This window comes from Pongo abelii, chromosome 5 (assembly GCF_028885655.2).
Source record: "Pongo abelii isolate AG06213 chromosome 5, NHGRI_mPonAbe1-v2.0_pri, whole genome shotgun sequence".
Lineage (NCBI taxonomy): Eukaryota > Metazoa > Chordata > Mammalia > Primates > Hominidae > Pongo > Pongo abelii.
This window is the reverse complement of record NC_071990.2, coordinates 170,291,681-170,363,277: the sequence shown is the minus strand read 5'-3', so window position 1 is coordinate 170,363,277 and position 71,597 is coordinate 170,291,681. Positions and strand designations below refer to the sequence as shown.

General features: G+C 46.3%; 2 protein-coding genes across 3 annotated transcripts; both read left to right on the top strand.

Annotated features, from left to right (window-relative positions):
- Positions 1-37,184: 37,184 nt before the first annotated feature.
- On the top strand, positions 37,185-62,236 carry DACT2 (dishevelled binding antagonist of beta catenin 2). Of its 2 annotated transcripts, XM_024248656.3 has the most exons (5): positions 37,185-37,611; positions 44,646-44,778; positions 45,487-45,765; positions 61,720-61,791; positions 62,199-62,236. In XM_024248656.3, the coding sequence occupies exons 1-5, from the start codon at positions 37,330-37,332 to the stop codon at positions 62,234-62,236; spliced, it is 804 nt and encodes a 267-aa protein (XP_024104424.3). In that variant the 5' UTR covers positions 37,185-37,329. The 2 variants fall into 2 exon arrangements, with proteins under 2 accessions (XP_024104424.3, XP_024104422.3); XM_024248654.3 differs by lacking the exons at positions 61,720-61,791; positions 62,199-62,236 and adding an exon at positions 46,743-48,930.
- A 4,427-nt stretch (positions 62,237-66,663) lies between these two features.
- On the top strand, positions 66,664-69,270 carry LOC100461851 (cTAGE family member 2-like). Its single transcript, XM_054558488.2, has one exon. The coding sequence runs from the start codon at positions 66,780-66,782 to the stop codon at positions 69,057-69,059; it is 2,280 nt and encodes a 759-aa protein (XP_054414463.2). The 5' UTR covers positions 66,664-66,779; the 3' UTR covers positions 69,060-69,270.
- Positions 69,271-71,597: the final 2,327 nt, after the last annotated feature.

Genomic DNA, 71,597 nt, shown 5'->3' with positions numbered 1-71,597 from the left:
TCTCTCCTATTTTGAAAAAGAATGGAAAAATAAACCAAGACAATGTTTAATTTGGCAGAAGGAAGGAAGTGGGTGCAGGTGATGAGGACAGAAGTGGCACTTCTCTCAGTGTTCCCTGCTTCATGGTTTTGATTTGGGAAACAGACATATTTAAATACAAAATGAAATGAAAAAGAAAATAGGCACCAAAATGGAAAACAAAGGAAACTGATTATCTTTCATTAGTGTCATAACACGGGAAACTTTTACTGCTGGTAACTTTCGTTTGTTTTTTAACGTCTTAACAACTTTACTGAGGAGGTATCATAGGCATACAATTAATAGCATATCCACAGTGCAGCTTGATGCCCTCTGGCGTTTGGACACCCATGAGCTCATCGGTTAGGACGGCCAGCGTTGCCCTCTCCACGGCCATAGTGTCTCTCCCAGCTGCCCCTTCCTCCCTGGGCCTCTCAATGCAGGACTGCTGCTGCTCTGCCTCCTGCCACTACAGATGCAGAGTCATTGTCCAGAGTTGTATGCTCATGAAATCACACAGAAAATTCCCTAGAGAGGTCCAGCTCCTTTTGCTCTGTCATGATTCTGGACCTGCCTGTGCTGCTTTATGGATCAATAGTGCCTTCCTTTTTATCACTGAGTAGTATTCCATTTTGTCAATATACCACAATTTACTTACTACCTACAACCTTACTGATGGCAATTTGAGTTGTTTCTAGTTTTTAGCCATTACAAATAAACCTACTGTGAATATCTGTGTGCAGATGTTGTAGACGCTTTATTTTCTCTTGGGTACACACCTAGGGGTGGGACAGCTAAATCACATGGTGGGTGTGTTTATCTTTCAAAAACCCCCACACCATTTTCCACAGCTGCATCATTTTGCTTTCTCACCTGCAGTGCACGACAACTGCAGTTTTTCCCCATCCTCACCAACACCTGGCATGGTCATTCTTTATCATTTACCCATTTAAAGTGTATATGGAGGCCTCATTGGGGTTTAAATTTGCATTTTCTCAATCTCTAGTAATGCTGAACATCTTTTCAGGTCCTTATCTGCCATCTACCTATCTTCTATAGGGAAATGTCTGTTCAAATGTTTTGCCCATTTTTTAATCAAGTTGTCTGTTCTCTTACTGAGTTTTTAGAGTTCCTTATGTTCTCTGGATGTAAATCCATCATTATCAAATATGTAATTTGCAATTAGTTTCTCTCAGTTTGTGGCTTACCTTTTCATTCTCCTCACAGCATCTTTTAAAGAGCAGAAGTTTTTAATTTATGTAATTTATGTTTACAATATGGGTTTTGTATGTGTGTTGGGTTTTGTTTTGTTTGAGATCATGCTTTTGGTGTCATATTTAGGAAGCCTTTTCTTAATCCAATGTCATAACGATTTTGCCTATGCTTTTCTCTAGGAGTTTTCATAGTTTTAAGTTTTACATTTAGTTTTATGATACATTTTAAGTTTTTTTAAAATCTAGTGCACGGTATAGACAGAAGTTTTGTTTGCTTGTTTGTTTGGAACACATAGGTATACAACAGTTTCAGCACCATTGGTTGAAAAGATTATCCTTTTTCCACTGAATTGTCTCTAAACACTTTCTGAAAGTCAAATGTCCACATACGTGTGGATCCATTTCCAGACTCTCTAATCTGTCTTGTTGATTTGTCTGCCTTTATGCCAATGATACACTGTTGTATATAATATGCTGCATACCACAGGTTTATAATAAATCTTATTTATTATGGTAATCTAAATATTATCATGCATTTACAATACATCTTGAAATTAGGTAGTATCGGTCTTACAATTTTGTAATTATTCTTCAAAACACAATTTCAATCAAAATCGCTTACGGTTTTTTTTTTTTTTTGGTAGCAATTGACAAGCTGATCCTGAAATTTATCTGGAAATGAAAAGGCTCTTGAACAGCAGAACATCATCTAGTTCTTTATACTGTGCTACCAACTCTTCTGTAGGTTTGTGATTATTTGAAAAATAAGCGTAGTTTTTAAAAAATTAAATCAATTATAATTAATTGATTTATAAGTAATTAAAGTAATTATAAGTAATTAAAAAATTAATCAATTATAGTTCCCAAAAAGTTGCGTTCAGCTCTCTTTCATTCTAGAAAATAGCCCTTCAACTTTCTTGTTCGGAAATAGAAAAACGAACTTCATTCCTCATGTATCCTCATCGTGGGTTCCTTTAGTCTTCATGTTATCACTTTTTCTGTGTTCAGTTGTGACGTGCATACTGATTTTAAACAGGATTAAAACATCATTTTGTTTTCTTACCTCTCTAAAATTCTGATGTCTTCGAGAGTTTCCCACAGTTGTTAGTGATTCCCCATTTCTAAATATGGGATCACATCTCCCACAGTCCTCTCAGGCTGCGATTGTGCTCGCACTTTAAAGTAATTACGGGACACTGGGAGGACAGCAGTGACTGTGTTTGCTTGTGCTGACACGCTTCCTCAGGGTAGCTGTGAAATTACATGCAATTAGTTGAAGATTCTCCTCGTGAACAAAAAAATAACGCCATCCACATAATAGGTAGTATCATCCTCCCTGAAAGTCCAGGCCCTTAGAATGAGCAGTGTACGAAGACCTGCTGTTTCCTCCTACCCACAAGTGAAGGGGAAAGGGTCCTCATTACCGGCCAGTGTGTGCCAAACACATCCCTGATGTGAACTGTACATCAATGCCCCTGTCGAAAGGAAACTTTTAGCAGAATTAAGTTTAACAGAGTCTAATTGGGCAACGAACGACTCACGAATCAGGCAGCCTCCCGAGCCAGAACAGGTTCAGAGAGACTCCAGCACAGCCCTGTGGTGGAAGAATATTTAGGACAGAAAAAGGAAAGAGATGCACAGAAGACGGAAGTGAGGTGCAGAAACAGCCGATTGGTTACCTCTCGGCATTTGTGGTATTTGAACATGGTTTGAACAGTTGGCCACCTTTGACTGGCCAAAACTCGGTGACTGGTGCAAGAGTAGGCTATGGTCTGTTTACACCTCTACTTGTTATAGTTCTCAATGTACAGAGAACCTGTAGGTTGAATTTAAAATATGTAGGTAGTGTAGCTTTAGGCTACACTTGATTTAAGAGATCGCAAAAACTTCCCAAATGCTCAGCTCTCAAATGTGCCGGTTCCGCCAGCTGCTCAAAGATGTCTCTTCCACCTCTGCATGCAAAATGATTCTGTGTGTTAGATAATCAATAGTGCAAGCAAGAACCCTGCTGCACCAGTAAAGTGGTATTTGTTAGCTGGGAGACCAAAACCATTAAATAGTAATGATGATAATTAAACATTCAGATTGGTGTCTGACAGGAGCGTCCTGGGGGAGGACAGACGCAGCTGAGACAAGGAGCAAGAGGATTGGCAGGAGGAAGCACGGGAGCATGAGGTGCTCACATCCACCAAGGGCTGCCCCCTGCTGGGCACCGTCCTGGGTCCTCTGCGGTGCTCACACCTATGGAGGGCCACCCCTGCTGAGCAGCGTCCTGGGCCCGCTGAGGTTCTCACACCTGCCTGGGGTCGCCCCTGCCAGGCACCGTCCTGGGTCCGCTGCGGTGCTCACGTGCTTGATCTTCTCAGCGTTTCTAGAAGTGGATGCTTTTGCACATTCATCTCACAGGTGAGGAAAGTGCAGCCTGGGGCGTTTCCAAAGTCCGGGAAAAATATGTTACCGTTGGAGCCTGGATTTGAACCCTGGTCTCCCTGAGTCCAGACCGGCAGGAAAGAGGGGAGCAATTTAAAAAGAGGCAGAAAGAAGGTGCCAAGGGAGGCACGGAAGCAAAGGGAAGGGGCTAGGTGTGGCCCCGGGTTGTTTCTGCAGACAGTGTGTCACCGCCTGGTGGCCGGGGCCGCTGGACGTGAGATGTGGAGACCTCGCGCCGTTTGTCACTTGCTGCAAGTGCTGGGAGATTTCTCTGTAATTCTCATAAGGAAAGGGGATGCCTTTTGCTGCGTTTTTGGGAGGATTCTCTGCAGCTGCCTCTTTCTGGAGCCCTGGGTCAGGCTGAAGATCCCTGCGTCCCCCTGCGTGGACACCAGGGGGCACCCCACCCGCACCAAGGTGGTGCAGGCTCCTACAGCCAGAACAGGCAGGAAGAGTCCAACCCACCCACGCAGACAGGCGGCTCACACTCAGTGTCGACTTGAAGCAAAGCATTTGGAGTTTCCGTGTGCTCTGACTTTGGGGAGCCAGGCTGTGCGGGGACCGAGTGCTTAAGTGCGGAGTTCAGCTGTGACCGGGCTGACAGTGACCCTGCTGTCTGTCCAACACGCAGGGCAGGAGGCTCCTTCTAGAAGCTGCTGCAGTCTGCAGAGCACGGTGGCTCTGGGGGCCCCCCTGGGGTCCAGTGCAGGGTGGCACGAGGCCAGGTCAGCTCCAGAGAGATGCAGGCAGCACTGCCCACGGGGCCCCACTGCCACCCCCAAGGCAAAAGTCCCTATTTTTGTCTCTTCGAAGACACCTGGGCTTTTTATTAAAACACAACATCCCAAATCAAGCAATAAAGATGGAATCTGAATCCTGTCTCTGACATCAATTGTCTTCTTCCTCTTCTGCTTTTTTTTTTTTTTTTTTTTTTTTCTTGAGACAGAGTCTGGCTCTCTCACCCAGGCTGGAGTGCAGTGGCGCGATCTCGTCTCACTGCAACCTCCGCCTCCCAGGTTCAAGCGATTCTCCTGCCTCAGCCTCCTGAGTAGCTGGAATTACAGGCGCCCCCCACCATGCCCGGCTAATTTTTTGTATTTTTAGTAAAGACGGGGTTTCACCATGTTGGCCAGGCTGGTCTTGAACTCCTGACCTCAGGTGATCTGCCTGCCTCGGTCTCCCAAAGTGCTGGGATTACAGATGACATCAATTTTCAGTGAACTGGGTTGGAACATTTTTTTAAGACATCGCAGGCTGTTCTCTAGGCAAGGGTACAGGGAAACTGTATTCTTAATCCGCGCCGGTTGTAATGACAGTGGTCTAACAATTGCTCTAGGAAAACTACCCAACAACAGATGGCAAAAGCTACAGAAATACTATGTCCTTTACCTGTTAAATCCACACAGAGGAATCTCAGCTAAGAAAAATTCCTAAGTATGGAACGTCATTACACATAAAATATGTTCATGAAAATCCCATTTCTAATAAAAATTGTTCAAAAATTCTTTGAAAGCCTTAAAGTAGGGGTAATGCAACTCTATTGAGTACCTCCACTCAGTAGAATATGGTCCAGGCCTTAAGATCTGGGGTCATCATTGTACACAACATAGAAAATGCCCTTTACTGCAATTGTGACTATGTAAAATATAGGCATAGGAAAACAAAGCTAGAAGAAACTGAGCCAAAATATTAGTGTATTTGTGTTCCAATAATGAGATTCTAGCTCTTCTTTTCTGGGCTTTTGAAATTGTATGTGATATGGATTTATTTTAATTAACAATTGGAAAATAAATAAAATGTATTTCTTTTTTAAAATAGATTTTCAATTGTATTATTATGAGAATATTGACTGTTGCTCAATAGAAACCCAAGATCTACCGTGACTAAGTCTACACCTCCAAGAGTGCCTGAGCCAGAGTGCTCCCCAGAGTGATGACGTGCAGGCTTGGCAGTAAAATAATGGCAGCCAAGGCTGGGGAGAGCCTGTGGTCCCGCTCCGCAGCCCAGGGGAGGGAGGTGGCATCAGGGTCGGCAGCGAGTAGAGGACTCCTGGGCAAGCTACTTCCCGCTGCTCTGCATCAGTTTATCCGCCTGTAAAAGGGGTGTGAAGATATGCCGCACCTTGCAAGCTTTTTGCAAAGATTCAAATGAAATAATTCATATTGGGCCAGGTGCAGTGGCTCACGCCCGTAATCCCAACACTTTGGGAGGCCGAGGCAGGCAGATCACAAGGTCAGGAATTTGAGACCAGCCTGACCAACATGGTGAAACCCCATCTCTACTAAAAGATACAAAGAAATTAGCCAGGCATGGTGGTGCGTGCCTGTAATCTCAGCTACTCCAGTGGCTGAGGCAGGAGAATCACTTGAACCCGGGAGGCAGAGGTTGCAGTGAGCCAAGATCACGCCATTGCACTCCAGCCTAGGCGACAGGGTGAGACTCCATCTCAAAATAAAAATAGATAAATAAATAAATAAATAAATAAATAAATAAATTCATATTAAAGCTCTTGTATAAAAGATGATTACAAAAAAAAATCCATAGCAATAGATGCACATCAGGTTTCCTCTTCCAGGTGACACAATACTAATTCATTCATTCACCAAAAATGTCTTGGTCTCATCTAACATGCAAAGCATCCATTAACGAACGTGCTTGACACTGAGGACCTGAAGATGTCTTGGTCTTATCTAACATGCAAAGCATCTGTCAACGTGCTCGGCACTGAGGACCTGAAGACGGAGGAGACATGATTTCTTCCCTTGAGCATTTTACAAAATCCATATGGAAAAGCCAAGAGGATCTTCGACAACTAAGTCTAATGCCGTGCCTCTCTGGTTGGGGATATGCTCTACATGTTTGCATTAGCGGAAGCAACCTCGAAGTCACTTTATGTCACCCAATACTGCAGTAATTTCTTGATTTTTAAATTAGTGTGAATTTTTGTTTCTTCCTGGATTGTTCTATAATCACCCTTGTTCTCTGGGAAAAGAAGCACTTTCCATTTTAAAGAGGAAAACAATTTTGGAATTTTGTTTATGTGGTTTAAGTGGCAAATAAGAAAGACAAATGAATTTCCAAATTTCCAGATAACCTCAAGGAAAGGTGAAATGCTTGAGGGTCATTCCTCCTCCAGTGTGGTTAGTCTGTGGATATAATTTGCCTCTGTCTGCCTTGACTAGATGCTCCCAGGGGCCCCACCCATTCTCTGGTGTCCGAAGGGCTTTTTCCCCTGCTCTTCATTCATTTTGGCATATTAAGAAATTGGGTTTCATGTTTCACCTAAAACCACAGGCAAGGTAGCTCTCTCGCGCAGGCGTGTAGCTCTCTCGTGCAGGCGTGTAGCTCTCTCGCCTTGCAAAGCAGCACACACTAGGACACTCCTCAGGAGCCCGGCTGGGTTCGGGTTTGAATCATACTCCGGGTTTCTCTCCAGAGTAAAGATGACTTCATGATGGCAGCAGGGGCTTCACAGTCGCTTGGAAAATCCTATCAAGAAAATTGTTCATTCATTCCGTGAACCTTGTTATTCCATTTTTAAGTGCAATTATCCTCTTCTGAAACCTCACAGTTGCCCATAATAATCCACACAAAAAGCCTCGTGTGTGTGTGCTTGATCATCGGGCAGTCATGCCAGTTCTATTAGTGATAAGTAGAGGCGTGTGTTCCCACTTTAGAACACTTTGCTCTCTGTGTACCCGATGACAAAAACAGAAAAGCAAGGAGCATGTTTCTGTCATTTATTATAGCAGAAGAAAAGCATTCAGCCAAAATTTGCTATCTTTTGACTTCCAGATAACATCCCTTCTAAGGGATGTGAGGTGATATCTCATAGTGGTTTTGATTTTCAGCTCCCTGATGGCCACTGATGTTGAACACCTCTTCCTATACCTGTTGGACATTTTTATGTTTTCTTGGGAGAAAATGGCTATTCAGATCATTTGCCCATTTTTTAATGGGGTTTTCTACTATTGAGTTGTATAAGTTCTTTATACATTTTGGATACTAACCCTTGATATGGTTTGGCTCTGTGTCCCACCCAAATCTCATGTTAAATTGTAATCCCCAATATTGGAGGTGACTAGACCTTGGGGGCAGAGTTCTCATGAATGGGCAGTATCATCCCTCAGTGCTGTTCTGGTGATGGTGAGTGAGTGAGTTATCATGAGATCTGGTTGTTTAAAAGTGTGCGGCACCTCTCCCCACCTCTTTCTCCTGCTCCAGACATGCCACGTGCTGGCTCCCTGTTGGCCTTCCGCCATGACTGTAAGTTTCCTGAGGCCTCCCCAGAAGCTGAGCAGATGCCAGCACTGCTCCAGCCATGCCATGTGCTGGCATTCTCCTGCTCCAGCCATGCCATGTGTTAGCTCCCTGTTGGCCTTCTGCCATGACTGTAAATTTCCTGAGGCCTCCCCAGAAGCTGAGCAGATGCCAGCACCATGCCTCCTGCACAGCCTGCAGAATCGGGAGCCAATTAAATCTCTTTTCTTTGTAAATTACCCAGTCTCAGGTGTTTCTTTATAGCTGTGTGAGAATGGACTCATACAGCCCTTTATCAGGTCTATGGTTTCCCAATCCATGGGCTGCCATTTTATTTTGTTGATTATTTCCCTTGCTTTGCAGAAGCTTTTTAGTTTGATGTAGTCCCATTTATCCATTTATTTATTTATTGCTTTTGTAGCCTGAGCTTTTGATGTGATATCCAAGAATCACTGCCAAGGCCAATGTTAAAGAGCTTTTAGTTTCTGTTTTTTTCTTGTATTTTTATGGTTTCAGGTTTTACATCAAAGTCTTTAATCCACTTTGAGTTTATTTTTGTGTTTGGTGTAAGATAAGGGTCCAATTTCATTCTTTTTCACATGGAAATCCAGTTTTCCCATTACCATTTGTTGAAGAGACTGAGTTTTCTCCATTGTGTCCTCTTGGTGCTCTTGTCAAAAACTAGTGGACCATCCATGTTTGGATTTATTCCTGGGCTCTCTATTCTGTTTCATTGGTACATGAGTCTGTTTTTATGAAAGTACTGTACTGTTTTGATTACTATAGCTTTGTAATATAATTTTAAATCAGGAAGTGTGATGCCTCCAACTTTATTTTTCTTTCTCATTCTTGCTTTGGCTATTTGGAGTCTCTTATGTTCCATATACATTGTAGTTTTTTTTTCTATTTCTGTAAAGAATGCCACTAGGATTTTGATAGGGGTTGAATTAAATCTGTCCATTGCCTTGGGCAGTGAGGACATTTTTGCAATATTAATCATTTCAAGTCATGAACACAAGATCCTTCCATTTATTTGTGTCTTCTTGAAATTTCTTTCATCAATGTTTCATAGTTTTCTACATACAGATCTTTCACCTCTTTGGTTAAATTTATTCCTTGGCATTTTATTTTTTTCTAACTGTTGTAAATGGGATTTTCTTGATTTTTTTTTCAGTTAGGTTATTATTTATATATCCTACAACTTAACGGATTCATTTATTAGTTCTAACACTGGTTTCATTTTGTGGAACTCTGGGGTGTTTCACACATATGATCATGTTCTCTACAGATGGAGATAATGTTACTTCTTCATTTCTGCAGATGGCTTTTATTTCTTTTTCTTGTTTGATTGCCCTTGCTAGGACTTCCATGCTGTGTTGAACAGAGTGGCGAGAGTGGGCATCCCTGCCACATAGCAGATCTTGGTGGAAAAGCTTTTAATTTTCCCTCTTGTACACAGTTGGTGGAATGTAGATTGGTACAGTCATTATGAAAAACAGTATAAGCTTCCTCAAAAATTCAAAATAAGAACCACCATATGGCTCAGCCTTTCCTTTGCTGGATATAGATTCAAAATCCATGAAACCAGTATCTCAAAGAGACGTCTGCACCTGCATGTTTATTGCAGCACTGTTCACAACAGCCAAGATGTGGGCGGGGGGGGGGGGGGGGGTGGAATCTTAAGTGTCTATTGGCAGACAAATGGTTAAAAAAAACTGTGGTACATACACATCATGAAATATTATTTAGCCCTAAAAAGGAGTGAGATCTTGTCATTTTGCCACAGCATGGGTGAACCTACAGAACATCCTGCTAAGTGAAATAAGCCAGGCACAGAAGGAAACATATTGCATAATCTCACATGTGGAAACTAAACAAATATTTTAAATCAAATATACAGAAAGAACAAAAGAGTGGTTTACAGGGACGTGGTGGGCGAGGGGAATGGGGAGATGTAGCAAATGTGTAGGTGTCTGGAGATCTTGCATACAACATGGAGAGATGTAGACGTGTAGGTGTCTGGAGGTCTCGTGTACAACATGGAGAGTTGTAGATGTGTAGGTGTCTGGAGATCTTGTGTACAACATGAGGACTGCGGGGAAGGAAGCATTTGGAATTCATGCTGAGTACAGTCTAGCCACTGCTGTGGTCAGGCTGTGTGTCCCCACCCACCTCATCTTGAATTGTAATCTCCAGGTATTCAGGGAGGGACCTGGTGGGAAGTGATTGGATTAAGGGGCTGTTTCCCCCGTGCTGTTTCTGTGATAGTGAGTGAGTTCTTATGAGATCCAGAGGTTATATAAAGCAGTTTTCCCTGCTCTCGCTCTCTCTCTTTCCTGCTGCCATGTGAAGAAGGTCTTTGCTTCCTGTTCAGCTTCCACCATGACTGTAAGTTTCCTGAGGCCTCACCAGCCATGCAAAACTGTGAATCAATTAAACCTCCTTTGTTTATAAATTACCCAGTCTCAAGTAGTATCTTCATAGCAGTGTGAAAACAGACTAATACAGCCACCTTGTCACAAAATCAAACAAACAAAATGAGTAACTAGGTGAGATAATGGATATGTAGTTTGGTTCACCATAGTAACCTTTTTACTGTCTATCTGTACCCCATAATATCACGTTGTATACTTTAAATATACATAACACACACACACACACACACACACACACACACACATATAATTAATTTTTTTAAAAAGAAGCATTTGGGTCTAAAATAGGCAGGGTTATCTGGGAACCTGAACCCCTAATGTTTCTCTTCCACTCTCCATTCATCTCTACGCCTGGAGGAATAAATTCTGATGACATCGAGGATCAGAACCCAGCTCAAGCCCAGCACAACTTTGCCCTAAGAAGCAATTTTATGGAATTACTCATGAGGATGTACTTGCAGACCAGCTGAGCATAACCTACGTGTCTCTCTCCCTTGGAGGTCTCCATGATAAACATAGGAGGGACCTTTTCTTTAGGTGAACATCTGCCTTCTGCAGTGGCTGCCATCTGGGCCCTGGGCTGGAAACTGCCTTGGGTTTTTCTCTGTGTAGATCCCTCCTGAGAACAAGGGCACGGACCTACGCTCCATAAAGGGCAGGCAGGTGCCGTGGTTTTGATCAGCCCTGTCAAGAGTGTTTAACTGGGGCTTGCAACAAGAAAAGAAACTTATTTTTTTTTTGAGGTGGAGTTTCACTCTTGTCACCCAGGCTGGAGTGCAGTGGTGCAATCTCGGCTCACTGCAACCTCCCCCTCAGGTTCAAGCAATTCTCCTGCCTAAGCCTCCCGAGTAGCTGGGATTACAGGCGCCCGCCACCACACCCTACTGATTTTTGTATTTTTAGTAGAGATGGGGTTTCACCATGTTGGCCAGGCTGGTCTTGAACTCCTGACCTCAGGTGATCCACCCGCCTCAGCCTCCCAAAGTGCTGGGATTACAGGCGTGAGCCACCGTGCCCAGCCAAGAAAAGAAAATTTCCTGGAGTAATTTATCATAGAAGAGACTGAGATCTATGAGCAAAAAGCACTGCAGGCCCAAATGTGCTGGCAGCATCTAACGGTGCCCACACCTTCCAGGGTGAGCGTAGGGCAGTGCAGCACCTGAGGCTGGCAGCGGGCAGCCTTCCCAGAGGCCTGGCCCAAGCCTGCATCCCTCTCTCCAGACCTGCTCTGCTCTGCACCTGCTTTTCATGCCAGGGTCAGCAAACTGTAGCCCACCAACTGTCCTTGTAGTCTCCGTGAGCTGAGGATAGTTTTATATTTCAAAAGATTTGAAAAAATATTCAGAAGAAGGAGAAGCCTTCGTGAGGGGAAAATTATATGACAGCTAAATAAACATCCATGTCTAAAGCTTTGAATGTCATCTTTGCTTTCTCTCCTGCCACCTAAGTACCTACATCGTACCCTCAGTTTTACCTCCTGTCCCACAAAGGCTAAAACACTTGCTCCCTGGCCCTTTGTGGGATAAGCTCTGACCCTGCTCTGTGTGGGAGTGACTACTCTTCCTCGGCATGAGGCTGCTGCCGCCCCATGAGACAGACCCAGGATGAAGTGTTGACTCTCTTAATTCTGGCCTCAGGGCCATGCTCCAAATCCTGGTCACTTCTTTCTGGGCCAATTCTGAACCGACCCCATGAGGTGAAGGGGCTGCTTATTTGTGCCATGTTTGCTTATGTTCATGAGCAATGAGTTCATGTTACATGGAAGGGATGGGTAGAGGAGAGGGGACTGTGAGCTGGGCGGGTGGGTGCCCATGGTCAGGAGAGGGGCCTGTGAGCTGGGGGAGCGAGGAAGGGGCTGGGACACCAGGGTCTCCCTGCAGGTGAGCGAGGAAGGGGCTGGGACACCAGGGTCTCCTGGCAGGTGAGCGAGGAACGGGCTGGGACACCAGGGTCTCCCGGCAGGTGAGCGAGGAAGGGGCTGGGACACCAGGGTCTCCCGGCAGGTGAGCGAGGAAGGGGCTGGGACACCAGGGTCTCCCGGCAGGTGAGCCAGGAAGGGGCTGGGACACCAGGGTCTCCCGGCAGGTGAGCGAGGAAGGGGCTGGGACACCAGGGTCTCCCGGCAGGTGAGCCAGGAAGGGGCTGGGACACCAGGGTCTCCCGGCAGGTGAGCGAGGAAGGGGCTGGGACACCAGGGTCTCCCGGCAGGTGAGCCAGGAAGGGGCTGGGACACCAGGGTCTCCCCGCAGGTGAGCGAGGAAGGGGCTGGGACACCAGGGTCTCCCCGCAGGTGAGTGAGGAAGGGGGTTCCACCACTGGGGCAAACACTTCAGCTTAACCAGCGAGCGGAACGCGTGCTTGCAGAGGGGCACCAGGAGACATGTGTAAGCATGTTGAGCAGCACGGTGGTGGGGATGAACGCCCTGCAGGGAAGAGGCCTGGAAGAGCAGCTGTTGCCGGATCAGGGGATACGGCACTCTACAGTGAACACGTGGACCAACTGCTCTCCACACATCAGCAAGCACGGACCCGAAACACAGCACTGAGTGAAACAGCAGGTTAAGCTTACAAATAACCACAGCTTCCATTGGTGTTCAAAGGTGGCACTTCTACTAACTCACTAATACAGTCACTTAAGACGTACAGGTTATGATCTTCCATTGAATAGATCAGGAAACTCAGGCCCTGGGTGCCTAGGACTCCTCACCCAGGCAGTGTCAGAGCTGGGCTTACAGATGCAGAAACCCAGGCACGGAGGGCCTAGCACCCCACACCCACGCAGTGTCAGAGTTGGGCTCACAGATGCAGAAACTCAGGCACTGGGGGCTAGGCCCTCACCCAGGCAGTGTCAGAGCTCGGCTCATAGCCAGCAAGAGCTACTTAACCAGTTGTTTAATGCCTAGGGCTGTTCATGGTACAATTGTGGGCTCAGCCATATTGGTTCTTAAAATAATGTGTTCGTATTCCTGGAGACGGAGGAAGAAGATGGCCATTATTTAACTGGAACACTTCTCTCCCTGAAGGACAATCGCTCTAGCCAGTTGTATGCAGTTTCCTGGAAATGTAAATTTTCCCACAACTGGTAGGTGTAGCACTAAGTTGTTGAGGCCAGGACTTGCTGTACGTGGAAATGCACAAATCTCTGCTGTTTCTTGTTACTCACAGGAACTCAATCAGCAGCTTTGCCACCAGATTAAGCTGCAACAGTGGGAAACACCCTCTGAAGAGCAGCTGCCAGGACTTTGAGATTTTATGTGATTAAGAAAATCACACTCTCTTTGCTAGGAAGCCTCTGGTGCTTGCACAACACTTTAACACCAAAACTCATAAATAACATCGGCAGTTTAATTACCCAGGCCAGTCTGAGAAGCTAAATCGCATCTCCCCACCTCAAGTTCTCAGACATCCGTCAGTGATGCCCAAAGTTAACACGTGGTCTAAATGCATCAAGTTCCTGTTAACACTTTCCACAGGCAAACAAGGGTCCTTCCCTGTGCCCCGGGTTTCTGGTGTTCACCATGGTGTGCTGGACATAGGACCAGGTGTCTGGCCTTGACAAGCACCAGGTCTCCAACTGAGGGGCTCTGCAGGGGCAGGTTCTCCGGGCAAGCATATTCGGTCACCTGCAGAGCTGCACGTAGACCAACCATGGAGAGGCTGGCTACACCATGTGGGGAGGGATGGGGAGGGCTGGCACGAGTGACTTCTCATAGTTGCCCTGTAGTTCTCTAACAGGCAGCCAGGGTGAAGGCAAGCGCAGAGGGAGGCTCTCCTCGTGGTGGCCGGAGACCACGCAGGACACCTGGCAAGCACGTTCACGTCAGGCACAGAATCCGCACGTGGTCCTCCCGTCTCCACAGGTGGGCTCCCTGTACCCTTCCTGGGCTCCACCCATCATCCCGTTTTCTCCACAGCGCTTCCCCTTCAGTATGTTAAGGTTGAAAAGGGGTGTGAAGTAAAGGAAGTCACCACACCATGTGATCCGGCTTGAGTCTTTCTCTGCTGCAATTTTTATCCTGTGTCTGGGGTGGCATGTTGGCCCTGCCCCCTTGCGGAGAACTTTGCAGGCACGCAGCACCAGGGCCACTTGAGCCACTGGGAGCTTCCCCTCCTGAGCACAGAGCATTAGGAAGCAAGCTGGGGTTCACCTGCAGCGAGCTGTCAGCTGCGGCAGCCACACTCCCTTCAGGAACCTTCACCTGCAGCGAGCTCTCAGCTGGGGCAGTCGCACTCCCTTTAGGAACCTGTATCAGCGACAAATCAGACCCTTCTCACAGTCACTCACAGCAAGGCTGAAAACACACCTTTTTCCTGGAAAGTCTGTCTGATTTCTTAGCATCTGAGATTCTAACTCAGGCCAATTTCTAAAAGACATATTTCTTCTGACGGAAGAGTAAGTTCTGAGTTGTCAACACACACAGCAATTCAGGTCCCCCAGCGCACTCCCAAGCCCTCCCCAGAAGGAGGAAGTGGGCTCCTCGCTCCTCACCACAAGCTGCTTCTCCACCAAACATGGAAGGTGTGCGCACCGCCCGCCCAGAAACAGGACGAGCCCGTCCAGCCAAGGTGCCGTGCCTTTCCATCAATCTGTCACTCCTTACACCTCTTCTGGACGCACGCCCAGCAGAGAATTAGTCTCTGAAACCTGCAGACTTCCTGACAAAGAGGAGGTCTTCTGGCTCCGTCCAGGGGAGCCAAGCAGGGCCCAGGTGCCGCCAGGGCGTGTCTGAGCCAAGCAGGGCCCCGGTGCAGCCAGGGCGTGTCTGGACTCAGTGGGTCCTTTGCGCCAACTCATTGGACCCAGACGTCAATTCAAATGTGTGGCATAAAAATGTGAGGAGAAAATAATAAACCCACTTGTCAAGAATGCCCCCTTGATCGAGAGGAAAGTGGCCCAAACCACCCGCTAGAGACCCAACTTTCAGAAGGTTTTTTGATGAATGATGAATTACGCAGCCAGTGGCACCTGCCAGAGCTCTGCAATCTGATCGATCCGTTCTGAAATCAATCAACAGCAAAGTATTGAGTGCTTACTGCAGCCTTCCACAAATGATGTGCTACAAGTGAAGTCCAAGCATGTAACCACCTTCCAGTGCCTTGCAGTTTAATACCGCACATAAACATAACTCACAGGAAGAAAGGTTTAGAAAATAACCACACAGATGTTTTCCACCTACATACCAACACATACCGTTACTGTTTTCTAGCAAACGTCCACCGCTCTGCCACCTACAACACGCCCCACTGCCTTAGACACTCTTTCCAAATTAGAAAACAAAACAAAACAGCCAAAGTTACTGGAGTGAAAATCCAAGCTGAGTATGACAGTGGACACGAGAGGCTGGAGGAAATAAGGGTTCATGGGACCGAGTTCTGTTGGGGAAGGTGAATAGGGTCTGGAGGTGGATGGTGGTGATGCTCACACTGCAGTGTGAATGCGCTTAATGCCACTGACTTCCACACTTAAAAATGGGTAAGACATTGAATTTTATGTTACATATGTGTTAGCAAAATAAAAATATATATTAGTTGGAAACAGGGAGAGGATGAGAAATCACAGTTATAATTTTTTGCCAGATAAAGTGATCTCAGTCAATTCATTCAACTGCTGCTAAACAGAAAAAGCAACAAAATATTATTTCTCTCATTAACAATTTTCTTTTGGAAATTGACATCGAAATCCTGCTTGTTTCAAATCTTTGGTAATGCAAGAGAAACCGACACACAATTTATTCAGGGACACTCATGAGGGGACCACAGACTTCATGACAACCCAGAATTCCTTCCTTCCGTATTCTAGCTGGACACGCTGCTGACAGAATGTCCCTATGTCTTGCTGCACTTACTCAAGCTCAGAGAACTCTCAATTTCATAAATGGATGCCATCAGTTTCTGGACACATTGCCCAGAAGGCTGAAGCGATCCTACCACTTGCTTGCATTTGATCTGAGCACCTGACCTGAGTGCCTGCTTGCTGAGTGCATTCCTCACATGGGCTAGACACAAACAGAATGAAATGGCAGTCTGGGAATTCAAGCAGAAAACATCCCGAAGTTGTCTGGATTCTGTAAGGGTGAAGAATGGGCAAAATTCGCCTGCAAACCCCACCAGCTGCCCTCCACCATGAAACCAGTTGTTAAGGAGGAGCCAGTGGTGGGACGCATCCTCCACAAAGAGGAAGACATGGATGTGTCTTCGCACTGATTCTAAGACAAGTGACCCGAGCCCACAGAGGGAGACGAGGCCCTGGGTGGCGTCAGGGAGGGCGCACGGTAGGATGGGACACGGGAGAGGTCTGGGGGGAGGGCAGGTGCATGTCCAGGCACCTCGGGGGAGGCGTTCACAGCCAAGAGCACCCTACAAGCAAAGGGGCAGCATGGCTGAGTGAAGGCCCAGACTGGACCTCAGCAGGCCATGAGCTTGAGAACAGGAGGGACCGAACCAGGCAGAGCCCGCAAGGGACCACCTGGATTTCCTCCATGGAGCCTGTCAGGACCACAAGGATGTACCTGCATCCACCCGGGGCCCCAGGGACCACACTGGGCACCAGTGCTTTATCACCGGCCGCAAATGGCAAAGGCAGCGTACTGTGGGAGAGGTGTTTCTCCAGAGAATCTTGCGGAGCAGCAGAGGCATTCCATGTGATTCCTGTGCGCCCATTTCCTCGTAGACAATGGGATCCACGGTGTGGCAGCCTTGAGGTCCCTAGAGGTCTGCCTTCAGAGCCTGTGCTCTGAAACGACAGGTTCCCTTCCTCCCGTGGTTCACTATGAAGTCTGACATCCTCAGGCCACAGGCTGGCCTAATACGGGCCTCGTGTCAGTTACTAGGATCCAGTTTCTCCATTGTATAACGGGAAGACTAATGAATATTCACAGGTTACTTATGAGGAATAAACAGACCAGTGTTTCTAAAACACAGTGCCTTATATAGTAAATGCCTTATAAGAGGAAAACGGTCTAAAAGTTAGACACTACATAGAATTTAATTCCCTTTAATTCCTTGCCTTTCAGGATTATCTAATTAGTTATAAATATTTATATTTTGTTGATTTCATATTATTTAAATAGTTTATACTTATTTTAAATTAATGCAATTAAAAAATAATAATCAGTCTAGCAAGGTTGTGTGAGAACACAGTGCCTAGGCGTGGCTATTGAAAGCGTGAATCAGTAACTTTCTGAGGGGCAACCTTTTCAATGTACATAAGCCATTCACCTTTTGTGTCTGTTTTCTAAAGATATAAAATGGAGATGAACACGTATTTAGCTGCCAGTGGACATGTAGTAGCAAGTGTGTCCATCGAGGTCGAGCTGGGAGATGACACAGACCCAACGACTTAACAAAGAGATTCGACATAAATAATCACTAGCCGTGAATTCAAGGACTGAAAAGAAAACACCGAGGTGCTCACTGAGGAAGCTGCAGGAGGTGGAAGGGGCAGGCTGGTGCTCCCAGGGACTTCCTGGCAGGAAAGACACAGATTGCCAAGTGTAGGCCCAGACCTGCAGAGCCAGCACTGTGGGCTATGGGGGCTGAGTGAGGAGTCACCCCATAGGCAGCACAGCAGGGATGGGGGACCTGCATCCAAGCTGCAGATTCATAAACTGTTACATGCACCAACAAAGATTGAACATCCATGTAACCATGAGCCAGGGCAGGTGACAGAGACAGAGGACAGCACTCACCCAATGCCAAGCGAAGAGCACAGGTTACCCGTGTGATGTAGTGTGGCTCTGTGTCCCCACCCAAATCTCATATGGAATTGTAATCCCCCCGTGTCGAGGGAGGGAGGTGACTGGGTCATGAGGGCAGTCTCCCGCATGGTGGTCTCGTGATAATGAGTAAGTTCTCACAAGATCTGATGGTTTTATAAGCATCTAGCATTTCCCCTGCTTGTACTTCTCTCTCCCGCTGCCATGTGAAGAAGCTCCTTGCTTCCCCTTCATCTTCCACCATGATCGTAAGTTTCCTGAGGCCTCCCCAGCCATGCGGAACTGTGAGTCAATTAAACCTCTCTCCTTCATAAATTACCCAGTCTCGGGTATTTCTGTATAGCAGTGTGAAAACACACCTATAGTGGTGTGAACACACTCTGTGCACTATGTAATTTCATTTTTAACATAAAATATAAGGCCCTCAAAAGATAGAAATTCACCCTAAACAGGGTTGTAGAATGTGACTCTGGAAGGTGAGATTCTGAAAACTGTTTCTTTTTCTTTCTTTTGTTTGTTTTTTCCAATTGTTCTATAACAAGCATGTATTACTTTTGTAATGGCAAGCAAACAGTATGTTTTTTGTTGTAATAGATTAAATGTATGAACAAACAAGTGAGTCTAGTTCGCATTTAGGTTTGGGGCTGGGAATCCTGTCTGTTCACACCACAGAGCAATGACAAACCCAGTTCCCAACACTCATCCCACTCCAGTTCGGGGTTAAGCTCCCAGAAAATACCTTCCTGCAGGGAGTTTTGCAGGAATCCTTCCAGTGACGGTAAATATTGGTAAAGATACCAAAATGCTTCTTCCTCTGGAGGCTGTTTGCTTACTTTCCCGGTCACCTTCAGTTTCTGCCAACCATTCTTTGAAATCTCAGTGGATTCTGTTTAAATTTCCCCTTCTCTTTGCTTAAGAAAATGTCATTTCTTTTCATTTACTAAGTATTTTTTATTGGCCCAGTTATTTATACCCCTCCTTGTTTTATGAGGAACTTAATAAAGTTGGCATTGATGTGTAAGTTTACCAATACACAATTAAATTACATGAAATGGTCAATATTCAACTTTTTTTTTTTTGAGACAGAGTCTCACATCTCACTCTGTTGCCCAGGCTGGAGTGCAATGGCGCAATCTCGGCTCACTGCAACCTCTGCCTCCCTGGCTCAACCAATTCTCCTGCCTCAGCCTCCCGAGTAGCTGAGATTACAGGTGCCCATCACCGCACCTGGATAATTTTTGTATTTTTAGTAGAGATGGGGTTTCACCATGTTGGACAGGCTGGTCTTGAACTCCTGGCCTCAGGTGATCCGCCTGCCTCGGCCTCCTAAAGTGCTGGGATTACAGGTGTGAGCCACCACGCCTGGCCTATTCAACCTTGTTAAATTAAAAAAAAAACAAAAAACAGCAACTTCACATGGTTCAATCTAATGTAAAACACGTGTCTAATACTGAAACACACTCTGTAAAATTAATTTGGATTTTATTTTCCATTCAACTTTTGTTTAATTGGCAGATCACATAAAATTGCATATAGTCATGTACAATGTGGTGTGTTGATACATGTTTACATTGTGGGATAATTAAATCAAGTTACTTAACATATTCACCACCTCACATACTTACTGTTTTTGTGGTAAGAAGATTTAAAATCTATTCCTTTAGCAATTGTGAAATATATATTACTCCTAGGTGGAATTTTACTACACATTGCGCAGATTCTGATTATAACACTGAAATGGATTTAGGTTTTACACGGATAACTTTTAGACCATGTTTACCTGTAAAACCTATGCCTTTCTTCTACATTCTTGTTTTCCTTTCCCCAATCCTCCAAAAAAAAAAAAAAGTATGACTCTGACATGCTTTCTTCACATCAGAAAATATTTTACACACATCTCTATTTACACTCTCCAATGGTTGTAATTACAAAATCTATTAAAATGTTTTTAAAAACTTTAAAATATCATACAAACACAACCACATATGTGCACAATATAATTTAAAAAGGAAAACAATCATATTTCCCCAGTGAAACCTAAAATCTGTATTTCCTAAAATATTCTTATATAATTTATATTTTTTTCTTAACTATAATTCACTAAGATAATGTTATTATTTTATTGTGTACTAAATTACTACATATTTGGATATACTCTTTTATCTCATAATTCTAGCTAAAAGTGGTTAGTATTTGTGAATCTTGTTTTTTCTCTTAGCTCCACGTTCCTTCCGGCATATGCTGGAAATTTTCTGTTATCTTCAGCATCTTTGATCTGTGTGTGGACAGAATGCTGAATGCAGGTGTAAAAATTAAATGCAAATGAGACTTAACTGAAATGCTACATGCTTTCCATTTTCTTCAGTAAGAAGCATGCACATGACTCGCACTAGCTAATGCAGTCTGAGTGCTTACAAGACATCTAACATTGTTCTAGTCGCTTCATGTCTGGGCTCCTGTATTTCTGCGATTTTTGTTGGCGATAACTTCTGTTAGTACCCTCATTGTGCAAATAATGAAACTGATGCAGAGACAGCAAGTAAGTGGCCAGAGGTCACACATAATCTTTGTGTTTAACTGGTAAAGCAGACAAAAAAGCAAGGTTCACCTGACCCTCATTACTGAGGATGCAGCAGTGTGCATGTGTGGGGTGCTGGTGCAGAAAAGGATGGCGGCCACTGGAACCAGATCCCCACTCACATCCCGGGAAAACAAGGTGGCAAACGAACATAGAGGGCCACAGGTCCTCTGCCTGAACCCTCAGCACCAGCAGGCCAGTTCAAACAGAGGCTCAGCTGCACACTCCAGCTCTTAGAGGCCTTGGGCTGCACGAAAAGAATATGCAACTTCATGCACCTTCTGGAATGGCTACCACGAAACACACGGACAACACCAGGTGCTAGCGGGATGTGGACTGACAGGGGCTCCTGCACACTGCTGGTTGGATATGCAATGCACAGCCACTCTGAAAACTGGCAGTTTCTTAAAACGTTAAGCGTCTGTCTACCCTATGACCCAGCCACTCCACCCCAAGATATCCACCCACTTCCAAGAGAAATGAAAACACATGTCCACAAAACGTCTCATACAAGAAGAATCAGGGAAGTTCGTCTATAACAGCCACAGACTAGAAATAACCCAAATGCCCATCCACTGGTCAAGAGACAAAAGAGGTTGCAGTATCACCCTCAAAAGGAGGGAAAGATTATTCCTGTAAGATGGACAAATGTCAAAAGTTCTGGAACAGTCAGGGCTAACTTAGGGTGCTAGAAATCCCAACAGTGAATGCTTGGGGACTGGGCCAAAGAAAATGCATGAGTTATAGAAATGCTCTTCCCTGACTAGATATGTGTGTGAGTTACACGGGAGTATACAACAGTCAAAACTCATTAGACTGTATCTTTATGATCTGTCCATTTCACCATATGCTTAAAGAAACAAACAAATCACAAATATGCATAATCTATGATCTAGCAATTCCACTTCCAAGTATATCCAACCAAAAGAAATGCGCAAGTGTCAGGGCAGCAACAGCCGAAAGAGGAAACAACTGGATCCTATGTTAGTAGCAGAGTGGATAAACTGTAATATGTTCACGGGGATGTATTATTAGTCATTCTGCTACTAAACTTAACTATATCCCCAGGGATATAGTTACATTCGGCTACTGCATGCAGCAGTAAAAATGAAGGAAATGGCCAGGCGTGCTGGCTCACGCCTGTAATCCCAGCACTTTGGGAGGCCAAGGTGGGCGGATCACAAGGTCAGGAGTTCAAGACCAGCCTGGCCAACATAGTGAAACCCTGTCTCTACTAAAAATACAAAAAGTTAGCTGGGCGTGGTGGCACCCACCTGTAATCCAGCTACTCAGGAAGCTGAGGCAGGAGAATAACTTGAACCTGGGAGGTGGAGGTTGCTGTGAGCCGAGATCTCGCCACTGCACTCCAGCCTGGGTGACAGAGTGAGACTCCGTCTCACACACACACACAAAATGAATGAACTATTGCTACGTGGCATACCATGGGTGTGGCTCAAACATAATATTGAACAAAAGAAGCTAGACACAAAAGACAGCATGGTGTCATTTATAGAAAACCCACCAAGAGGCCAACTAACCTACGATGCTGCATGGCAGGATGTGTTAGGAGGTGGTGGGGGCGGTGACAGGAAGGAATGCACCAGAAACATGTGGGTGATGGGTCTGTGCCTACTTGCTAACGGGTGTCTCCATGTGTCAGAATTCTGTCTGCAGCCTGGTAAAAGCAGGTTGTGGAAAGACGCGATACCCTTCCCCTCCCTCTTGTTATTCTTGGAACTGACGTCTCCTGGACAAAGCCTAGCAAACGGTAATAATCAGATGGGTCGGGCCCGTGTACAACATCCACCTGCTGTTTTCTGTTTGTTTGCCTGTTTTGTTTGTGCTTGTGAGTTCTCTGTCAAGGCCATACCTTGGACATTTGGGGACTCACTGCTGGGGCAAATGAAGAGGTGAAAACGTTCTCAGTCCTCCTTTGCTATCAGGTCAAGAACTAAATTACAGAAAGAACTAAATTACTAAGAAAATCAATGTCATCCATGCTCGTTTGAAGGGTTTGCCCCACAGGATAAGTAAAAAACAAAAAAAAGATCCACAAGTCCTCTTTTGAAGGCTTTCTTTTCCTTTTATATATTTTTTTCCAGATAATTTGCAGATTGCAATCTCACCTTTTCAAAGCAATTGGACGCGTCTTCATACCAAATTTCACTCAAGGGAACCTGTGTGCACATCTGCAATGCACTCTGGGTAGGGAACCTGTGTGCAAGTCTGCAATGCACTCTGGGCAGGGAATCTGTGTGCGCGTCTGCTGTACACTCTGGGCAGGGAACCTGTGTGCACATCTGCAATGCACTCTGGGCAGGGAACCTGTGTGCATGTCTGCAATGCACTCTGGTCAGGGAACCTGTGTGCACGTCTGCGGTGCACTCTGGGCAGGGAACCTGTGTGCACGTCTGCAGTGCACTCTGGGCAGGGAACCTGTGTGCTCGTCTGCAGTGCACTCTGGGTAGGGAACCTATGTGCAAGTCTGCAATGCACTCTGGGCAGGGAACCTGTGTGCAAGTCTGCAATGCACTCTGGGCTTTATGTCTAAAGGTATGGTCCTTTGCTTTATTGTCTACCTTTGCCCTAAGAGACAAGCATTGCTTGGAGCAGTTCCATAGCAATTATCATTAATCTTGTTGTGTAATTGTAGAAAGGTCTCCTAACCTCTAAATCATCTTATTTCTTCAGTCAGTCAGCAGGATTTGTTGCAAGCGGAATGCAGAAGCCATGTAAGGCCACAGAACAGTTACAGATGATGAGGAACAGTGAGCGTCCCCCTCCCATCCAATGGGAGCCACCTGCGCCAGCCCACCCCACAGACCACAGCGAGGATGCGCGCCTAAGAATGGTGGTGGTTAGAACTAAGGTATGAGGACTATACACCATAAATATTCCTGAATTACTTAGTTCAGAGGTAGAGAGCTAACATAACTGCTTCTTTTAATTATATGATCTAAAGCATACACAAGAATAATCACCAAACTCCCATACTAGGTGATACGGTGTGGGTCTGTGCCTCCGCCCAAATCTCACATTCAAGTGTAACCCCCAGTGTTGGAGGTGGGGCTGCTGGGAGGAGCTGGATCACAGGGGTGGATCCTCCAAGAATTCCTTAGCGCCCTCCCCTCCATGCTGTTCTCTTGAGGGAGTTCTCAGGAGATCTGGCTGTTTAAAGGGCATGGCACCTCCTGCCTCTCTCTCTAGGTCCTGCTCCAGCTTTGCCTTCCACCATGAATGAAAGCTCCCTAAAGCCTCCCCAGAAGCAGATGCCACCATGCCTCCTGCATAGCCTGTGGAGGAAACCTCTTCTTTTCCTTATAAACTAAACCTCTTTTCCTTAAAAATTACCCAGCCTCAGGTATCTCTTCATAGCAATGCGAGAATGGCTAATAACACCAGGTATATGACAACAGTAGAATAAATATTCATTTAATCCAATACAAAATTATTTAACAGTTACACTTATACAATTACAAATATTCCCCCAAAAGTTTATTATTTCTCAAAGATTAAGGTGTATCCTTACTTTGTAGTCATAACTGAGTGTCTGCTTGTTAATGGTACTGCAGTTTATATAATATAAAAATGGTGGAAACAGTGTGTGCTACTTTCCGGGACTTGCTGCCCCCTGTGGGGTGTGTGTGCATCTGCAAGTGAACCTGTGGTCTGTGTCTCTCCTGCAACTGCTCAGACCACTGGAAGGCACTGCCCTCCCTGGCCTAAGCATCAACGCTCGTTTTTATCTCCATGAACTTCAATAAGCTTCTTTCTAAAATACATAATTCACATGTAAAGAAATTAATCCTTCTGTAATTTAATTTCCTCTCAATCACTTAGGGTCCTCACAATGAACAAGATTTTGGTGCTAATTTTTTATTGCTAGTGACCTCACACATTACTGAGCTCTACCCCTTACAAGGAGTGGCCACAGATTTCCTCTATTTCATGTTATTTTTGACATCCTCTCCTGTAACTTTAATACAGAGCTCTTACATACCAATAATAAATATCTCGAGTAAATTTTTGATAAATATTTAAACAGATAATACCAGAGAAGGTGTACAAATATATAACACGTGTCAAAAAAGTTCAATCTTAATACTAATCCATGGGAGTGACCCCCTCCTTTCTTGGGGGAAATTTCTTTGAAGTTCAGTGGAACTTCTTGTGCAAATGTCCCATCTTTTTGCTGCTCTCTAGAGACAGGACGATGGCAAGTTTTACTCCCAAATCTTTAAATCTACAGTATATACTGAAAAACCAAACTATGTAAAATTCATCAGTCACCTCAAACATTAAGATACCTTGGGAAACTCATATAAAAGTAATGGTTTAAATATGACTTCAGACTTAGTAAATCATCCTTTTAGTTTTGCAAAACAAAGTAAAACATCCATTATGTTTAAAATCTCTATTATATCAAATGTGGGGCACATCAGACAACTGAAATGTCACCAGCCACAAGCAGCCCGTGAAGAAGCGTGTGTGCTGAACGTCCTGCTGGCAGAGGTGCACGGCAGCTCCATCTCTGAGTACGTTTCACAGCTTGTACCATTTACATGTCACCGCCTTAAGGCAGAGCTCTCATTCCCCTTCTTAAGCAGGTAGTTGGAATCACGTGGAGCTGTGAATTACACAATCCATTAGCAGCGTCTCCTCGCCCTACAGGGAGGCGACTCCCATTGTTCTCAACGAACAGCTGCATGCAACAGAATTCCATGCCCAGGAACCAAACGAAGATGGAGCCAAATGACTGTAACCGCCACCACCTGAGCCGTAGACACGCCGAAGTCCTACCACGAAGTAACCGCCACCACCTGAGCCGTAGACACGCCAAGGTCCTACCACGAAGTAACCGCCACCACCTGAGCCGTAGACACGCCGAAGTCCTACCACGAAGTCTACGGGGGGAAATTATGAGCTTCTGATAATATTTTGTGACATTCTTTTATACATAAAGGAAAGTCATCTGCTGACTGATGAACTTAGGCAGCACCTACCAGCATAATCCCAATGTGCCTTTAGCAGTAAAATAATTATGAACTTCATATGGTTGCTTTGTCATGCAGAGAAGTTGGATATATTTGCTGTAACTTTATTAACAGCCATTTCCTTTAATAAAACTAAATAAGCTGCTCTAGTGTTTATCGAGTTTTAGATGAGGAGTACCTATAACTTCTCCCACTTTAAAATTTCTCTTGACTACTCACAGATGTGAGGCCTGAAGACTGGATGAAGTTGGTGGCTTTATTTTCTACTTCAAGGAGAGTCACTAATTTTTAACTTTTGATTTAATGACACATTTAATGATTTAATGATTTACCCATATGTAACTAGTATTAACATTGTAAATGTGCAATGTTTCACATCTTTCTATGCACAAAATACCCGCGTACACCACACGCACACACACACACATGAAAACACGCACAATTTTTAATTAAGCCAATGTTTTCTAATCTGGTCTTTTGTCCTAAAAAAAATTTATGAACAATTTTCCATGTCAACAATATCCATGTACTTTAGTGAATGCCATCCTGAGATGCCAGAGTGAGTGATCAGTATGAGGAGAGAAGAAACAGGTCATCAGCAGAGGCTGCAGAATCCAAGGACAGTGCCAGGCATGCAAACGTCGTGCAATATTGAGAGCAGGTCAAAGCAGCAGGGACGGGGAGTCCATGTAGCCCAGTGGCCACGGTGCCAGAATAATCAACCACATGGGAAAGATACTAGACTCCTACATCACACCACATGCAAAAAGAAATTCTGCGTGAATGAGAGATATACATTTAATATTAGAACATGTGTAATATCAGAATAAAATGTGCCAAAGCATTGCCTTCATGTTGAAATGGGAGAAAACTTTATGATGGCACAGGAGTCATGACACACATTTAAAAAAGGAAAAGAATTACGTGCTGATAAGTCAAAGTTACCACAAAGCTGTGGAAAAAGATAGATTGGGGAAAAATATGTGTAACACACATGGCAGAAAACTGGTAGTAACCTGAATCTATAACAAGATCGCACAAATTAATAATATTTAAACAATGAAAAGAACGATATGTGTACACGATTCCCAGTGAAAGACACAGAGCTTGCTGATGTACACATGTAAAGGTGCTCAAACTCACTGCAAGTCACGGCACCACATGCTGAATAAATACTGAGATGCCGTTTATATACGACTCAAATCCAGGGGAAAAAGGTTGTAAAATGATGACATTGGTGTCAGCAACATATTGGGTGTGGAGTTAGCCCTATAACACATTGCTTGTTACAGCAACAAGGAGAAATAATTGCACAATAATAAAATAAAAATACACATGCCCACTGACATCAGGAATCCCATCTTAGAGAATACAGCCTATGGCAATAAAACCAAAGGCACTAAGGTGATACGTATGTGCTTGGTAGCATTGCTATACACAGTGGGAAAAAACCAACAACTGAATGTTCATCAGTAGAAAAATGATTGAAGTATATCATGTAAGGAAACACTTTTTATTAAATGTTTATGATTTTTTATTAAAATGTCTATTCTTTATTAAAAGATGAAACTATAGAGTTATATGTACAGTATGAGTGTATAGTGTGAGTACAGAAGTGATAGATGATAGGTAGATAGAGAGATAGATTTGTGAAAGACTACACAATAAAATATGTAAGGAAGGCTTGACTCAAGGACTATGGAGAGAAGACATCAAATTTTCCTTAATATCTATTGCATATTGTATATTATTTTGTAATAAAAACACTTCATAATATTTAAAAAATTATACAACACAGGAGATGATGTAAAAGACCACGGTGCAGTTTTTAAATGTTCTTTGAGCTCAATGACGAACCAATTACCATGTCTTTATGCAGCAAATATTACTAGACAGCTACCTCAAACCAAGTATATTGTTCTAAGTGTCTAAAATACACCAGTAAAAAAACCAAAGGTCTCTAATAGCACCACTCTTACAGTCTAGTGGGGAAGGACAAACAACGAGTAATCATCATTTTAAAAACGCAAACTATGAAGTGTGTGAGGAGATAATGTGCTGTGAAAACAACAGTGCAGGTGAGGGCTCAGGAGGCTGCAGAGTGGACGGGAACCCTCCCAGAAGAGGGCACAGCATGGAGGGAGGGCTCAGGAGGCTGCAGGGTGGACGGGAGCCCTCCCAGAAGATGGCACAGCATGTGCAAAGGTCTCGGGCATCTGAGAAACAGCAGATGCAGGGAGTGAGATGAGACAAGGGGAGGAGAAGGGGTCCGAAGGAAGAGGGTCTCAAGGGCCATCATAACCTACAGCTTTTCTCTGCGTGAAGCTGGGGGCCATGCCAGGGTTTTGAGCAGAGGAGTGACAAGGTCTGACACCCACTGTTGTGTTCAAAACAGGCCATGTGGGGGAAAGCACAGGAGCAGGAGGGCCTGTTGGGGATCCCTGCAGTGAAGCAGGCAGAACAAGGGTCCCTGGTGACCCAGGGCTGAGAGGTCATTGGACGATTCCAGTCCATAGCACACTGCTTAGTTGGAGCTCGGTATTTTCAAGAAGTTTGCTATTGATGTGGTATTAGTCTGTTTTTACACTGCTATAAAGATACTACCCAAGACTGGGTAATTTATAAACAAAAGAGGTTTAATTGACTCACAGTTCCACATGGCTGGGGAGGCCTCAGGAAACTTACCATCATGGCGGAAGGGGAAGCAGCCCTTTCTTCACAAGGTGCCAGGGGAGAGAAGAGTGAATGAAGAAGGAACTTCCAGCCACTTATAAAACCATCAGCTCTTGGGAGAACCCACTCATTATCACGAAAACAGCATGGGGGAAACCCCATGATCCAATCACCTCCCACCAACACCTGGGGATTACAAGTCAAGATGAGGTTCGGGTGGGGCCACAAAGCCTAAATATATCAGGTGTTTAATAGCTAATATTTAAACAACAGTAAGGTTTATTTATTTATTTATTTAATGAGGTTGCATCCTTATAAACAGTGGTTAAAGACCAAAAATCACTTTCTGGAGCATCAGTTTTAATAATCTCATTTATTCTACATATATATCATTATTTATTCAACCAAGTACTTACACAGATTGCTTCCAAATTTTGCAATTATAAAGAGTGTTCAAATAAGCAGCCTTATAGAGTCATCTTAGAATGTTCTGCTGATCAGTTCTTTAGAATACAATTGCTAGAAGTGAATCAAGGAGCATGTTCATTTTAAGGCTTTTGACCGTTCTGCCGAATTGCCCTCCAGGAATTTTCTCCTGATTTGCAGTCCCACTAGCAGTCTGTTGCAAGAGGGTACATTTCCTCCCTAGCAATGGGTGTTATTATTATGGTTATTCTTTTTGATCTCTGCCAATCTGATTGGGGAAAAAGATGTTTTCTAATTTGATAAATGGTGTGCGTATTAATGTTGGCTTACTGCACAAGTAAAGTGATCAACAAGAAAGTAACTTAACCCAATAGAGAAAGTGACCCACAGCCACAGCAAACTTACAAAAAAAAGTTTTAATTCTCTTATGCCTCTAAATGGACCCTGCTGACAGGCATGCATGCTTTACATGTACTTATAGTCATAATGTAGTTACAATTTTACGTGCGGTTTTTTCTTCCTGGCACTTGGCATCTTATAAACATTTTCTTCATTGCTATTTAGTATTCCAAATTATAACTGTAACAGTTATGCGATACGTAATAATTGACTAAATTGTGTACTTTAGGAACCTCTAACGATGATAAAAGAAAAGGAGGGGAGAAGGCCTGTCCCTCAGAGCTGGACTTGCTGTCACCTCTGTGGAGCTTAAGAGGTGCATGAGAAGGAGATGCACGCCTGACTATGTGAGCCTTGAAGAGAAAGTCAAAGGTAGAGAAACAGAAAAGCAGACATCACACAACATGGGTAATTTAGAAAATACAAACAGAAAATTAGTATTCAGAGAGAGATTCAAGAAGCGATTGCATCCACAAAATAAAAATTGTAAAATATGAACGTGACCCAGAGGCTAACAAAGACCTATTAAAAATTAAAAATATGATCAATAAAATAATAGAAGTGCTGGAAGCCAAAATTGAACAAAATATTCAAAAACAAAAAGTAAGATAGGAAATATGACAGAAAAAATAAAATCAGAAAGGCTTAATCATGGAAGTCCAAATGAGAATTACAATGTTGCAATAAGGAGACAGAAGAGATAAATAAAAAGGAGAAATTATCAAAGAAATAGAGAAGAATTTTTCTAGAGTCAAAGAACAAAGCTCCTTTCATGTTGAAGTTTACCAAATGCTAAGTGTGATGATTAATTTTATGTGTCAACCTAATGCTGAGCCATGGGCATTTGGTCAAATGTTATTCCGGATGTTTCTGTGAGGGCGTTTTCAGATAAGATTAACATTTACATCGGCGGACTCTGAGTAAAGCAAATTGTCCTCCCTGATGTGGGAGGCCCTCATCCAATCAGTTGAAGTCGTGAAGAGGAAAAATCCGACCTCCCTTCACCAAGAGGGATTCTTTATCGTTGTAGGGAGAGAAAAACAAAGCTCTGATAAAATGGGCAAGGATTCCAAGTTTATGGTAAGTAAATGGTAGGACCAGTGAAACAGGAGGTGGGGTGAAGGAGTCGGAAAGCTGGTAAAATTGTAAAATTGCCACAATCTGGAAGTGAGGTGGGACCTTCATACAAATCATTGTGAAGACCCTTAGTCCTCCTTGTGGAGGCCTCAAAAATGTTCCCTGAGCCCAAACTCTTTCTCAGAGGCACCTGTGATAGTGCATGTCATCTTGTGTGTGTGTGAGAGAGAAAAGGAACGAGAGAGTACAAAAAATCCGGCATATCCTACAATCAACATAAATTTATATGACAAAAGGGCAGAGTACAATTGAGACAAATAAACCAAGTCTAACTTTTCCAGACCTGTTTTTTTGCCTGTGACCTTCTGAACAGGGGACAACGGCAGAACAAAGGACTATGCAATCACTGGAATTCCTGACCGAGCTCACATTCTAGGACTCAAACTGAGATTGCATCAGTGCCTTTCCTCTGGAGGCTACGCTAACAGAGCTAGTTACATCCTTCACCCCAGACAGCTCTGGAAGAGACACAGTTCATGCAGGCAGTGGTCCCACGGTTCTCCTCCAAGTCAATGCTATGACACAATCTAAGATACAGAGGACCCAATATTTACCCAGTAACAAGCTCCTGACGGCCTCCAATGAGAGCTGAGCTATGCCCATGAGGGAGAGAGAAACCAGCAAGCCAAAAACTCATTTTAAGAAATTAGAGGAAATAATCCAGTGAAACACACCCACAGAAAACAGGCAGAAGGAAGTTGAGAAGGAAAACAGCACACGTGGATGAGTTAGACAGCAGACACCAACAGAGAGGACCACCAAAGCCAATAGCTGTTTCTTCGAGAACTGATAAAACTGTGAAACCATTGCCAAAATGTAGAGAGAGCACAAATAACCAATGACAGAAAAAACGTGAGGAGGCATCACAGCAGATTACAAGACATCTGAAGATACTAGCTCAGGTCACGATGCCAGCACACTTGAAAACGTGGACAAAAGGAACAAAAACCTATGGAATAATACATCTGCAACAAACTGACATGAAAAAATAGAAAGTCTGAATAACTACACAACTATTTAAAAGCTTGTATTCAAAATTAAAATTTTTACACACAAAAATCCCAGATAGAGATGGCTTCATTAACAAATTCTGCCGAATATTTAAGAATAAAACGGCATGGGTCTTACACATTTTCGCATAGACTATCGAAAGAGGGAATGCTTCCACTCTATGAGGTCAGCATACTATTGATTCCGAAAACTTGAAAAAGACAAGAAAGGAGAATTATGAGCTAATCTCCTTGGGAATATAGATGCAAAACTTTAAAACCAAATACTACCCAACTAAATCTAGCAATATATAAGTGGGACAATATGTTATAACCAGGTTGATTTATTCCAGAAATGCAGGGTTGGCTTTATATTTGCAAATCAATCAGCATAATTTATGAAATAAATAGGGAAAAAAGGAGAAAAATATTTTAATCCCCTCAATATCTTAGAAAATACCTTTGATAAAATTCAACATCATTCTAGGAACAGATGATTATTTTATTAATCACATCAAGGGCATCTTCAAAGCACACACACCATCGTCTCAGTGATGAAATATTGTAAAGCTTCCCACTGTCCTTGAAAGTGACACATGGACAAGGAAGCGTGATAGCATCACCATTCAACATTCTCCTTGGGGTGCTAGCCACTAAAATAAGGCAAGAAAAATGAATAAAAGATTTAAGGGTCAGAAATAAAGACATAAAACTGCCATTAATCTCAGATGATATGAATGTATATGGAAAAAAATCCCAAAGAATCTCTAGATAAATGATTCAAATGAATAAATGAGTTTAGCAAAGTTGTTAGATTCTTTGTTGGTATTTTTATCTATCATCAACCAAAATAAAATGAATTTAAAAAGGTAACTGCAATAGCATTAGGGAATCAGGAGCCCAGGAGAGCCAGTGAAACGCCATTTTAAAACCAACTCCCATCCTGCCTCACGGTCCTAAGATGTTTACAGCTAAGGAAACAGCTTGGTCATGCCTGCAAGACAAACTCCTACCACAACAGAAAGTCCAGATGTCCCAATACCTGTAACAACATATGCCTTCAAGATAATTATAGTAATGCTCCGATGTACTTACACACTGAAATGTCAAGAATAGTTTTCTTTAAATCAACAGAATAATTCTGTCACGCTGTCAGCCCACCCACATACAGTCACAGCTTAGCATAGACTTTACATAGCAAGACTGCATATAAGAAAAACTTAAAATGAAGAGGTGCATTCCTCCATTTGCTGTATGAGGACATCAAACTCAAATGCTGCAATGGAGTAGTATCTAAGAAACTTGCTTCTTTCACTGCACTCTGCCACTCACCTTGAATTCCTTCCTGCATGGGATCCAAGAACTCTCTCTTGGGGTCTGAATCAAGACCGCTTTTCTGGTAACAATAGCATCAGAAAAGAAGGAGAAGGAGAAGGAGAAGAAAGTAGGGACAAATCTAATAAGAGCTCTACAAGACTGCCACATCTTTCTATACAGAAAATTATAAAATAATAATTAAAGATTTTAAAAGAAACCTCTATGTACATACATACCATAAAACACTACGCAGACATAAAAAAGAACTAGATCATGTCCTTTGCAGCAACATGGATAGAGCTGGAGGCCATTATCCTAAGTGAACTAATACAGGAACAGAAAACCAAATACCACATGTTCTCACTTATAAATGGGAGCTAAACATCGGATACACGTGCATATAAAGAAGAGAACAGGCCCCAAGGCCAATTTGAGAGTAGAGGGTAGGAGAAGGGTGAGGAAGGAAAAACTATATATCCAGTGCTATGCTTATTACCTGGATGCCAAATCCCTGTGGCATGCAGTGCATCTGTACAACAAATCTGCCTGTGTATCCCGAACCTAAAAGTATTAAGAAAAAGAAGAAAACTTTTATAAATAAAGGGGTATTCCTTGTCCGTGGATTAGTAATAGAATGTTCAAGATTGTAAAGATGTAATTTCTCCCCGGATGGACTACAGAGTCAATGGAGTCCTATCAAAATACAGTAGACTTCTGGTATTTATTTCCTTGCTGATTCTAAAATTTATGTAATATAGCAAAGAACCAAAGATATTCAAGACACCCTTGAAAAACATGGTGGGAGAACTTGCTCTACAAAATATCAGCATTTCTTTTAAAGACAAAACAATTATGACAGGTGCAAGAACAAACAGATGCACTAGCCACACGGAGATGAAGATCCAGAACATTCCGGAATACACACAGACATTTTACTCAGGACAAAGGTGGCAGCAACATGCAAGAGTTCAAAAAGGACAAGATTTTTCAATAAATATTGCACTGGAATATGTGTTTGAAAACCAGTAAATTGTGACTCCTCCTCCAAATACAGCACATGAAAAGCCATTCTGGGTGGATTATAGATCTAGATAAGAAAGGCAAAATGATAAGGTTTCTAGAAGACAGCATTAAGTAATGTCCTCAGTAACCTGGGTGAGTAAACATTTCTTCAAAAGGGCACAAAAAGATTAATAATAAATGAGACTATGTAAAAATTAAGACCTTCTGTTTACCAAAGGACACTATTCAGAGAGCTCACATACAGGGAGAAGACATAACTGATAAAGGGCTCACCTCCAGTCTGTCTCTCTCTCTGTCACTATCTTCATCTCTCTCTATCTTTAAAAGGCATCTAAGACAAACCCACAGCTGACGTCATACTTAACAGGAAAGACTGAATGTTTTCTCTTACCCTTTCTGTTCAACATGGTGTTAGATGTTGTAGCCAGAACAACTAGGCAGGTAAAAGAAGTAAAAGGTACCCATCCTGGAAAGAAAGCAGTAAAACTATCTCTATTTGCAGATGACATGAGCTTCTAGGTAGAAAGTACAAATAAATTCACACACACACACACACACACACAACTATTAGAACTAATAAACAAGTTCAGCAAAGTTGTAGGAATCAATACACAAGAATCTTTTTTTTTTTTTTTTTTGAGACAGGGTCTCACTCTGTTGTCTGGCTGGAATTCAGTGGTGCAAACACAGCTCAGTGTAACCATGACCTCCTGGGTTCAATGGATCCTCTAGCCTCAGCCTCCCTCCTGAGTAGCTGAAACTACAGGTGCATGCCACCATACCCTGGCTATTTTTTGTATTTTTGGTAAAGGAAGGGTTTCGCCATGTTTCCCAGGCTGCTCTGGAATGCCTGAGCTCAAATGATCCACGTGTCTCAGCCTCCCAAAGTGCTGGGATTACAGGTGGGTGCCACTATGCCTGGCCTTCTAATCAATATTTAATTTTTATACACTAACAATGAATGTTCTGAAAATAAAACTAGAAAACAATTCCATGTGCAATTGTGTCAAAAATAATAAAATACTTAGAAATAAATTTAACAAGTACAAGACTTCTATGCTGAAAACTACAAAGCACTGTTGAAAGAAATTAATGAAGATCTAAATAAATGGAAAGACATCCTATGTTTATGGTTCAGAAGATTTAAACTTAAGGTAGCAATACCTGCAATAGGTATATAAATTTAGTTGCAATTCCCATCCAAATCCCAGATGGCTTCTTTGCTGAAATTGACAAGCTGATCCTAAAATTCATATAGAAATCAAAAGACACTGGCCAGGAGTAGCGGCTCACACCTGTAATTTGGGAGGCCAGGCAGGCGGATCACCTGAGGTCAGGAGTTAGAGACCAGCCTGGCCAACATGGCCAAGCACCATCTCTACTAAAAATACAAAAATTAGCCAGGCATGGTGGCATGTACCTGTAATCACAGCTACTCGGGAGGCTGAGGCAGGAGAATTGCTTGAGCCCAGGAGATGGAGGTTGCAGTGAGCTGAGATCACGCCACTGCACTCCAGCCTGGGCAACAGAGCAAGGCCCTGTCTCAAAAAGAAGAAGAAGAAAAAAAAAAAAAAAAGAATCAAAAGACGCAGATCAGCCAAAACAATCTTGGAAAAGAAAAAATTGGAGGACTCACATTTCCTGACTTCAAAACTTATTACAAGGCTACAATGATTGAAACAGTGTGGTACTGGCATAAGAATGGACATATATTCCAATGCAACAGAACTGAGAAACCAGAAACTGATTTCTGGATCAACTGATTTTCAACAAGGGTCCCAAGACAATTCAATAGGGAAAGAATTGTCTTTTAAACAAATGGTACTGGGACAACTGGGTATGTAAAAGAAGGGGCCCCTACCTCACACCACATACAGAAATTAATGCAAAATAGAACAAAGGCTTAAATGTAAGTGCTAAGTCTACAGCAAAATCTTAGAAATCATAGCTGTAAACTTTGTCTTTGGATTAGACAATGCTCTGTTAGATCACCCAAAGCATAAGCAACAACAACAAAGTAGATAAACTGGAATTCACCAAAATTACAAACATTTTTTGCTGCAAAGGACACTATCAAGAACATGAAAAAAACTCACAACATGGAAAAATTATTTGCCAATCATATATTTCATAAGGGAAGTGCAAATCATGTCTGATAAGGGAATTGTATAATGAATACTCACATCTCAATAACGAAAAGACAACCTAAATTTTAAAATGGGCCAAGGATCTGAATAGACAGTTCTCCAAAGGAAGTACACAACAAGCACATGAAAAGATGCTCAACGTCCTTAGCCATCAGGGAAACACAAATCAAAACCACAGGGAGATACCACTTCACATCTGCTGGACTAAAGACAGCGGTTGGTGTGCACACGGAGAAAATGGAACCCTCATACCCCGCTGGCTGCTGGGATTCCACTTGGAAAGCAGCCTGGCAGCTCCTCACAAGGTTAAGCACAGTAGTCACCTACGATCCAGCCATTCCACTCTTAGGTATAATGAAAACATATTGCCACACAAAAACTCATACAGGAATGTCCTTGCAGCGTTATTCGTAATCGCTAAAAAATGGAACAACTCACATGTCATCAACAGATGAATGGATAAACAAAATTTGGCACAGCCATGCAGTGGAATATTATTTAGCCACACAAAGGAATAAAGTTCTGACGCAATCTGCAGCACAGACGCATCTTGAAAACGCTCACCGTAAGGAGCCCCCACAGAGACCACCTGGCATGTGACCCCATTTCCATGAACTTCCAGAATCTGCGGGGTGGTGGTTCTATGTGTGTGGGTGCGGGAGAGGGAATGGGGGTAGCTACCCATGAGAACAGGGTTTCTTTTGGGGGTGGTGATCACAACTTCGTTAATATACCAAAAACTGGAACTGTACACCTTAAATTAGGTGAGTTTTATGGTATGTGAACTGCATCTTAAGCAATTATTTTAAAAATTTAAAAAGCAAGCTGAGCAGCCTGGCCAACATGGTGAAACCCCATCTGTACTAAAAATACAAAAATTAGCCGGGTATGGTGGTAGGCGCCTGTAGTCCCAGCTACTCGGGAAGCTGAGGCAGGAGAATCGCTTGAACCCGGGAGGCAGAGGTTGCAGTGAGAGGAGATCGCGCCACTGCACTCCAGCCTGGGCGACAGAGCCAGACACTGTCTCAAAAAAAAAAAAAAAAAAAGCAAGGTGCGGTTTCCAAACTGCAGATACCCACTGGGAAACGTGGGTGATACGGTTTTGAAATCTCTACTGCGTCTGTAATGGTAACACGGTCCTTGCAATGCGATAATGTCCCAATAATTTCTCTTTATAAACATTTTAAAACCTTAACAAGCCCTTTCTCCGCCTTTGTTCCACTTGCGCCTCTTTGCCCCTCTCCCCCGGGCTCCTCCTCCCGGCTGGCCCTCCCCGCTGAAGTCACGGAGGCGCTCAGCTGGCCCCGGGGTCTGGGTGCGCCCGCCCTGCCCGCAGCCGGCGAGGGGCCTGGGGGGTCGGCGGGGCGGGTCCGGGGGCGGCCGCGGTGACCTCGGGGCGCGTGCAGACCCCGCCCTCTGCGCCCGGCCACAGATTCCAGCCCACCTTGGCGACCTGCGGAGCCGGGGGCGGAGAGAGGAGGCGCAGGAGGACCCGCGACACAGCTCGGGATCCGCGCGCGCTGGGCCTCCGGCGCCGCTCGTGGGGTTCGGGAGGCCGGGACCCTGCCCGGGAGATGTGGACGCTGGGCGGACCCCCGGGGCCCGCGGGCTGGGACCGCCGTAGGTTGGGCGCGAGGTTGCGCGCGGCGTTCGCGGGGCTGCAGGAGCTGCAGGGGCTGCGCGCCACGCAGCAGGAGCGGGTACGGGGCGCCCTGGCCCTGCAGCCCCCGCTCGCGCCCGTCGCGCCCGCCGCGCCCGCCGCGCCCGCCGCGCCCGCCGCGCCGTGCGGCCCCCACGGCCTCCACGGCCCAGAGCAACAGCTGGAGGCGGCGCTGGCCGCGCTGCAGGAGCAGCTGGTAAGGACCGGGCGCCGGGACTCGGGGCTGCGAGGTGTGCGGGCCACAGGCGCTGCTCCTTCCTGGTGCCGGCCGCGACTGTGTGTTAGTGGGACGGGGGCGTCTGATGGATGAAGGGGACGTCCTTTGGGATTTGATTGGAATGCAGTTCGGTCTCCAAGGAGGGGGACACAGAGGCCCCGCGCGCAGGTGCCTAGAGGTGAAGCGCACAGGTGAGGACCCTGAAAACTGCCCGGGGCTGCAGCTCGCGCTCCGCCCTGCGTGGGTGTGCGCCCACCCACGCCAGCATCCCGAAGCTGGCAGATTTGGGAGGGACACCCTGTTCGTTAGTTACAGCATTGTTCTGACCTGCAGGTACTGACTGGCGTTCCCCTGGCGGAGGTCGGCTCGGGATCCTGGCATCACTTCCCCGGGGGCCCAGGTGCCCCCTGCTGTCTTGGGTTAGGGGCAACAGTGTCCGCGTGGTAAAGCGCACCCCGACTTGTCCTCAGGAATGTGCTGACGTTTCTTAAGGTCGCGTCACTGTAATAAAGTATTGGGGGAAAGCATGTAACTGACAAAGGCCTCTTCAACTTTAAAATGTGACCTGACCTGTAAGGAGAGGCGTGTCCTCTGATCCAGAGGAGAGAGACTCTGATTTCCCTGCCACAGGCCCTCTTCAGCACTCCCTGGGCGCTCTGAACCCCTCCTTTCACACAATGAAAGGAACTCCAGTCATTACCCCTCTGCTTATTATGTTATTGTATGATCTTGTTAAACTTACTGGAAACAACTCACAAGCGTTTTCGTAGTTGCTGTATTTTCTTAAAGACAAACTAAAAAGGCTGGAGAAAGATATCTGTTTACTTGTGTTACCTCTGTTACACTAAGTGAAATTTCTTTTATATTAGAAATTTAAGTCTGTCCTGTTAAAAGTCACTGCCTTTAAATGTTGCCCAGTGAAGCTGCGGCACGACCATCTGCCTCCCTCGCTCAGCCAGGTTGTTAACGTAGCAAACCCTTCTGGATTAAAGAATCAGGAAGTCCAGTGTCTGGGACGCCTCTCAGGATCCCCGTTATCTCCTGACCTTGTGGAAGACGGAGGTGGCAGACTGTGTGGGATTAACCTGGGCCCCCAACTCTGCCCCTGATGTCTCCTGAGAGGAAAGTAGCTGGTGTACAGACTTTGTTTACTCACCCAGTGAGCAAATCCTGGCCGTCTGTTTAGCTCGTTTGTGTGTTTGCACCAGACACAATCGCAGCTTCTGTGTGACCTCAGCTTAGCACACGACAGCCACAGATGTGTTACACATATGTGATGGGAAGGGAGGTGCTGCTGAGATGCTGTTGTGTTTGCACCAGACACAATCGCAGCTTCTGCGTGACCTCAGCTTAGCACACGACAGCCACAGATGTGTTACACACATGTGATGGGAAGGGAGGTGCTGCTGAGATGCTGTTGTGTTTGCACCAGACACAATCGCAGCTTCTGCGTGACCTCAGCTCCGCACACGACAGCCACAGATGTGTTACACACATGTGATGGGAAGGGAGGTGCTGCTGAGATGCTGTTGTGTTTGCACCAGACACAATCGCAGCTTCTGCGTGACCTCAGCTCCGCACACGACAGCCACAGATGTGTTACACGCATGTGATGAGAAGGGGGGTGCTGCTGAGATGCTGTTGTGTTTGCACCAGACACAATCGCAGCTTCTGCGTGACCTCAGCTCCGCACACGACAGCCACAGATGTGTTACACGCATGTGATGGGAAGGGAGGTGCTGCTGAGATGCTGTTGTGTTTGCACCAGACACAATCGCAGCTTCTGCGTGACCTCAGCTCCGCACACGACAGCCACAGATGTGTTACAGGCATGTGATGGGAAGGGAGGTGCTGCTGAGATGCTGTTGTGTTTGCACCAGACACAATCGCAGCTTCTGCGTGACCTCAGCTCCGCACACGACAGCCACAGATGTGTTACACGCATGTGATGGGAAGGGAGGTGCTGCTGAGATGCTGGCTTCAACTGTTCTGTCAAGGGGCTGAGAGTGCACGTGATGATTAACTTGGCTTAAGAAATATACAAATCAAACTTGCAAGTGCTCAGCCTCTAATTACAAGTAGCCTTTTGGAAGAGAAGATCAAACAGATTTTTTGTTTATTTTATTATTTTTTTTTTAATGTGGGGACCAGAAGGAACACGCAGACTTTGTTTTGAAACTTTGTTCTCGGGATGGATTATGTGATCAAAAGAGAAGAATAATTGAATTTGTGTGACATCAGCCCAGGGCTTAACACTTTTACATTTTTCTTACAGGGAAAAACATTAGGAGTGATAGCAGTTCTATAATGTTAAATACAATGAACAGCCTTGCTTGCTGGAACGGTTACACACTCCAGCAGCTCCTGGCTAACTCAGGGTTCCCTCCGCCCACCTTGGTGCTCACCTGGCCATTGGTCATCATTCAGGTGTGAAGGCAGGAAGAACATTTATCAGGCCCTGAGCAGCTTTAGCCTATAGGAATTCTCAGGTGAGAACGATTGTTAGCATTTCCAGGGATTTAAACAGTCAGGAAAATAGCAGCACTCATCACTTCAAGGCTTGTGGTAATGTGCTGCAGCGTTTTAACTGCCGTGCCACAAACGAGAGTGCAGTAGAGGGTGCTTAGGATTTTGTTGAATAAATAAATGAGTGACTTGTATTGCTGCAACAAAAGGGAAGATGATTTCAGAAGTTGGGATCTCCCTGTTCTGGGTTTCTAAGCTGATGAGATCCCCGTACCGTCTGACCCAAGTGGGTTTGCTGCTGTGTGGCCAATCCAGAGAGGGTTGACTTTGCATCCTCATGTATGTCTGTGAGGAAACTTGTCATTTCCAAGAAGTGCCGGCCATTCCTATATTCATAAGGTTTAGGTTCCCCAACAAGCCCTAGATAAAAGGACTTCATCAACTCCCTGGAACTCAGGGCCCACAAATAGACCGAAAACCGCATCCTTCACCAGTGGGCGCTGTGTCCACAAGGGGAGAGACACAGAAGGGCTCCGGGAGTCTGCAGTGAAATCTTATCCTGAAGAATTTCCCCATCTTGACATTGCTGGTCATGACTTGTTCTGAAAGTGGCAGCTTGCAACAATTCCTTTTCCCTGGCAGTTTCCCACATTCCATGCTGCAGGAGCAAGCTGTGCGTCTGATTCTGCCGCATCAACATGATGCCTGGCATTTTCCTTGGGCCGACTGTGCTTGCTTTGTGAGCACACGGAAACCAAAGGAGGCAGGGTGACAACTTGCTCAGGGCCACGCATTAGGGCCAGGCAGCCCCAGAAACCTGCAAGGCTTCAGTGCTGCTTTTTATCCACGAGTCCAGTCTGTGAACCACGGACCCCTTTGCTGTTGATTGATAGACCTCTTTTAAACTTAGGTAATAGCATTTACCTCTCTCCAGAATGGAAGGGATAGCCTTGGAATTCAGGCATAGAATGTTTCCTTTGTGCATTCTAGCTCTCAGGGATAGAAAGGAGGTGTTTCAGATGCCATCTCCATATCCTGAACAGTAAGGCATTTTTCATGTTTATCCTCCACATGTGCCGTGAAGGTGTTGGCGATGGCTGGACTGCTGACTTGCCCACGGAAAAGGCACAGCACATGGAAATCAGGTCATTCTCTTGCGGTGCGTAAAGAATGCATTTCAAAGAAAGGGATTAACCTATTTTTTTTTTAACGGCACCCCCTGGAATAGAAATCCTCAAACTTTTTGTTGTCTTAAGGAACTTTTCTGGTCCCTGGGAAGCTTGTTAAAATGCAGGTTCCCAGGCTTACCTGGTAGAGTCTCAAGAAATGAGTGGGGCCTGGAGCCTGGGGTCTGCAGGGGTACCTAGCTGATCCCACTGCCTGGAGAGGCTTGGTATGAGCGCCTTTATACCAGGCCCTCCTGCCCTTTCCCCAGGCCCAGGGGTTTGGCATAGATGCCCCCAGAGCACACCGTGAGCAAGGCTGCCTGGAGTTAGCCTGAACGCTTTCAGGGGGCCGCCTGGAGTTAGCCTGAACGCTTGCAGGGGGCCGCCTGGAGTTAGCCTGAACGCTTGCAGAGGGAAGTGGAGCACGGCCATCCAGGGCTCGCTTGCTGCTGTGGAGTGAGTCGGTCCAATCGTGGACATGTGTGGAGATCACGCTCTGGGGCTGGCCTTGCAGTAGACTGCCCTCCTTCCTGGCCACATAGATTTTGTGACCGTGAGCACAATGTCTGACCCTAAGAAAGAGTTAATGAAAAGCACAAACAAACCCCAAGTTCGGGACGGCGGTCGGGGTTAGGGACACTGGTCAGGGTTACAAGCAGCGTCAATCCTGAATGGTGGAGTCCTGCAGACGTAGACGGGACCTGAGGACGTAATAAATAACCTGTGAGTGCCTGAGAGCTCTGTGCGTCCTGCAGCCCCTCGACTATTAATCAGAAACCAACAACTGAAGGCCTGGCTGGCCAAACATTAATCACAAAGCAATTAACCCAGCACAGACACGGGGGCGGGAACGGGGCTGGGGGAGGAGGACAAAGCTGGCTGGGGTGCAGGGGCTCCCCTCCTTCAGAAGAAGGAGAGTGTGATTTGGAAGAGGACAGGGCATGTAGATCGTTTTAAACGTTGAGGTGTGGCCTTACAAAGGAACTTAATTTTCTGTCGGTACCATGGGTTTTGTTTTACGCCAGGAAAAAGAAAAGTCCTGTGCTGTAAGGATCCACCCAGCCCCTTTGTTTGGATCCAGGCTTCCTCTTTGCATAGCTGATGTGGGAGAGCCCGCCTGTGTGTGCTGCTCAGGCTTGGCGGGTGGTGCTGTTCACTTGGATAGCGGTTTACCTGTGTAAAAATGTGCAGGGTAAGGAGCCCGTATGTTTACATGAAGCTGGGTGGTTCTGGAAGCATAACATTTTGATTAAATTCAGGATTGGTTTTTGCCATGTACGCATTCACAGATAATATTATGGCTTCAGAGGCTGGGTGGGGTGGCTCATGCCTGTAATCCCAGCACTTTGGGAGGCTGAGGCAGGCAGATCACGAGGTCAGGAGATCGAGACCATCCTGGCTAACATGGTGAAACCCCGTCTCTACTAAAAATACAAAAACTTAGCTGGGCGTGGTGGCGGGCGCCTGTAGTCCCAGCTACTCGGGAGGCTGAGGCACGAGAATGGCTTGAACCCGGGAGGTAGAGCTTGCAGTGAGCTGAGCTCACGCCACTGCACTCCAGCCTGGGGGACAGAGCGAGACTCCATCTAAAAAAAAAAATATTATGGCTTCAGACTCTGTCACTGTGCAAACTTTGGAGGTTGTTAGGAGGCCCCTGAGTTGGATCCTGGAGGAGGAGGTCTGCTCCTGGCACAGAAGCTGTGTGCTGGGTCGAGCCCAGCCTCCATCCCCTCACCCGTGCTGATAATAGGCACTTTTGTGTGGAAAATCAGAGAAGTCATTCTCTCATCAGAACAGGAAACCATTGCTACCTGCCTCTCTCTTGTAATGATTTCTTATATTGTGGAAATTACTGAAGTAATTCCCTGAGGCCCAGGTTATGGGGCTCAGGGGAACTCCTCATTTCCCACATAAAATTTGAAATATAATTAATCATTTTCTTAAGAGAACCAGCCACATAATTACATTCATTAATTATTTGCCTTAATTGTAGTTGTTCATCAAAACAAGAAATGTTTTAGAATTGAAAGAAAGACACACACACACACGCACACATGTACACACACACACATGCTCATAATAAGCCCTTTAGAGTTGGGGAAGCTGAGGCCAGGAGAAGGCGCAGCCTCTCAGGGCAGGGCTGTGATGGAAACTTCTAAATACACAATCTCTTGGCCAGGCACATGTCTGTAATCCCAGCACCTTGGGAGGCCAAAGCAGGCAGATCACTTAAGCCCAGGAGTTGGAGACCAGCCTGAGCAACATGGCAAAACCCCGTCTCTACAAAAAATACAAAAATTAGCAGGGCATGGTGGTGCATGCCTGTAGTCCCAGAGACTTGGAAGGCTGAGGTGGGAGGATCACCTGAGCCTGGGGAGGTTGATGCTGCAGTGAGCCATGATCGCACCACTGCACTCCAGCCTGGGCAACAGAGCAAGACCCTGTCTCAAAAACAAAACAAAAGATCCTGAAGGCCGATTTTCAAGCTGCATTTATTCCAGGTAAAGCTGACATTTTCCATATTTTGCTGAGAACCTTCTCCCCTGGTAGCTCTGCCAAAGCCTGTAACAGTTCAAAATGTTACTTCTTCTATCAGGGAAGAAGGGACTTATTAGTGAAGGTGGGGGGGGGGGTTTCCTTCTTTCCAAGGGACTTTCTTACCTTCTTGAAAAGTCAAAAGGTTTGTGCTCCTCAGGCACCAGGGATCCGGAGGCAGCCGAGTGAAAGGACGCCACTGCACCCAGGCACAAGATGCGTAAAGCGTTAGTACAGGAGAGTAAACCCTTATGCAGGCTGAAAAACACAGCAAAATAGACGGTGCAGGTAGTTCCTGTCTGCCAAAAGGAGGTGTTGTTTTTGATCCTGATTTCACTCTCATAAGCTGTAGAATTCTGTATCCTTATAAAGAAATGTAATTTGAAAAGTGAGGATAAGTAAAGCAGTCTGATCTGGAGAAAACCCGTGTGTGTGTGTGTGTGTGTGTGTGTGTATGTGTGTGTGTGTGTGTATATGTGTGTATGTGTGTGTGTGTATGTGTGTGTATGTGATGTGTATGTGTGTGTGTATGTGTGTGTATGTGTGTGTATATGTGTGTGTATGTGTGTGTATATGTGTGTCTGTGTGTGTGTATGTACGTGTGTGTGTGTGTGTGTATGTGTGTGTGGGAGGAGGGGATGGGTGTCAGTAGACTTTTCTTTTTGTGACAGTGGAGCAAGGGAATTGCTTCAGAGCGAGCAGGGGCAGCTGCCGGATTTAGAAGATGTATTTCGCGTGGACTTTGGGAGTTTAAATTGCATTCACAATGCATGTTTCACCCCTTTGAGCCTTAAGTTTTGCTTTCCATAGGTACAATAGTTCTCTTTCTCTTCTTTCCCTTCTCAGTCCCGGCTGAGACAGCAGGACATCGGCCTGAAGACCCACCTGGACCAGCTGGACCTGCAGATTAGCAAGCTGCAGCTGGATGTGGGCACAGCCTCAGGGGAGGCCCTGGACAGCGACAGCAGGCCCAGCTCAGGTACCAGGGCGCCCTGACCTCGCAGACACAGAGGCAGGCACGCAGCACAGGCAGAGGTGAAGCCTGTCCCCCCAGCCCCTCTCGGGCTGAGATTCCATTCCAGGTCTCCCAGTGTCCATGCAGGGAGGGGGCCGCTTCGTCAGGCTGATCTGAAAGTTAGGAGGCAACACTGAAGCCTTTCTCAGGGCATATATATTAATTGGCTACCTCGCTCTTATTTTTTTAATTTGCAAAAATCACATTGTGGTCTAAGTGACATTGTTGGACTCAGGAGGCCTGTGGCTGAAGCACCTCCCCAGATTGGTCTCCTTCTCAACTTGGCAGGCACCATGGAAGAGAGAGAGAAACAGGGGCCAGAGGCCTGTCCTAAAAGGACTGAAATCCAGAGGAAGAGGCCACCCCTTAGGCAGGCATCGACCACCCAGGACTAAAGGGACCACTTGCCAGGAAGAGGGAGGGCCAGTGTTGCAGAGTGCAGGTGGAGTGGGCCCTGACTGACCCACTGACAGCTCCTGGGAAGAATCCTGAACATCCTCACCTGAGCCACTCTCTCCCAGGCCGGCTGTATGGACGATGGCCCACAGCCTCCGGTAGCCTCAGCTCAGGGGTGCCCTCGGGCCCACCTGTGCCGTGACAAGCTCAGGAGGAGAGGGGGCCCTGGGCTCTTCTGGATGGGGGTCACTGACCTGCCTTGTCTGCTCCGTCCAGGCTTTTACGAGATGAGCGACGGTGGATCCTGCTCCCTGTCCACGTCCTGTGCCTCTGTCTGCAGTGACCACATCTCTCCCTCGCTGGGCAGTTTGTTGCCTGTGGCCCTGGCCCACAAAGCCAGGCCCGGCATGGGGGACTGGAGGCCCCGGTCGGTTGATGAGACTACTGTGCCAGCGTGGAGACCCCAGGCTACCGAGGAGGGTGCCAGGCCCCCGGGCAGCGTGGAGGATGCAGGCCAGCCGTGGGGCACATTCTGGCCTAGGCCTGTGTCTACAGGTAAGAAACTGCCAGGGAAGGTGGGGTTCTCATTTCAGGCACAGGGGATGGCGGAGTGCAGTCCCCAGCTGCTGAGGGCAGAGCCGGGGACCCTACACGGAGCGCGCTCTCAGGCTCTAACGGGCGCTGGAAGGGCCTCCGCAGGCCACGTGGTGGTTTGGATGCAAGCAGGAATCAAATGTGGCCTGCGCATCACCACCAGCTCTTCTAACACACAGCACTTTTCCCTGTATTTAAAATGGACATCAGCAAGCTTAAAAAAATCCTTCAAAAACCCTGGATCCACTGGTGTTTGGAGTGAGGGTGGGGTTGAAAGTGCTGGTGGGGAGAGAACCGGGCTCACGCCTGGATCCCACCCGCTGGCCCGGGAGGGGCTGTAGTTGTCTTCAGACTGTCTCCAAAGGCACAGATGTCATTTTTGTCCGCGTTTTATTTCTTATACAAGGCCGGGTTTAGTAATAACCATTTGGTCTTTTCTTACTGAGAAGCCCCGTGGTTTCCTCCAGGGCATCTGCAGGGACCAGCTCCAAGCCCCTGGCCTCCCTTAGGACTCCATCCCACCGCTGTGGGGCCTCTTCAGCCTCCAAGCCCTCAGAGAAATGAGGGCGCTGAACTGGTGATTCTCACTGCCCATGCGCTTTCCCGCAAGGGGAAGGATCAGAACAGGCTGAGGGGGCTGCACTGCAGACGCAAATAGGGCCCCGCGCCCTGTGTTTAAACGCAAACGGCCCCACACCCTGTGTCTAAACACAAACGGCCCCGCACCCTGTGTCTAAACGCATTCCCGTCTGCCCCGCGCCCTGTGTCTAAATGCGGACCCCAGTGACTGTGAGTCGCCGTCTCCCGTGGGACTCAGGAGTTCCTCGAAGCAGTGAATGAGCAGCGTTTCCTTCCCGGCTGCCACGCATGAAGTGAAATCAACAGTGCGCTAAATCCTCTCCGTAGTTAATGTGTTTGTTCATGTTTCTCGTTCCCAGGTGATCTTGACAGAGCCCTGCCGGCGGACACGGGGCTCCAGAAAGCCAGCACGGACGCCGAGCTCCTCGGGCTCCTCTGCCAGGGGGTGGACATCCCGCTGCACGTGCCGGACCCCAAGTATCGGCAGGACCTGGTGTCCCAGGGCGGCAGGGAGGTGTACCCGTACCCCAGCCCCCTGCACGCGGTGGCTCTACAGAGCCCCCTGTTTGTCCTGACTAAGGAAACCCCACAGAGAGGTGGCCCCTCGTCCCCTAGGGAGAGCCCCCTGGGCCCCGCAGGTCTGAACACCATCCAGACTGGAACGGTCCTCGAGGCCAGCCCGGCCAGGGCCAGAGCCTATATCAACAGGCTGCTGCATCTGTGGGGCCGGGAGACCCCAGCAAAGGGTAGCGGAGGAGAACAGGGACCTCTAAGGCATGCAGCGTCCCCATCCCCACAGAGGCAGGGTGGCTGGAGTACAGACGGTGGAGGGCGACTGCTGGTCTTCGCCCCAGGGAGGGAGGACGAGGGAGGGCCAGCTCAGAGCAGGGGTGCCGGCAGGGGCGGGCCCCAGCAGCAGGGATCCATGCCCCTTGAGGGTCCCCAGCACCCTGGCAGCCTTCCAGAGGAGGGCTCCAAGCTCTCAAACAGCTGCATCCTCAGGGAGACTATGGCGCGGCCCTCTCCCAGCTTGAAGGCCCAGCAGACGCCCCCAGCTCAGGACTATGGACAAGGCAACATCCTATCCCCATCCAGGATGCTGGACAAGAGCCCCTTACCGGCCTCTGGGCACTTTGCCCACCCATCCTTTGCTGTCAGTCTGAAAATGGGTCCCCCCAAGAGCAAGGCTGAAAAAATCAAGAGAAGGCCCACGGACAAGATGCTGAGGTTTGCAAGGCAGCTGCCGCTTCTACTGGACAGGCCTGAGGGAGCCCATGCAGCCCCCCAGCCATCCCTGGAGGGGGACCCTGCCCACTGGCCCCCAGGGAGGGGCGGGCTCCCAAGGAGGCCAACCCTGGCCTGGGAGGTACCCGGGCGCTCGTGTTCCGAGTCCACCCTCTACCCCATGCCTGTCCTCGTCCCCCTGGCGGTGGCCCCGCAGGAGAGCCACCGGACCTCAGCCCAAGCCCTGTTCCCCTTTGAGGCATCACTGCTCACCTCGGTGGCCAGGAGGAAGCATCGCCGCTGGCAGTCCACTGTGGAGATCTCGGCCCGGGCCCGCCTGGCCAGCTGTCCTGAGTCTAACCTGGGGCCCCCCAGGCCCATGGCCAGGAAAGCAGGTGGCCCACTGGCCCGGGGCCGGCCCTCACTGGTCCGCCAGGACGCCTACACCAGGAGCGACTCAGAGCCCTCCAAGCACTCAGCCGAGTGTGACCCGCGGTTCCCGTCAGTCATCCCGGAGACCAGCGAGGGAGAGTCCAGTGACCACACCACCAACCGATTCGGAGACCATGAGTCCAGCAGCAGCGACGAGGAGGGTGGCGCCCAGAGCAGGGACTGTGGCCTGGCACCGGGCTATGTGGCGGCCGGGCACGCGGAGCTGGCCTGGACCCAGGAGGTCCCGGTCAGCTCGGGGCCACTCCTGTCCCCCGTGCCCAAGCTGTGCCGTATTAAGGCCTCCAAGGCCCTGAAGAAGAAGATCCGCAGGTTCCAGCCGACGGCCCTGAAGGTCATGACCATGGTATGAGGCGCAGTGACTGCGTCAGGAGAAGCCTGCTGCACACAGGGGCCCTCTCCACGCAGTGTCCTGTGCGTGTCTGGGTTTCAGTGTCATCTTGCCAAGTCGCTTTATCTTCCGAGGCCACCGTTTTAACAGGAGTCCCTGCAGATGGGCTCTGCCCTGTGGAGTGCGGCCGTGAGTCCCCGCCCCAGCAAAGACTTCCATGCGGAGCTCTGGTTTCAGACGCCAGCAGCCTCCCCGGCCGACCTAGCGTGTCTTTTCAAGGTCTGCCCAGGATGCTGCTTCCCGGCAGGCGCCTCGTTTCCATGCTGTCATCCTGCCATGGCTTTCCCCTGCTCTTACTCCCCTCTGGCTGGGGAAGCATTTCCCAATCCTTTGGCCATTCCTCCCCAAACGCATTTTAAAGAGGCGGTTGCAGGACTCTGTGCTGGAAATTGAATTTGAGTTTAAACTCCACGTTAAGCTGTCAGCATACACAAACACCCAAATTATGCCATGATCTCAAATAAAAGGAACATTTTTTTCCCTCTTTTAACCTCTTCCTCCCTGATTCCTTGCGTGGCACATGGTAGGGGCACCATAATCCTCATGCCTGCCCATCACGGGGCACGCACCAGCTTTAGGTAGGGAAGGCACCTTATAAGTGAGTAGAGACTAAACTCTGGTTTTAGTATAAAAAGTAGGGCATAGGCCAGGCGCAGTGGCTCACGCCTGTAATCCCAGCACTTTGGGAGGACAAGGCGGGTGGATCACAAGGTCAGAAGATCAGAACCATCCTGGCCAACATGGTGAAACCCCATCTCTGCTAAAAATACAAAAAAAAAAAAAATTAGGTGGGTTTGGTGGCATGCACCTGTAATCCCAGCTACTCAGGAGGCTGAGGCAGGAGAATTGCTTGAACCCAGGAGGAGGAGGCTGCAGTGAGCCGAGATTGCGCCACTGCTCTCCAGCCTGGGCAACAGAGCGAAACTCCATCTCAAAAAGAAAAAAAAGAAAGAAAGGGCATAAAAGCGTTTTGGGGAAAAAAAAAAAACTTTTTTTTTTTTTGGTGTTTACTTTTCCAAAGAGAATTTTCCTCAATTTTTCAAGAAGAAAGATAGCAGTGTTTTCAGGTAAGCTGCCTGGTGAGGGCCACAGCATTTTCAATTCAGAAAGCAGCTTTCTCCTGAAAGATTAAAAGAATTTTACATGAAGGTGGAGAAGGTCGTTGAAGTCCCTGCGGACGTCCTGGGCCCCTCAGGGCTGATGCAGCTGGGCAAGATCGTTGGGAGGAAGCCAGTCAGAAAACCAGAGAAGACAGGGGTAGATTTGGAAGGAGGCGTGAAATATTCCTGGAACAAGGAGTTGGTTTTAGATGCCTATAAGGAACTTCACGTCTAGAACAAAGCGTAGGTGAGGGGAGGCTGCTGCTGAGCTCCCTGACAGTGAGGACGGTGGAGGCAGGGTCTATTCTCTGTACACACCACGAGAAAATACAAGCATTTCCCAGGGGTCAGAGCAGACAGATTCAAACACCCATTGAGCTCATCTGTGTGCAATTTCACCTTCCCTTCCTGAAATCTGCTTCCTAACAGAAGGCCAGAACCTTCCTCAAGCTTTCTAAAAACCTGCACTGAAATTTAAAAGGATGATTCAAGCCCACTCATGGATGGGGGTTTTATTGTAAAAGTTAATTCACAGGGTATTTTATAAAAATGGCAACATTTTTATAATGAAACGTGGCTTCTCCAGGACCACTGAGCAGGTGAGGCTGTGACGACAGCCCCGTGGCCTGAGTCCCCGTCCTCACTGAGGACTGTGGGCGCAGCCTCAGTCCACGCATGTTTTTGTAGCTGACCATGCTGAAGACATGGCTAGGAAGTTCCATTAAGTCATACATTCTGCTCATTCATTGATGCTTTTCACAGGAGCTTTGAGTGCACTATCCAGAAAGTACAAGCTTCCTTTTCATCCTCCGGGGTGACCTAGCTTGTATCACAGCTCTAGGCAGTTCAGACTCCATGTTGCAGGCCAAATCACAGGGAATCAGCCCAGAAGGAGAGTGAGTGCAGTGGGTCTGGGCTCCTCAGGGTTTTCTGACAGTGCCCGTCTTTTAGAAAGCTAGGCGTGGTTTCCTAAACATTCAGGTTCCAACCTGCAGCCCGGAGGGGTGCGTTCCAGCCAAGTGAATCCCAACTTGCTCTGCACAGTCCTGCAAGCTGACCAGGAGAACCATGCAGACTCCAGACAAAATGCAGCCGTCGCGTCGGGGACAGGAAGGGTCCTCCGTGATCTGACAGTCCAAATCAATCAATCAATCAATAGTTCTCCTTCTCTTGTCTCTCCATCCTCTCTCTCTTCCGCAATAATGTGCCCTCTGGCTCTTGCTTTCTCTCTCTCTCCCTCTCTCATGCTCTCTTTCTCCCCCTTTTTAACTGTGGAGGCCCAAACATGCATTTCAGTTTGCCTGAGGCCCAAGGCCTTGCCAGTGCTCTTCTACTCTCCAGTAGCTTTGGAGTAAAGAAGTAGAATTCTCACAGATTCCATGGGGGTCCTCGGAGTGTCCCCTAGCCCTCCTGCCCCGTCTACCCGGCACCCTGACTCCTTGGCTCCGCTCAGTGTTCTGCGGGACCAGGCAGCCCAGGACAGGAGGACAGCTCTGGCTCCAGTTCCCATCCCACCTGTCCCTCATCATAGCCTGGCTGAGTCGGCTTCCTCCTTCATTGAATGGAGCTGATAGCTCCTCAGGATTTGGAAGGAGGCGTAAGCTGGCAGTTTGAAAATGGGACCCACGTCTGTCTGTGCTCCCCACAGTAGGGGCAAGGGGTGAGTCGGCCCAGGTTGTGGCCTCCCTATAGTGTGCAGAGTTGGTGAGCCTCCCTGACCCGTCTGCAAACATCGCCCAGGCACCACCAGGAAGAGTGGGCAGATGCCACGTGCAGGCCCAGGGCAGATAGCAGCCTGGGGAAATGCTTTAAAACACAGAGTTAACAATTAGAACGCCAGTGATAAGAAGCCCGTTTTTGAGAGGGCTGACAACAGGGCGCTGATGGGTGTGGCAGAGTCTTAAGCACTGTGAATTCAGAGAACTGGTATACTGCAAGAAGGCCAGGTGGCCCAGGCAGTCACGCAGAAAGAGGATGGATGGAGATGCCCTGTGGTGAACATTCGTCTCCTGAATGTCTTATGTTCTGTGCATATTTTTCCTCTAAACAGACATAATTGTAACCACTCACACAGAAGCAGAAATGAACCAGGAAGCCCACTAAGGCAGAGTGTGGCCTGTCATATGAGGGGGTGTGATTGATTAGATGACGGGGGAAGTGCGTTGGAAGACAGAGGAGCTGTTTCCCTCTCTCTCATGTGATTAAAAAGTAGACAGTGTAGAATTTGACTTCCGGGGTCTTTAGAACTAACTTCTAGCATGCTTACAATAAAAATATTTTAACAAAAATAAAAATAACAGGATAAAGTTGCTCTTTTTCCTTTCTATCCTAAAATATCCTATCCTCTTCTATCCTAAAATAAAAGGATAAAGAATTAAAGTTAAGCTAAAGTAAAATATATGTCAGGAATTCTAAATTATAAGAATTCGTGAAAGATTTAATTATAATATTAGGGAAAATGTCCCAACCTACTTTAGCAAATCACACGTTATCATTGAAGAAAACAGAGCATATCATTACTGATCAAATTCAGGAATATAAGCGGGCACCCCAGCAAAGTTTTCTCTCTACATCCTCTTGCTCCAGCTTGTAGAATAATTAAAGCCTGTCTTGGTCCGTTTTGTGTTGCTGTAACAGAACTGGGTAATTGAAAAAGAAAAAAGGCTTATTTGGCTCATGATATGCGTGGCTGGAAAGTTTGAGACAGGCAGTGGCATCTGATAAGGCCTTTATGCTGCTTCTACCCATGGCAGAAAGCAGAAGGGGACTGGGCGTGTGTAAAGAGACACATGGTGAGAGAAGAAGCAAGAGAGAGAAGCCGAGGAAGCCATTCTTTTAACCACCTGCTCTCTCGGGAACTAGGCCATTCCCCCAGAGCGAGAACTCACTTAGCTCAGAAGGACCGTGTTGGTCTATTCATGAGGGTTCTGCCCCCATGATCCAGAAACCTCCAGGACCCACCTCCCAACACCACCACATTGGGGATCAAATTTCAAATTTCGGCAGAGGTTTTGGTGGGGACAAACCACACGCAAACCGTCGCAGAGCCCTCTTCTGATAGAATCCGAGGTTCTGTACAGTTACTGGATCCTAAACATTAAATACATAAAGTCTGATGAAAAACAGTAGCACATCTGGAATGGATTTAACGACGTCCCACTTCACAGGTCAAGTGTGTATTTAATCTCTGTGAATAAATGACAGATCAGTGAAAAAAGGGCAAAATTATTATATAATACAGATTTCATGTGGCTTTAATGTGATGGTGACCAGTTTTTAAATGGTTGATTAAAAGTATATTTATTTTTACAGATTAAAGTCTACAAGAACTTGTTGACTGTCTTTTTCAATCACTTGCATAGTTGGCCCTGCTAGGCTTCAAAATGATGCTGTAAACTGGACATGTGCACACACCGCGGCCCTCAATCACATCACGTGGGCCCCGCTACTATCCAGCAGACACAGCCCTTTTCAAAGGGGGCTTAGCCAGTGAAAGCCATACACAGGGTGTGTTCTTTCATTCACTCAGTTACCAAATGTGCTGAGCTCACTGGTGGCTGCCTGTGCAGTCCAGATTGGGAGGTGCAGACAGGAAGGGGCTCCTCCCATCCTCTCCTGAGCACTGGGGCTCCTCCCCTCCTCTCCTGAGCATTGGGGCTCCTCCCTTCCTCTCCTGAGCACTGGGGCTCCTCCCCTCCTCTCCTGAGCACTGGGGCTCCTCCCCTCCTCTCCTGAGCACTGGGGCTCCTCCCCTCCTCTCCTGAGCACTGGGGCTCCTCCCTTCCTCTCCTGAGCACTGGGGCTCCTCCCCTCCTCTCCTGAGCACTGGGGCTCCTCCCTTCCTCTCCTGAGCACTGGGGCTCCTCCCCTCCTCTCCTGAGCACTGGGGCTCCTCCCCTCCTCTCCTGAGCATTGGGGCTCCTCCTCTCCTCTCCTGAGCACTGGGGCTCCTCCTCTCCTGAGCATTGGGGCTCCTCCCCTCCTCTCCTGAGCACTGGGGCTCCTCCCCTCCTCTCCTGAGCACTGGGGCTCCTCCCCTCCTCTCCTGAGCACTGGGGCTCCTCCCCTCCTCTCCTGAGCACTGGGGCTCCTCCCCTCCTCTCCTGAGCACTGGGGCTCCTCCCCTCCTCTCCTGAGCACTGGGGCTCCTCCCCTCCTCTCCTGAGCACTGGGGCTCCTCCCCTCCTCTCCTGAGCACTGAGGCTCCTCCTCTCCTCTCCTGAGCACTGGGGCTCCTCCCCTCCTCTCCTGAGCACTGGGGTTCTCCCCCTCCTCTCCTGAGCACTGGGGCTCCTTAAGGCAGACTCATCCCTCCCTCCTGCTGCAAACCCTTCCCTCACATAGCCGTGGGCTCCTGAATTCCACTAAATAAAATCAAGCTATTGCATAGTTGAAATGTTTGCTGGTTCAACTATCCAAATTATTTTTACCTCAATTGAGTTAAATACTGCTGCAGCTTTTATGGCCTGGAGTAGAAAATGCAATCACATCAAAAGGTGCCCTGGAAATGATAAAGAATTATGAAAACAGCCCTCTCTGAAAACAGGTTATGTATATAGCAAGAGCAGTGGCGGGTAAATTGTCCCAAAAATATGGCTAAGAGAACAGGACCATGGTTCAACATTCCTTACACATTTGGGGACAGCATTGCATTTGGGGGCCCAGCTGGAGCAGAATTTTAGCTCTCTGCTCGTGGAAGTAGAGCATGGCTATAATACCACAGCTGCTGACTCAGCCTGCTGCCAACCGCTGGGAGACCAGACCCAGGAAAGGATAGACAAGCTGGCTAATCAGTAACCCAAGGACAGCAGAGTCCTACCTGACACTGAGCCTTCCTAAGGAGACGGAAAGCAGTGAACCTCTGTAAAAGCTTAGAGGTAAGCGGAGGTGAAGCTGGGCAGTGAGGAGCTGGATGGGGGTCTGGGAAAAGGCAGGCAGAGGGAGTGGGGAGAGGAAGACAGGCGAGTGGAGGCAAGAAGAGAGAGAGATGGTGCAGGAGCAATCTAGGGAGGAGAGCAGGCCCGGAGCCGGGAATGAAGCTGGACAGTCACCAGGTGTGGACTTGTGGATCATCCCATAGCTCCCAGTTCCACTTGGGACAAAGGGAACAGCCACTGCAGGCTTTGAAGTGTGGAATAAACAAATGCCACCGGGTGTGGACAAACAAAGGTTGTTTATTCAGGGCTTGCTGCTGTGAGTGGGCTGGGCAGGCAGAGATGCTCACAACAGGGAAGCTTCCCATGAACACACAGAGCCCCAGCTGTGCCCTGTTGGAGGCCAGGCTCTGGGGACACCAGAGCTCTAATGAGAGGCGGGCATCCTGGGGGCGTATCTCGCCTTCTCTGGTTGGTCCGGAGTTGGAAGCAGGGCCAAAAATTAGGAAGCTGTCAGGACTGATCAAGTCTTGGCCCTCTGGAGCTGATTGTCACAGAAGTTACTGTTGAGCTTCCTGGGCTGTCACTAAAGATGGCAATCTGGCTCCCTGCAAGCCTGACAGGGCCACTGGCCTCCTGGGCTGTGTATTGCAGAAAAGGAGTTGGCTTTCTGGGCAGGTGTGGGTCAGAGTTCTGCTTTTAGATATGATCCAGCCTTGGACCTTTGTGTGTTCAGTTCCTCAGAAGCAGAGGTGTAGGGGGAGAATGTAATTACATTTGTGTTTTAGAAAGACCCGTTCTCCGGGAGGCTGAAGTTCCAGAGAAGGGGCCTGGCCCAGGGTCTGGGCATGGGGACTCCATGCCCGGGAGAGAGGCCCACGCAGGTGGCTGCCACAGGAGGATGCAGAACTCCGGGCTGCTCGACCTCTGGAGGCCCCTGCCGCTGGCCGCTGTCACAGGCAACAGCAACAATGGGCTCTAAGAAAACCAGAGACTCTTCCATGGCATTTCTTCTTCATCCCCAGCAAGAAATGAGAGTTTTTGTTTTGTTTTGTTTTGTTTTGTTTTTGTTTTGTTTTGTTTTGTTTTTTTGAGACAGAGTCAATCTGTCGCCCAGGCTGGAGTGCAGTGGCATGATCTCGGCTCACTGCAACCTCTGCCTCCCGGGTTCAAGCGATTCTCCAGCCTCAGCCTCCCAAGTAGCTGGGACTACAGGCACGTGCCACCACGCCTGGCTAATTTTTTGTATTTTTAGTATAGATGGGGTTTCACCATGTTGGCCAGGATGGTTCCAATCTCCTGACCTCGTAATCCACCCACCTTGGCCTCCCAAAGTGCTGAGATTACAGGTGTGAGCCACCACACCCGGCTGAGAGTTCTTACTGAAATCAGAATATTCTTATAGAAATAATGCTCTAGTCAGTCTTTTAATTTCTATTTTTGAATTTTTAATTCCACTTTATTTCTATTTTTCTTTTGGCTACAGTCTCCTAAGCAAGGGCAGGGCACACACCGGGACAGAACAGCAAATCAATGACTTCAGTGGCTAAACTAAAGCTTCATTCTCCTTAAGAATGACTCTCCTCCATCGCCACCCTCACCCCACTTGAGGACTTATCTGGAATTTCAAATGTTTGTTCTTGCAATGCATCTTCCATCCTGGGTGACAGGAAGTGTCTGGTTCTGTGACAATGAAGCAGCCACAAGGCCTCTGTGTCAGCGCTGGAGAGAGAGAGCTTCCTTCCTCCTGTCCTGGACCCCTCCTGGAGGGACGCTCCCAAGGCTGAGATGACACAGTCATTTCCCGCATGCTGCCCAGCACTGACCCACCCGTCGCACTTGTCCTGGTGCTGGTCTGCAGCAGCAGTGAGGGGGACCCCTTTGTGTGAGGGCTGCACTGGCCATCATTCAGGAAAAGGCAATAGAGCCTCTGCAGTCTTTGAACGCCCTCGGTGCCTCCAACGCATTGGTCTTAGGCCAGCACTCCTCACGGGGGGTGTCTGAGGTCTGCCCAGAAGACACTCTTCCAGCCCATCGGGTTCTGCAGCCAAAGAGCATGGTGTCCCCTGGCCCTGGAACGAGTCTCTGTGTGACCCTGAGAGTCCCTGTAGAAACAGCCACATGACCCCTCCTTCACGGAGCCCGGCGTTCCTTGTTGATTTTCAGCTTTCTTACCTGTCCTCCACTGTCCATCCTGGAGGTGGGCTGGTGCTCTAGGGACTTCCGGCAATGACAGGTTTATGTTGAGTATAGAAAGAAGCTATTGTAGAACCGTCCAACGATGGAGCCTTCAGGGGCACAGCAGCCCCAGAGCACACAGTGACATGCTGGAGAAGCTGGGCAGTGCCCAGGATCTGGCACGTGGGGACTCGGTTCGCTGAGTTCGCTGAAAGCAAATCCGTGTTTTGCATGAGCAGCCTGTGTGTCTGCTGGCTCTAAACCTGCCTTGTTTTGTCCAGCTGTGGCAGGGATCTGTGACTCCTCGGAAGGCATTTCGCCTCACTCAGAGTCACAAAATTCAAGCAATGACAAGAACAGCGCCTGGAGTAAAATACCATTTAAATTTTATTTATATTCATTTATTCACTGTCAAATATCCTTTTTATTTAACCAAATTTCAAACTGTTAGAAACAGTGGAGGTTATGGAACCCAGAGTCAGGCAGATCCTGAGTTTGCCTTTATTTGCAACTATGAGCACAGAACTCATGTATGTTTGTCTCAGAAAGATCACAGAAGCACAGGTGCTTAGGAGAGCTGACATCAAACATGTGGAAGGAATTTAACTTCTTCATGTACTGGTACAACTGAAACAAATTATGCCTTTCATAAGGGACCTGCACTGGGGAGGTCCTGCACCAGCTACTGGATTGGTTGAGGAAGATGAGATAATATGAGACCCTATTTAATAGGAAGATTATTTTACATATAATTTTCCACATATAATTTAGGGAAAATAGTAATTTATTAAAGGACTCTCAGGGACTTGTAGTTGAGAAAATGTTAACTATTTGGGTTAAGGGACATGTTTATTAACTCTGAGAATTTATAGCATAGTTGTGAGTGGCTGACATTTATTATCTACTATTTATTTTTAACAAGTATATATGATTAATAATTAATATTTACAAAGTACTTCCACAAAAATCTTCTTCTGGTGCTCATGACAATCCTGTGAGGTAGATATTGTGGGTATTTTATATCTACACTATATTTTAAAGCTAAAAGAACAAAAGCCAAAATGAATAGTTGGCTTGCTCAGGGCACCCACCCAGCCAGCATGTGGAGGTGTCTGAAATTAACCTCAGGCCTCTGATTTCCAAAACCAATCTGTTGCCCAAGGTCCCAGCTCACAACTAGAGCATAAGCCTCTTTGAACAGATCACAGCTTATGTATGTATTCACGTGTAATCTCCACAGTAGCTATGCTAGGCCATTGTATGTACATGAAGGTACGTGAAGGAATGGATGGAATTCTCTTACATTAGGGAAGACGCTAACCTCCCAGCTGAATTTTGGCTTTAGCACGACACTTAGCATCTTTCTTGGCTGTTAAAATAAAGCATAATGGGGTGGCAGAAGAGGATGATAAACCACCACTAAATACAGTCGGATCCCAAAGGTATGTACTTGGTCTCTCTGTTTCTATTGGTTCATTGCCTTTTTCTTATTCAAAAACATATTTAAAATTTTGAAGTATCTAAAACAAAAAACAAATGCAAATACCACATACCCATTCCTCATGCCCTCACCAAATGGATCTGGGGCAAGTTACAATGCTGCTCCATTTCCTTCAAGTAGTTAATTTTCAAACAATAAGCAATGTGTAAAAACTGTAGCTAAAGCCTCTCCCTCCATCACAGAGTTAGCCACAGCTCTGAAGTCAGGACGCATGTCTGTTAAGTTTTCCTGTATCTACCTATTTTTTCCTATACTTACAAGTACATGCATGTACCTGAAACACCGCCAAACATCCTTTTACATTTTCGTGTTTTGAATAAATGGCATCATTTTTCCAATGTGTTTATTCACTCAATATTACATCAGGATATGTGACAATTACCAGGAGAATACTTACTGAGCTCTTTGATAAGCCAGACTTGGTGCCATTCACTCACGCAAGTCCTCCTACAGACGTGTGAGGAGTAATTACTCCTAACCAGGGGCTGGGACACGGACCCACTGGGGCTGCGCCCACACCTCCACACGCCCGTGTCTGCTCCATGCTGCCCTCGACCGGGCCATTCCCCCACTGACCAGGCCAAAGTTCATTCGTCCATTCCTCTAATGATGGACTCTTACGTTGCTGTCTCAAGCAACGCTGCAGCAAACATCCATCTCTCTGTCTTTCTGTCCGCGCAAGCAAGACTCTCTCTGTATAGATACCCCATGTCCCTCCCAGGTGGCTGTATGTGTTTCCTCTGTCACAAACTACCACAGACTTGGGGGCTTAAAACACAGCAAATTTATCCTCCTACCGTTCTGGAGGGCGGAGGTCCACAATCATGCTCCCTGGGCTGAGTTCCAGGTGTTGGCAGGGCTGACTCCCGGAGGTTCTAGGGAAGAAGCTGTTTCCTTGCCTTTTGCAGCTTCTAGAAGCCAGTGGCTCTGGGCCTCCTCTTCCACCGTGAAAGCCGGGAACATCTGTGAGTCCTTCTCAAGCTGCGCCTCTCTTATTTTCTCCCTTATGCTTCCCTCTTCCTCTCATGAGGACCCCTGTGATTATCACACTGGGTCCACCCGGACAATTGGGGATAGTTTCCCCTCTCGGGTCAGTTGATAGCCACCTAATTCCCTTGGCAAACTTCATCCCCCTTTGCCACATCACCTGACATATTCACAAGTTCTGGGGATTAGGACACGGACATCTCTGGGGGACCATTGTTCTTCTGACCACACTCCCACCTGCCATGCCCAAGACTTCCAACTTTCTCACTTCCAAAACTTGGTATTGTCAGGCCTTTGTAATGGTGCCAAATGGAACAGATATAAAATGGTGTTTAATTATGGTTCATTATGTGCATTTCTCAGTTTATAATGAGGTTGAACACTTTTCATATTTTTCTTGGCCTTCTAGTTTCCTTTGTGAATTAATCTCTACATATCATTTTCCCCCATTTTCTCATTTTTTTCATTGATGTGTAGGAGTCTTTAAATGTGGACACTAGTTTTTGGTGAGTGGTAAGTTACAGGTTTTGCGAGTATCACTTCCCAAGATGAGGCTTGTCTATAAATTTGTTGATGGTGTTTTGGCTGAGCACAGGGTTTTGGGTCAATGTCATCAAATTTAGGGATCTTTTCATTTATGATTTGTGGGTTTTAAAAAATCGTATTTGTAGAGCTCCTATGCAGTCTGCTATTATACAGCTATTCCTTATTGTTATTAGCAGTTTAGCGTCTTTGCCTTTTGCCTGGAAGTGCCCGTGATACTTGCCCTTGTGTAGGAGGAGAGCTCTGCTGCTGATTCGGGGTGTTTGTCCTCCATGACCACCTTCTCACCGCTGTGGATGGATCAGCTCTTTCCTGATTCCGGGTACCTGTCCTCCATGACAATCTCCTCACCGCTGTGGATGGATCAGCTCTTTCCTGATTCCGGGTGCCTGTCCTCCATGACAATCTCCTCACCACTGTGAATGGATCAGCTCTTTCCTGATTCCGGGTACCTGTCCTCCATGACAATCTCCTCACCGCTGTGGATGGATCAGCTCTTTCCTGATTCCGGGTGCCTGTCCTCCATGTCCTCCATGACAATCTCCTCACTGCTGTGGATGGATCTGCTCTTTCCCTGATTCCGGGTGCCTGTCCTCCATGACCATCTCCTCACCGCTGTGGATGGATCAGCTCTTTCCTGATTCCGGGTGCCTGTCCTCCATGACCATCTCCTCACCGCTGTGGATGGATCAGCTCTTTCCTGATTCCGGGTGCCTGTCCTCCATGACAATCTCCTCACCGCTGTGGATGGATCAGCTCTTTCCTGATTCCGGGTGCCTGTCCTCCATGACCATCTCCTCACCGCTGTGGATGGATCTGCTCTTTCCCACTGGCCTGTGCTGGCTCCGGCTCCCTGAGCGTCACATACGTGAGGTCTCCTCCTGGGGACACAGCTATTCTCTTTCACAGTTTATTTCTTCATCCTCCAGTGACAAATAAGTCGATTCTGCAGCTTTTGAATAAGGCTTGATAACAACTCTCAGCCAAATATCGCAGCTTTTCTTCTTCCATGCTGTCTTGGCCATTTGGGCTCTTTATACCTGTGTGTGAATCACAGGATCATCTTGTCAAGTGAAAAGCCTCTGTTGGGTTTCAATGGAATTGCATTTAAATGCATAGGTTGACTTGGGGGATTACGACTATCTTCATAACAAGTCTTTGTGTCAGTTAACCTAGTTCTATTCTATGCACCTCAGTAAATTTTTAATTTTTTTTCTTAAAATTATGCCCATATTTTCTTCCATGTATCCCTATATGCCTTTTCTGTATAATAAATAAAATTGGAATTTTAAGTTAGGTGCATGCACCTGTATGTATGTTACTGTGTTTATTTTGTATCCTGCAGCCTTATTAAACCCTCTCATTAGTTTTAGGAATTTGCCTGTGGGTTCTGTGGGATTTTCAGTGCCTGCAATCAAACCAGGCAGAGGGTCTGTTTGAACCCAGTAAATAACACTCCTCTTTCCTACCCAGGTTCTGAAGCAAAAGCAAAGTCAAAATTTAAGCAGCCAAAGGTTATACTTTCAATTCTATTTGAGAAAATACTGGTATTATACCTGCGGAAAAGTGGGCTACCCAATATTGAGCTGTGAATTCACAGATTTTTGCCCACCTGATCCTCAGAAGATCCTGTTGGGGTGAGGGCCTTGTCACTCAGCTGCCCACGCGGCTTAGGAAAACAGTTGGAGTGGCTCCAAACAGCAGAGGAGGAGGAAGGGGCAGGGCTGCTGCCAGGGCCCCAGCATATGCTTGGGACTCAGCACCAAACGGAAGATGCCGAGCCCCTTGTTCCACAAGCAAGACCTGGTGCTGTGAAAGGCACTTGAGTATAAAGCAGCTTCTTTTCATGCCACAGTTTCTTCCTCAACTTGTCAGGATGTGTACTTGCTATTTAATGTCATTCGAAGTACAGAAAATTAAAATTTTAAATTATGGGCATGAGTTTTGTTGTTTGTCTTTATACTGCAGGCCAGTGTTATAAAATCTAAGTTGCATGCAGAATCATTGAAGCTGCAGAATCGCAGAATCATTGAAGTTGCACGGTGTGTTCTGTAGCTCTCACGCACATTTGCATTTTGCTCTTACCAGAGCTGTGCAATGCTCCAGGTGAACCTGACATGCACGCTCCGCCTGCAGGCTGCACCTCCAGTTCACTGACAGGTAGGGAAGGACATTCTTCTTTATATGTATGTATGTATGTGTGTATATATATATTTTTTTTTATTATACTTTAAGCTCTAGGGTACACAGGAAGGGGAACATCACACACTGGGGCCTATTGTGGGGTGGGGGGAAGGGGGAGGGATAGCATTAGGGGAAGGACGTTCTTAGCAGAGCCGTGCAATGCTCCAGGTGAACCCCACGTGCACGCTCCGCCCACAGGCTGCACCTCCAGCTCGCTGATAGGTAGGGAAGGACTAGGAGGGGAGGAGCATAGCTGTCCTCTTCCCCTTTCCTCTGTGTCCTCATACCCAGCCCAAGTGAAATGGCAAGCATTCGGGGACAGAGGTGACCGAGCTCTTGGCACCCATGTTTCTCAGGATGGCATTGCCTTCTCTCTGTGTTAGATGTAGGTTCTGGTTTGAGAGGAAAGTGTGGCCTCTGAGGCTGTCAGCTCCCGTTCTGCTCAGTGGTAAACACTACATGCTCACTGTCTGTGTGCTTTGGGTCTGGCTGCACAGCTGCCATAGCGGGTCTGTGCTCATGGGCATCGTGGGTGCTCTGTGGGGACGGGGAGGCAAGGAGCAGTAGCAGACGTGCGTGTTGGATGGGCCTCCTCTACTCACAAGCAATCTTTGTCATCCCTGGGGACGTCACCTACAGAACACAAGTTCAAAGACAAAATTATCAAGAATTTCAAGACAGCAATGACAGAGCACTACACCAAGCTGGGGGCTGCATTGACTGACCAGTCATAGACTGGAAGTCGGGTCCCGGCCACAGGCCCAGCTTCTTCTCCCGACATCATCGGCCCCCCTCTGCCCGCCAAGTCACTCTGCTTTCCCCACAGTGAGCCAGTGGGAGCTGCAGAGAAGTGTCCAGAAAGGACTGCTGGTCAGTGGAATTTCCTTTACGTGGAAAGTCGAAGTGAGGGAGTAATGGACTTAAGAGAGAATGGTTTCTCCCTAACAAATAGACTGGAAATTCCAATCTTTCTACTTTCTGTGTGTTTTTCTAGCATGACTGCGAGTGCTGGGGCCATCAGCACGATGTTCAGCAGCACCCAGGAAGCAAGAGCAGTTGACAGAATGTTAGTGAGCATTCCTTCTTGTTTTTTTTTTTTTTTAAAGCCCCTTCTATATTTCATAATCTTTGTGATTTTGGGTAAATACACTATTATCATAAGTTAAGGAAAAGTTAATCTTTTTAGGTTAGGAAAAGTTCTAATTTACGTGCATATATATTATTGCAAAATGGTGTGAACATTTAAAATTTTTATATAATTGATATTTTTCATTTACCATGTTAATAAGATGAATCACATTAACAAAATGTCCATTGCTAAACCAATCATGCATTCATGGGATGAATAATGTTTGGTTATGGTGTTTTTCTTTGTACTTTTAAATGGTACTTAAACATAATTAGGGAGAAGATGAGCTCCAAAGCACCCGGCACAGCTCCAGCAGGCTCAGATAATGGACCATCTTCTCATTTACCAAACCCACATGGCCACCCCCACCTCAGATGGATTTTTTTTGCAAAGTCCAGACATTCCATTATTTACAATGTGTCTTTTTAGGACACTGCCAGAATTAGGTTGTAAATTTTTTTTTAGGATTGTATCTTATGTTCATAGAAGAAATTGGCCTATGAAATTTCTTTCATATAATACTCACATCTGGTTTTCATCCCAAAGCTAAACCAGCCCATAAAAGCAGCTGTGATGGTTTTCTTTTTCTTATATTTCAATAAATGGTATGTAAAAGACGGGAATCATATGTTCACTCAAAATTTGTGGACCTGATTGTATAACCATCTGGGCCTTGGAGGGTTTTTGTGAATTTTTGAACATTTATTCTCTTAAATGCTTAAGTCTCACCAAGTTTCTCTCTATATTTTCAAGTCGGCTTGCAAATGTATGCTTTACTAGGAAATCTTCTATTTCATCTACATTTTTAAATTTAGTGACATAAAGTCTGTAGCATTGCTTTTTTTTCTGCTTTCCCCATTTTCTGCCTCTGATCAATCTTGCCCAGGGTGTACCAATATTATTCCTTTCACAAAAGGAATTGTTTTTGTCTTTTTCTAACTTTATTTTTTTAGATGATCTTGCCAGCAGTGTGTTAATATTGCCCATTTTTCTAAAGAACCAGGTCTTATTTGCACTGGTGTCTCTATTTTCCTTCATATTCTATTTCATTAATTTCTGCTCTTGCTTTCATTATCCCCTTCTTTTGGTTTTCTTTGGAGTTATTCTGTGTTTCCAAATTGTTTCCAAACAATTTGGAATGGGACAGAAAACCAGCTAATGGGTTTTCTGTCTTAGTACCATGTTAGCTAGCTTCGACAACTTTGGTATAGTGTTTTTGTTGGTATTAATTAGCAATTTTTTTTGTACTTTCATTATTCTTTCTAATTTGACCATAAAATATTTAAAAGGTCTTTGTAAACTTACAAACCGAAGGGGTTTTGGTGAATTGTCTTTTTGTTATTATTTTTTAATTTATTGTGAGGTCAAACACTCTAGACTAGATGCTGATGATTCTTGTAGTTTTGTGGTTCTTGTGTTTGTTGAGACTTCCCTTGTAATCTCCTGGGGTAAGTTTTCAGAGATTCTCCCTGTGTGCTTGTTGCTGGCAGGGTTTCAACCGCATTTATGAAAAAGTGAGTCCTTCACTTCCTCTGTGTGTGTACATTTTTATTGTCTGCTTGCAGGTATGGTGAAATATGTTGCTATGATTCTAGATTTGTGCATTTTTCTTTGATTGTTGTCCTTTTTTGCTTTATACAGTTGAATACTGTCTTGTTAGGTCTGTACTTTAGAAGTGCTTTTTTTCCCCCCTGAATGGCTCTTTTTATCATTACACGTTGGCGGTTTATGTCCCTAATAATGCTTCTTTCTCTAAATTCAGTCCAGCCTGTCATGTTGTTATAATGCCCTCTCTTTGGCCTTTGTATTTTCCTGTTAGCTCTGCTCATATCCCTTTACATTCAGCCTTTCCGTGATACTGTGTTTTAAGTGTGTCTCTCTCTCATGCTTTAATAGCTAGTTAGATTCATTTACAACCATTGAATTTATTTAAATTTATTTCTAATACCTATTTTATGTTTGCTCATTATCATACTTCTTCTTTGTTTTGCCCATGTGAGTTTGATTGTAATTTCTTAAATTCTTTTTATTCTCTCTACTAGTTGGAGAAGTATATATTTTATTTCTTTTATTTCAGGAGTTGTTTTTACATATTTTGACACACATATTTGTCTTAAGAAAGTTTAAATTTATAACAATTTTTTTTCTTCTTTCATGCAATGCAAATACCACAGAATGCTGTCAATCCACGGACACCTTGTCCAGCCTCCTGTGCTATTACTCACTGTGCTTTAGTTCCATCCTGCCTCATTGCCTCCATGGACAGCATCACTCTTGGAGTGATCGTTCAGTCTTTCCTGGATCATCCCTCCATGCATGACATAGTTATTGGAATGATCACTCAGTCTTCCCTGGATCAGCCCTCCATGAGTGGCATCACTCTTGGAGTGATCGCTCAGTCTTCCCTAGAATCAGCCCTCCATGGAGGGCATCGCTGTCGAAGTGATCGCTTAGTCTTCCCTGGATCAGCCCTCGATGGATGACATTGCTCTTGGAGTGGTTGCTCAGTCTTCCCTAGAATCAGCTCTTTAATCGGCATTTGCTGATTTACCAGATGGTCAAAAACAAGGATATAGGAAGTGAAAATTAGACTAAGATGAACAAGCATGTTATAACTAAAATGAAGAAGAAAATAAATAATGGGAGAAAAAGAAAAACTTAGAAGCAAATTATCCTATCTATCTATCTATCTATCTATCTATCAGCTTTGGATAGAAAGGGGAGAACTTTAATGCTTCATTTGGGGTTAAACAGCACTGATCCCCTCAGTTCGAAAGTCATCATCAGTGAGTTGCTGGATTCAGAAACCCCACTGCTGAGTCAGGACAATTTGTGCTTAATGCAAACACAGAGGGGCGAAGCTCGGCATCTGCAGAGCTGCGATGGGGTCACAGCGGCTGGGGAGGAGTGACAGTTGTGCTCCCAGTCCAGCCAGCGGACAATCTCCTGTCCCTGAGGAATCATAAGCCACAGCTGTGGACTGGGTTTCTAAGGCCCTTCCTTCCAGATGAGCACTCCTCTCCTTTCCCCACCCATGTCACATCATCTCCTGGCACTGTTTGTGCTGAGAAGTCTCTCAGGGCCAAGCATGAGGTAAGGCCAGAGGTTTTGGACATTCATCCATGCTCAAGGTCACGGTGGTGTCATCAGGTCTCAGGCTAAGGGCACAGGGCAATCCTCTCCCCTGAGCTGCTGAAATACGGCCAGAGATAAAGCAGGCGTGAGTTTCTGCCTTCAAGAATAAATGTCCGTGGGCAGTCAACGGAGAAAGGCCAAGCACCCAAATTAATGATTTCAGACCACAGATACTGAAACACCAAAGTGATAAGGGGGCAGGTGTTTCGGTTAGCTACTGCTGCATAACAAATGACCCCAAAGCTTAGTGACTTAAAATGGTGATTTGTTATTCTTTATCATTCTGTCAGCTGGGAGGTTCTTCTGCTGGCCTCACCTGGGCTCATGCACAAGGCTACATTTAGCTAGGGTGTCAGCTTGGGGGTGGGCATAGCTGGGACGCTGGGTCACCGAGTCTTTCTCTCCCTGTGGTATTGTTTTAAAATATAGGTTTTAGTGCTGCCTCAGGATGTAAAGCGTAACAAGGGGGCCGGGGTGGGCAACGTGGGCCTGTCGGGCCTGTGGGTGCCCACGTTCCCCAGCTCCCCCCGCAGCTGGCTCCGCAGTGGTTCGCTCCGCTTGCGGAGCTTGTGGTTGGGGTTACTGCAGCAACCGCCAGAGCAGCCTTGGCGCCCCGGAGGGCCCTAGGGCTACCCCTCAGCCGTGCTTGGGGCTGATCCTGGAGTTGCGACGCAGGGTTGTGGCAGCGCTGCCTGACGGTATGAGACCGGATTCTCACCCTTACGGTTTTCCATGGGAACTGGTGATACATGCAGCTGTTGTTGGATTTTTTGCTGTTCCCTTTTTTTTGTGGAGAAGTTTTAGATCGGTTAGGAGTCGGCTTTATGTGAGAAGAGAGAAAAAACTTGCTGTAGCGCTTTCTGGACTAATTGAAGAAAAATGTAAACTACTTGAAAAATTTAGCCTCGTTCAAAAAGAGTATGAAGGCTATGAGGTAGAGTCATCGTTAGAGGATGCCTGCTTTAAGAAGGCGGCAGCAGAAGCACAAAGTTTGCAGGCAACCTGTGAAAAGCTGAACAGGTCAAATTCTGAGCTTGAGCATGAAATACTCTGTCTAGAAAAAGAGTTAAAAGAAGAGAAATCTAAACATTCTGAACGAGATGAACTGACAGCGGATATTTCCAAAAGGATACAGTCACTGGAAGATGAGTCAAAATCCCTCAAATCACAAATAGCTGAAGCCAAAATGACCTTCAAGACATTTCAAATGAACAGAGGACGACTGAAGATAGCAATAAAAGATGCTTTGAATGAAAATTCTCAACTTCAGGAAAACCAGAAACAGCTTTTGCAAGAAGCTGAAGTATGGAAAGAAGAAGTGAGTGAACTTAATAAACAGAAAAGAACATTTGAAGACTCCAAAGTACACGCAGAACAAGTTCTAAATGATAAAGAAAATCACATCAAGACTCTGACTGAACACTTGCTAAAGATGAAAGATCGGGCTGCGAGGCTTGGAGAAGACATAACGGATGATGATGACTTAGAATTAGAAGTGAACAGTGAATCGGAAGATGGTGCTCACTTAGATGATCCTTCAAAAGGAGCTTCGAAGAAGCTGATTCATGCTGCTAAGTTAAATGCTTCTTTAAAAACCTTAGAAGGAGAAAGAAACCAAATTTATATTCAGTTATCTGAAGTTGATAAAACAAAGGAAGAGCTTACAGAGCATATTAAAAATCTTCAGACTGAACAAGCATCTTTGCAGTCAGAAAACACACATTTTGAAAGTGAGAATCAGAAGCTTCAACAGAAACTTAAAGTAATGACTGAATTATATAAAGAAAATGAAATGAAACTCTACAGGAAATTAACAGTAGAGGAAAATTACCGGTTAGAGAAAGAAGAGAAACTTTCTAAAGTAGACGAAATGATCAGCCATGCCACTAAAGAGCTGGAGACCTGCAGACAGCGAGCCAAAGATCTTGAAGAATTTGAGAGAACTATTCATTTTTATCAAAGGAAGATTATTTCCCATGAGAAAAAAGCACATTATAACTGGTTGGCAGCTTGGGCTGCTGAAAGAAACCTCGACGATTTAAGGAAAGAAAATGCTCACAACCGACAAAAATTAGCTGAAACAGAGTATAAAATAAAACTTCTAAAAAAAGATCCTTATGCACTTGATGTTCCAAATATGGCATTTGGCAGAGAGCATTCCCCATATGGTCCCTCACCACTGGGTCGGCCTTCACCTGAAACAAGAGCTTTTCTCTATCCTCCAACTCTGTTGAAGGGTCCACTCAGATTCTCACCTTTGCCTCCAGGGGAAGAAGGAAGAGGCTCAAAAGGCCCAGGGAATCCTCTGGACCATCATATTACCAATGAAAGAGGAGAATCAAGCCGTGAGAGGTTAACCGATCCTCACAGGGCTCCTTCTGACACTGGGTCCCTGTCACCTCCGTGGGAACACCATAGGATGATGTTTCCTCCACCAGGACAATCATATCCTGATTCAGCTCTTCCTCCACAAAGGCAAGACAGATTTTATTCTAACTCTGCTAGACTCTCTGGACCAGCAGAACTCAGAAGTTTTAATATGCCTTCTTTGGATAAAATGGATGGGTCAATGCCTTCAGAAATGGAATCCAGTAGAAATGACACCAAAGATGATCTTGGTAATTTAAATGTGCCTGATTCATCTCTCCCCACTGAAAAAGAAGCAGCTGGCCCCAGCTTTGTTCCTCCACCTCTTGCTCCAGTCAGAGGTCCATTGTTTCCAGTGGATACAAGGGGCCCGTTCATGAGAAGAGGACCTCCTTTCCCCCCACCTCCTCCAGGAACCATGTTTGGAGCCTCTCGAGATTATTTTCCACCAAGGTATTTCCCAGGTCCACGACATGCTCCGTTTGCAATGAGAAATATCCATCCACCGAGGGGTTTTCCTCCTTACCCTCCCCCAAGACCTGGTTTTTTCCCCCACCCCCACATTCTGAAGGTTGAAGTGAGTCCCTTCAGGGCTGAGTCCGCCTTCAAATGAGCCTGCTACTGAACATCCAGAACCACAGCAAGAAACCTGACAATATTTTTGCTCTCTTCAAAAGTCATTTTGACTGATCTCATTTTCAGTTTAGTAACTGCTGTTACTTAAGTGATTACACTTTTGCTCAAATTGAAACTTAATGGAATTATAATTCTTAGGATAGTATTTTGTAAATAAGGATGATTTAAATATGAATCTTATGAATAAATTGTTTCCATTTTATTTTATTCTAGATAGTATAACTATTTTAATTTGATTAACTAATCCACTATTATATAAAAATAGTAGGAGTTTTACATATGTAATCTTGCAGGTGGGGAGGTTTTAAATTCTAAAGGTCTTGTCTTTATGCCAAGAACCATATTTACTGTGGCTGTAGGCAAATGTGTAAGTAACTTTATGCTTAATTAAATAAATTTTAGTTGATCTAAGAAATAAAAAATGAAAGAAAGAAAAGGGAGGTGAGAAGACAGAGGCCAAGCACTGTGTGGACTTAGGTGCTCGATGCACAGCATGCTCGTGCTCAAGTCTGGGGTCACCCTCTCATTCTTGTGCCCTGGGTTGAAGCACACAGAAAGGACAGACCCAGACACCAGGCAGTGAGTCCGTTCAAGGGAGGGGCTGACCGTTCCGAGCTCAGGCTGTGCTGAAGGTCCCCAGAGTCCCGGGCACTTTTGTCCTCTGCCTCATCAGTGTGAGCTCTTGGCTTCAGTTCCCACATAAGCATAGATGCCGACAGCAGCGTTGTGTGGGATCCTGGAAAATGGGCCCAGCTTGCAGATCTGTAGAAGAAGACTCACCAAATTTTGGGTTGTTGCAGCTTAGAATATAGTGCAGACATTAGGATAATTGTTTTGGATATCTCAACAAGAAAGGGATTTTATAAGATGGCAAATACTGTAAAAATGTGTAAAATAGCAGAGTACAAAGGCTGAACAGAGAATAGGAGATTAAGATTAGAGAAGAATGGGGAATAGCAGTTATAGGAGGCTCCAGCCATATAAAAATGCAAGCACATGAGAAGCCATCAGAACTTTATTCTTTTAATCACTGAGGGGAAGTGCTTTTTGTCCAATTTTCCTATCAAGTTTTCATACAATTTTTATAAATGAACAGAGTTTTCCAGTCATGGAAGGAAACATTTCCCATGCCAGTCCCAGGCGGCGGCATCTTGCGTGGTTAATCCTGAGTGGGGCAGCTTGGGTGGATCCCGATGCTGCATGAATCCAGATGACCTCCTGGCTCCTGGCAGTCTGGCCTGCTCTGTGTGGATTGGGGGTGTCATTATCTGGCCCGCGGAGGGATGCGATAATGCCCAGGTGTCTGCACTAGCAGAATTAGAGGACATGCTCCATAAATGGTCACTATCGTTATGAACACGATCAGGTGCTGGGGTTGCTGGCAGCATTAGTTCCGTGGGCGTACTCCTTATTTGAGGTGCATCATTTTTTTGTTAAGTTAAAATACACTGTCTTTGTATAAGTTTTCGAGGGCTACCACAACTAAGAACCACAGCCTGGGTGACCTAAACAGCAGGAATTTGTCATCTCCCGGGTCTGGAGGTCCGACGTCCAAGATCAAGGTGCCGCAGGGCTGTGGGTTCTCTGAAGGAGCTGGGGAAGGGTGTGCTCCAGGCCTCTCTCCGTAGCCTGCAGACGGCCGTCTTCCCCTCTGTGTCTGTCTGTCTGTCTCTATGTCCAGATTGCTCCTTCTTATGAGAACACCAGTCATATTGGTTTAGGGCCACACTAATGATCACTCTCTAACATAATCACCACTGTAGCAACCCTATTTTCAAATAGAGTCGCATTCCAAGATACTGGGAATTAGGATGCCAACATATCCTTTTTGGGGGCGGAGACGGTTCAACCCATAACAGTCATTTCTGTGAAGACTTTGAAAATTCTTGCAAATTAGGAAAAGGTACATCCAGTTCCCCATTGTAATATACATTTAGGGATGAGGAAGGCAGCAGGCAAGAATGGAAAATGGATACTGGTTGGGAGGCCACTGCACCAGTCCAAGCACAAGGTGGTGATAGTGTCGATGAGGGCGTTTGCGACGGAGGTAGGGCGAGTGGCCTAAGTTAGGGTATATTTTGCACGTGGGCAGAGCCCATGAAACTCGTGATGGGGTGTGAAGCGGCAACTCAAAGAGGACTCCAAAACTTTGTCCTGCACGTTTGGAAGGATGGAGTTGCTGCCTCCTGAAACAGGGAAGCGGAAGGGAATGTTTAGCAGGAAGATCAATTGTCTATTTTCAGGCTCATTTTGAGGGCCCAGACATGCACATGAGCGTTCCAGGACACACGGGGATGGGAGATGCCCTTCCACCCAAGCCAGCCCCTCCTCTTCTCTACAAAGGCATACCCACAGGCCGTGGATTGGGCAAGTTGGTGGCCAGAGTGGCAGCATGGGGGAGGAAACAGCTGGTAAGGGAGATGGAGTTCATGGTGACTGTCATCCAGGAAGCCTTGGAATTGTGCCTCAAGGAATGTGAGTCAAAGGCAGAGACATACAGAGAATGAGTTGGGCA

Coding starts and splice junctions, on each gene's coding strand:
- LOC100461851 (XM_054558488.2), top strand. CDS start 66,780: ATGAGACCGGATTCTCACCCTTACGGTTTTCCATGGGAACTGGTGATA.
- DACT2 (XM_024248654.3), top strand. CDS start 37,330: ATGTGGACGCTGGGCGGACCCCCGGGGCCCGCGGGCTGGGACCGCCGT. Junction 44,779..45,486: donor CGACAGCAGGCCCAGCTCAG/GTACCAGGGCGC, acceptor TGCTCCGTCCAG/GCTTTTACGAGATGAGCGAC. Junction 45,766..46,742: donor GCCTAGGCCTGTGTCTACAG/GTAAGAAACTGC, acceptor TCTCGTTCCCAG/GTGATCTTGACAGAGCCCTG.